At 42.6% G+C, this 72089-nt stretch overlaps 5 non-coding genes across 5 annotated transcripts; 1 reads left to right on the forward strand and 4 right to left on the reverse strand.

The window, feature by feature from the left end:
- Positions 1 to 28533: 28533 nt before the first annotated feature.
- Positions 28534 to 28608, reverse strand: Trnat-ugu (transfer RNA threonine (anticodon UGU)). The gene has a single exon. It is a non-coding gene; the product is annotated as a tRNA-Thr (tRNA).
- A 331-nt stretch (positions 28609 to 28939) lies between these two features.
- Trnat-ugu (transfer RNA threonine (anticodon UGU)) lies at positions 28940 to 29014 on the reverse strand. Its single transcript has one exon. It is a non-coding gene; the product is annotated as a tRNA-Thr (tRNA).
- Positions 29015 to 29345: 331 nt separating this feature from the next.
- Trnat-ugu (transfer RNA threonine (anticodon UGU)) lies at positions 29346 to 29420 on the reverse strand. Its single transcript has one exon. It is a non-coding gene; the product is annotated as a tRNA-Thr (tRNA).
- A 331-nt stretch (positions 29421 to 29751) lies between these two features.
- Trnat-ugu (transfer RNA threonine (anticodon UGU)) lies at positions 29752 to 29826 on the reverse strand. The gene has a single exon. It is a non-coding gene; the product is annotated as a tRNA-Thr (tRNA).
- A 458-nt stretch (positions 29827 to 30284) lies between these two features.
- Trnat-ugu (transfer RNA threonine (anticodon UGU)) lies at positions 30285 to 30359 on the forward strand. The gene has a single exon. It is a non-coding gene; the product is annotated as a tRNA-Thr (tRNA).
- The last annotated feature ends 41730 nt before the right edge of the window (positions 30360 to 72089 follow it).

The following is a 72089-nucleotide window of genomic DNA, read 5'->3' on the forward strand; positions in this document are numbered from 1 at the left end:
TTTATTCAGATGCATTTGTCATTTGTAACTAATATGAAACTGAAAATATATATCGTGAAAGTAATCGTTTTCAAGTTTTCGAACGAAATCGTCTTAAAACATATGGTAGTTTAATGAACAGTTATTTGCCGTTAGTTCCTTATATTTTGTCATTCTTTCATTCTATAAACTTATTCAGGTTCTTTTGTCATTTTACTGCACAACCTATATACATAACATAGATGTCGTCAGTTAGATTGTATTTTACACAAAATATTCACAAAGGTACTCTTACGTTAAGTTGTTCAAAGACTGCATCTATGTCTCGTCGCTATATCCTGGCTATCATATCATGAACAAGTATGTATTTCGCAAAAGATTTTATAGTTGGTTCTACACTCCTGGAAATGGAAAAGAGAACACATTGACACCGGTGTGTCAGACCCACCATACTTGCTCCGGACACTGCGAGAGGGCTGGACAAGCAATGATCACACGCACGGCACAGCGGACAACCCAGGAACCGCGGTGTTGGCCGTCGAATGGCGCTAGCTGCGCAGCATTTGTGCACCGCCGCCGTCAGTGTCAGCCAGTTTGCCGTGGCATACGGAGCTCCATCGCAGTCTGTAACACTGGTAGCATGCCGCGACAGCGTGGACGTGAACCGTATGTGCAGTTGACGGACTTTGAGCGAGGGCGTATAGTGGGCATGCGGGAGGCCGGGTGGACGTACCGCCGAATTGCTCAACACGTGGGGCGTGAGGTCTCCACAGTACATCGATGTTGTCGCCAGTGGTCGGCGGAAGGTGCACGTGCCCGTCGACCTGGGACCGGACCGCAGCGACGCACGGATGCACGCCAAGACCGTAGGATCCTACACAGTGCCGTAGGGGACCGCACCGCCACTTCCCAGCAAATTAGGGACACTGTTGCTCCTGGGGTATCGGCGAGGACCATTCGCAACCGTCTCCATGAACCTGGGCTACGGTCCCGCACACCGTTAGGCCGTCCTCCGCTCACGCCCCAACATCGTGCAGCCCGCCTCCAGTGGTGTCGCGACAGGCGTGAATGGAGGGACGAATGGAGACGTGTCGTCTTCAGCGATGAGAGTCGCTTCTGCCTTGGTGCCAATGATGGTCGTATGCGTGTTTGGCGCCGTGCAGGTGAGCGCCACAATCAGGACTGCATACGACCGAGGCACACAGGGCCAACACCCGGCATCATGGTGTGGGGAGCGATCTCCTACACTGGCCGTACACCACTGGTGATCGTCGAGGGGACACTGAATAGTGCACGGTACATCCAAACCGTCATCGAACCCATCGTTCTACCATTCCTAGACCGGCAAGGGAACTTGCCGTTCCAACAGGACAATGCACGTCCGCATGTATCCCGTGCCACCCAACGTGCTCTAGAAGGTGTAAGTCAACTACCCTGGCCAGCAAGATCTCCGGATCTGTCCCCCATTGAGCGTGTTTGGGACTGGATGAAGCGTCGTCTCACGCGGTCTGCACGTCCAGCACGAACGCTGGTCCAACTGAGGCGCCAGGTGGAAATGGCATGGCGAGCCGTTCCACAGGACTACATCCAGCACCTCTACGATCGTCTCCATGGGGGAATAGCAGCCTGCATTGCTGCGAAAGGTGGATATACACTGTACTAGGGCCGACATTGTGCATGCTCTGTCGCCTGTGTCTATGTGCCTGTGGTTCTGTCAGTGTGATCATGTGATGTATCTGACCCCAGGAATGTGTCAATAACGTTTCCCCTTCCTGGGACAATGAATTCACGGTGTTCTTATTTCAATTTCCAGGAGTGTATGTTGACAGATAATTCACGTGATCCTGGTTTACTTGCTTTAAGTCGTTATAATGTATTTAAAAACTGGATTTGTATATAGTCGAAATTTTTTTACTCTCTTCTTTTGTGAATAACTACGTTTTTTTCATAAGATTTGATAGCTTTATAACTTAATCCAGAGGTGCTGTATGGTTACATTTGTTTATCTACATCGTGAATATTGTGATTTTAGTTGTTGTTTGTGCAGTCTTTGGTGTACGCTGTAATTTGGTTTATCGATTCAAGAGTTTCCTAAAAGTGTTATGTTCCATGTCTGTTTATCCGTTTGGAGTATCTTGTGGAACTTTTTTATGTGTAGATAAATTTAAATTTCTTCTAGAATAATCATGCTGATGCCTTTTGCAATCTTGCCATATCATGAACAAGTATGTATTCTTATATCTTTTAGAAAACTTGATTGGTATTTTTATATGCTAACCCAAATTATAGTTCTCACAAAAGATTGCACAAACAAGTCTAATCGTAGTATCTGTCATACAGATAAATAAATGTAAACATACACCATCTCTGTATCAAGCTATAAAACTGTCAAATCTTACGAAAAGTACGTAATTATTCATAATATAAAACAGTAAGAAAATTACGACCCTCGACAAATCGGGTATATAAATAAGTTATAAAAACGTAATGCAACTAAACCTCAAACAAATTTATAGTCTATCAGAAATCTTATGAAAAACACGTACTAGTTCATAATATGACAGCAAGAAAATAGTGAGCAGATACAGATGCAGTCTGTACATACGTTATGAACAACTTAACGTAAATAAGCCTTTTTACATACTCTGCGTGAAATAGCTTCTAACTGACGACATGTGTACTATGTATGATGATTGTATGTTGTACTAGAAAATGGCAATAACGCTGAGGTAAACTTATAGTACTAAAGAATAATAAATTTTAAGCAGCTAATGGGAAATGACTGTTTATCAAAACGGCATACTGGGGCTTATATTACACTTCAGGTCCTGCAATGAGAAAATTACATGTGCAGGCTGAAGACAAGGCTTAAATTTTAAACAGGTGTTTCATGTATGTTTACATACATTATATGCCTTGATTAAACTCCATTTACGTGAAATAACATTAGTTATTGAGTCAGTGTAAACGAAGGCATCGATAGGAACGATTTCGTTTCCAGGTTCTTGGCCACTCAAAATGTATATGTGGACCTAATTAAATTTTATTAACATCCATGTCACTGAAACAAGTGACGCATAAAGTATAAGCTTAGAAAACAGATACAGATATCAACAATCTCATGACAGCGAACTTAAACGTTTCAAGTGCCAATAGTAAATGAGGAATACCTCAATTAGCTGGCAGGTGAATAAAAAATAATTACTTGCATGAAAACATGTTGCAGAGGCCTAAGAATTTAATTATCTTCACTACAGATTCAAAACAATATTTCATTTTCTTTCTCACTGGGCGTAATACCAAATAGTAGTTATTTACATCACATTCTATAAATAACTATTTTACCTATGCAAATGATCTTGTAGATTTCACAGTAGATTGATTACAGCTAAAATTCGAGTGTCATTTCCGTTTATGACATTATTTTATTATATTCATCCGTCTCGGTTTAACGCGGGCTTAAGTTACAGTCAGGGTGTATCTGGGCATACATTTTTGAGGCAGCATTAGTTACATAAAGCAGAGATAACTTCACTTTGTATCAGAGTCTCACTCCGCTGCACGGAGTGCAAGCATTGTCTTTTGTTACTGAATTTATGACGCAGCAGGAAAGTAAAAGTGTAAATGTATCATACGCTCTTCTCCGGAACGTGTCCAGTTAAACTCACATATGCTATGGATGTTACTTAATTCGGAATTGTCCCTTGTGATGGCCATGAAAACTGCAACCTAAAATTAAATCTCAGAGAAAGTTAGCGATTTTGATGTTTCAGCGTGGTAAGTGCATGGTTTTTAAAATTATTGTTTTATTAATGGAGGTGGGAACAACTTCCACTCTTACCTTTTTCTAAGACCTGTCTATCAAACAGAGTTTTCAAGGCAGTCAATGCAGTTGACTGGGTATGAAAAACACATAATTCAATGTTAATAGTTCCGTCTACATATTTACAGATAAACCAAACTGCTAGAGACTCCATACGTGTTTGTTTGGATGCATCTCGTAATACAAATGTGAAGGTATTGTTACTATGTACTCTCTCTACACGCAGACATCAGACACGAATGATTAATTTTCAGTTGTTGTCAACAAAGATAAATGTGTTTTTCACGTGCAGCTAACTTCGACGCTTCAGTAAACAGACCGTTTTTGTGTTCCCAACCCACAATCCATTCATGTATTACGCAAATAACTTCAAACGTAAAACAGTTTTAAGGTGAACCAGTGTCAAGCCGTATACTCCGAAGAAGTCTAATCAAGACTGTAGCTGAAATAGTCCAAGAATTTAATGTTTTTCCTTATGAATGACGCATATCTCCTGTTGTAACACAGATCAGTCCTTCCTTCTACTATATGATCAATAACTATATAATAATAAATGCTATATAATAAATAACACTATTTTGCATTTTGAAACACTTTGTCAGATAACTTGTTGAAAGTAGGTGTCCTTGAATTAATTTTTATACTTATTCTACAAATAACTATCGTTTACTCAAAATAAGAAGTGATATTTTGACGATTTTTGATTATGAGCCCACAAATATAGTCTAACACCATTTTACACAGGGTGAGGTTTTATTCAAAACATACATAAAAATAAAATTTATTTACAAAATACTCCTCAGAAAATACACTAATTTGTTTATTGACTGCCTTGTATAGAAACAAGACGTCAACAGTGTTCCAAAAAATTTTAAACTTTCTCTTTTTGACTTCCTTGCAGATTCTTGTGTATGATGACATTTCCTCTTCAACATCCCACAACAGTCGCCAACATCTCTTAATATGTCGGTGAAAACGTTCACTCTGCTCTTCGATATAATCTCCCAAATTTCCGGAAAACAGTCGATACGTGAGTGAAGAAAGTGGAGTTTCACACTCATTTAACAACCGATCTTCTTGAAATTTTCTAACGTTTTTAACAACGGCACTGTAATTATGATCTTCGTTTTTCCATAGAAAGATCTCAGTAACTCATCGGAAGGCGGTCATGCACTTTTTCCTCTTTTTAATTGTTAAAAATAGAGGTGACTTGGCGCGGCAGATAGGGAACCAGCTACAACACTTTCGAGACGAGATTTTCGCCCATATGAACAATATTAATGAGCATTTAGCATCCCAGGGTGCCCCAGACAGCATCCCAGGGCGCCCCAGGGAGCTACAACACCAAGAAGAATCGGTTCTCAGCTTTTGGCAAGATCAGTGTGTCAGGACCAGGATTCATCGTAAAATAAATGAATCGGAATCTGTTTCATTGCGGGTGAAAGGTGTTGACAGCTGTAAAAAGATCGCACTTGTTGGTGATCTCACTCATTATTATAGAAATTAAGTAAAGTTCAAGAAGGCGGTCATGCAGCTTTTCCTCTTTTTTATTGTCTTCTCAGCATCTTCACACTTCGTTAGTTTCTTTATTTGAGGGCTAAAAAAAAACTTCCAGCTTTCAAGTTGTCTCGTGAGGTGAAGGGAAAATTCTTTGAAAGGTACTTGATGCAGGGTCCATCCTTTCTTTTGTCCACAGTCTTAACCTGTGCACACAACAGCGGCAAACTGCTCTGGCGTTCTTCGCTTGTGCTGGTCAGCAAGTTTCATTTTAAAATAAGCATGGTAAGCTTTTTATACAAAGCTGTATGGTTCCCAAAATGTAACAGAAAATATTTAGGTTCTTCACACACTTGCCTGTTGACATGTTAGTAACTATTAACAGTAGGTGAAATGTTTCGTTAATACTGTCTTAAATATACATAATGATCACAATGTAGCACTGGTAATATAAGTCAGTGAGACAACCAAACTTTCAGGGTCACACAACAACAACTAGCATCAACAGGTGCTACAGCCTGAAGTTATACAGGGCATAACTGATAAATTTCCCTCCAACAACACTCACAAACCACTGGCACAGTGATATACCCTTGAAGTCAAATTGCGCCGAAACTATGTGATAGGAAAAAACTGATGACGGATTTGTAATCAGCTTAAAAAATTGTGGAAGTGTCACTATTGGCTGCAGTCATCTGATACCATGTAGACTAGTGTAATAGAAAATCACCTCCAGGTTAGAAACCATATAGCATTTTACCAGTTGCAGATATTGGTAACATTTGTACAAAATCTATAATAACATTACGTTACAGTACCTATAAAAACCAAAGTAGGCAATGAACCAGTACATGATACAGATGATTCTACGCTATGCTACAGGACGCACAGATCGTACTGTAAGGTAGAATATGACGTACTGATTTGAAAAAGGAGAAACAAAACAGTCTAGAAACAAAAGCTTCACGGGTGTCACAGGGCTTACTCATATGCCCGTTAATGATGTCAGTCATTAATTATCAATTGCATTGCTTCAACTCTGTCACTGTGTAGTTAACATTTCGACGGCAATAGTCATAAAACACATACATTCCAGAGTTGTTCGTTTTAAAATTAAAATTCACCGCTTTTGACAAGCTGCTGTCACCATCACTTGTATCGCTACGTTATTTAACTGTTTCTTTCACTTTTCTTCTGTCTTTCAACATGGCCATTGTTGTCACAGTCTCTCATAATAAAACTTTCATCCAATAACTAATATTCCTATTAACTTTTATGTAATTGTTAATAGTATTATCACTGGTATTACTGGCTATGTTGCCGCTGGTTTTTGTAGTAATAGCAGAATTACTGTTATTTTCTGTCTAAATATGTGTGTAACAGGTCACTACTTCAGCACAAAACACAGTTGCCATCAAAATAGTCTTTACTATCATAGGCGTTCGAATTTAATGGTTAATAGTAGTAGTTATGAGTGAATAGATAAATTTTTATACAATGAGGAAAAGAACAGCAGGCAGTCGCTAAATCCGCCATTGTGTTACAGCAGATTTGGATTTCAACTATTACTATGTCATCTTCAGAGCTGAAAATTACCAAACAAGATGATCGGCCACAAATGTAAAATAAATGGCAATGCCCCTTAAGTACAATCAGAAGAACCGCACAGTTACATACCGCATAACATTATTTGACATTAGGTCGAAATGTCCCTAATAAACAATATTGGTTAGTGTAGAGCGTACAAGGGTGAGGTGAAGCAATAGTTTACAATGTTGAACAAAAAGAAAATGTGAAGTCCAAGTAGTGTGGTGCCCTCTGTCGAGGTCAGGGTGAATGATTAAATAATAGCAAAGCTACTTCATTTTAAAACATTTTTAAAAATTACCTGAAGAATAACCCCATAAGTTATTGTTAAATCATGGAAAGTCGTATAGCCTATTCAGTGACAATAAAGGCAAGAGAATATGTCATGTATTTCTGCATTACAAACCAGTGGAAGAATATCCTAAAAAATTCATAACACTGTGCAGTACGTAATACTGTTATTTTATTTTACTACTGGTTTCGGTTCTGAACCATTATCAACAGCAGGAAAATTATCATAGACGTATCACATGTCATACATGCTGTGACACAAATTACCACAGAAAACGCTAATTGCGAAGAAAAATAAAAAACTGTGACAAAATGTGATGTCATGAACCGAAACCGGGAGCAAAGTAAAATCACAATAAATTAAAATTATGCAGATCGGAAAATATGCATCAGTGCTATCTCTAGATCTAGAGTATAGACATACAGCATTATGCTATCGAAAAGTAAGAAGCTAGCCCGTGGCACATGAAAATGAGCAAATAAGTGTAACAAAGGAATGGAAACAGAGCAACAAAAATATTGTGCCCTCTTTGGGCATAGACTAAAATCATACAGATGGTAAAAATACGTTAGGCCCCTCTCTGGGCTTACGTAGTAAAAATGTGGAATAAAACACAAATCATTGTCGAAAGGTATGAATCTAGACAGTGGCGCGTAAAAAATGAACAAATAAGTAAAGTAAAGGAATGTAACATAGTCTTGGGAAGTAAAATCTGCTAAAACAACTGGGATAGAGAGAGGATGTGGTTATTTTCAATCGTGCGCCCTCACCGGGCTAATATGTCACTAAACCAGTCAACGAACAAGAAAACAACACTTAGTGATACTTTTATTTCCCCAGAAGCAAATTAAAATATCATGTACCGACTTGAAAGTTCAAACAGCTCACGGACACAATATATGCCACCGATATGAGTCATATTGTGGCGATAACAGAAACGCTGACAATACATTAAACGATGGGACAGATATGTGCGACTTTTCAGTTTATGTTGAATGTATTACTTAGTGAGATACAGTAGTCAGTAAGTGAGCGAAAACAGTAACAAAGTAAATAGGAAATCCGTATTCTAGTGTTGACCTGTTAATCGGCCAAATACGTGAGTAACATGGGTACAGACATATTGAATTGGGTCTACTTATCTCTTCACTTTATAAGATGTTCCTCAAAAAGATCTCAGAAGAGCTGACAGCTCCATCCCCACAGGATGCAGAGGACGCAAGGGAAGAGGACCATATGCGGCAGCGAATCGACGACTTCGGCTAATCCCTAAACAACAGAGGCCTGTAATTAGTGTTCCCGCTGATGTTAGAAAACTCATCAGGAAGACGAACAACTCGGCACCTGGCAAGGACTCTGTGACCAACGCCGATCTTAAGCATCTTCCGAGAATGGCCATCGTTCTCCTAACTCGACTTATGAACAGATGCTTACTTAACGGCTTCATCCCTGTAGACTGGACGGTCCCCATTCCCAAAAGAGGAATAAATCCAACGTTGCCAGACAGTTACGTCCGATTGGTCTGTTGCTCACACTCGGCGAAATATTGGAGCGGGTGCTGCTACAGCGTCTCGAAGACTATCTGGAAGGAAATAACATCATCCGCCACGAACAGTAAACAAGTAAAGTACGTAACGATACAAGTGATAGGGACAGCAGCTTGTGAAAAGCGATGAATTTTAATTTTAAAACGAAAAACTCTGCAACGTATGTGTTTTGTGACTATTGCCGCCGAAATGTTAACAACATACTGACAGAGTGGAAGAAATGCAATTGATAATTAATGAATGACATCATTAACGGGTATATGAGTAAGGCCTGTGACACCCGTGAAGCTTTTGTTTCTAGACTGTTTTGTTTCTCCTTTTTCAAATCAGTACGTCATATTCTATCTGACAGTACCATATGCGCGTGCTGTAGCAAAGCGTAGAATCATCTGTGGATAGTATGCCATGACGAGTACCAATGCAAGAGGACGTGCTACCTGGTATTAGAGGTACCGGTGTTTATAGCAGTCTGGACCACCACCTCTGAAGGTCTCCCTGTTTGGTGGTACAACACGCAACGTGTGGTTTTCATGAGCAATAAAAAAGGCAGTAATGACGTTTATGTTGATCTCTATTCCAATTGTCTGTACAGGTTCCGGAGATCTCGGAACCGAGTTGATGTAAACTTTTTTTTGTGTGTTAATTTAGAATATGGAAGTTGAACTGAGTTCAGATAGACTAAAATTAACGCTAGCAACAGCAACGCGTTTTCCATAACACGCATTACCAAAGTGAAGGGGGGGAGGGAGCTACTTTATGAGCACCCCATTTTCTTTTTTTCAAATTTTTTACTTGTTGGGCGAGCGGTTCTAGGCGCTTCAGTCTGGAACCGCGCGACCGTTACGGTCGCAGGTTCGAATCCTACCTCGGGCATGGATGTGTGTGATGTCCTTAGGTTAGTTAGGTTTAATTAGTTCTAAGTTCTAGGGGACTGATGACCTCAGATGTTAAGTCCCATAGTGCTCAGAGCCATTTGAACCATTTGGTTACTTGTTGTTTACTTACATTACCAACATATGTACTTTTTAAAGAGGTACTGATGTGTACGTAGGGTCCAGCATCTGAAAATATCTCTTAGCGCACTCTTAGAAAATTAGTGCACTTTCAGTAACGTATATTACCGCGGGAGAAGAATGTTTTTTATGGCTACCCTAAGAAGTTAATTATGAAATGCTAATTTCATTAAATGTTCTTGACTTGCATTCTAACCTGAACATACTGAATGTCACTACTAAAACTTAAATTCTAGCGCTACTTTTAAATGAAAAATTTAAACGTTTATGCTATCTTGTAGAGGAACTCATTAAAAGTAATAAATATATTTTTTTTTCAAAGTCTTAAAATATAAAGTAAGTGACTTGATTAAAATATTTTCAAAAGGAGGGCGTAAACTATCTCTTCCCCCTTGGTACTGCGAAGGTTAATATATTCACAGTCCTCTTCACGAGTGGAGAGAAATAATAAGCAGTAATACAAAAATTATTTCTCTCAGTTCCACGGCCGCGCCAAGATTCCCACATTGTCTGAAATTGAGTACGTCATATTCTACAATGCCGGAAAAAAACTCACAACACCAAGAAGAAGTTGCGTAGTATAAAATAAAGTTGGTAGGCGTGTTTCTACATCTGAAAGGTAAATACTCAGATTTCGTACCATTCGCGTAAGAGTGGCCCTACTAGATCCACTACAAGGACGCAAGTTAGGTTTGCTCCAGGTGCATGCTGTAAGGGTCGCGAGCGTTGCTTATCTCTGAGACTGGAGTTAGTTAGTCAAGAATGCTTTTAAGGCGACAAAGACGCTGTTGTCAACATCTGACTCAGTTTGAACGGGGTCGCGCAATAGGGATACAAGAAGCTGTGAGTTACTTCTGTGATGCTGCAGAAAGACTTGCAGTAATGTACCTACTGTACATGATTCCTGGTAGTGGTGGTTATAAGAATGTATGGTCGCAAGAAGACCGGGCTTCGGACGGCCACGTGGTACTACCGAGAGGGAAGACGATCTTATTCGGCATATGGCTCTGGCGCATCGTAATGCATCTGCAGCAGTAAACAGTGACACAACTAACTGTTACAAATCGGTTACTTCAAGAATTCTGCTGACTGCAAACCACCGTCATGTGTTACTTCAGTGCTGTCAAGCGAGAGCTCATTGGAGAGCGGATTGGTGGTCTTCTGTGCTTTCAGATAACAGCTGCTCCTGCCTCGAGGCCGCTGATGGATGTCTGCTGATGAGAAGGAGGCCAGTTGTTAACCTTCACTCAATCTATCTGCGTGTTAGACACATTGGATCTACACCTGGAGTTATGGTCAGCGTGCGATTTCGAATGACAGCAGGAACTCTTTCGTGGTTATCCCACGCACCCAGACTGCAGATTTGTACGTCAATCTCGTGATTCTATCTGTTGTGTTTCCATTTATGAACAGCACTCCAAGGGGAGTTTTCCAACAGGATAAAGCTCACCCACATACAGCTCTTGTAACCCAACATGTTCTGCAGAGTGTCGACACATCGCCTTGGTCTGATCCATCACCAGATCTATCTCCAGTCGAGCAAATACAGGACAACATCGCACGTCAACTCCAGCGTCATCCATAAACAGCCTTAACGGTCCGTGTATTGACCGACCAAGTGCAACGGGTATGAAACTACATCCCACAAATTGCAATCCGGCACTTGTGCAACACAATGCATGCACGTTTTCATGCTAGCATTCAATATTCTGGTGGCTACACCGGTTCTTAACGTAATAGCATTTTACATTTGCAATGACTTATTTCGTGCTTACAATATCTTGTGACCTTACAGTGTTAGTCACATAAATATGTTACCCAGACAAATGTATTCCAGAAATTTCACTACTCTACATTACTTTTTGGTGCTGCGATTTTTTTCACTCAGTGTATTTGTTGCATCTTGATACGTTCCGCCGCGGTTAAAATGTAGGTTGTAATTAAATCACCTTAGGAACATTGCTTCGAATGAACAGCTCTCAAGAGAAGTGTTTTATTTTTCTGATCTCGGGATGTTCCGATACCCACTTGTAAGGGGACATCTATCAGAACGCATCAGTTACGAAAGCTCAACAAGATAAAATCATAACCGCTGTTAAAATGTAAAGAGCTGTTATGTCATATCATTATCATCTTATTAAAGATTTACAACATAATCCTGCTATAAATTAAGGTTTCCGGCCGGTGTGGCCGAGCGGTTCTAGGCGGTACAGTCTGGAACCACGCGACCGCTATGGTCACAGGTTCGAATCCTGCCTCGGGCACGGATGTGTCTGATGTCCTTAGGTTGGTTAGGTTTAAGTAGTTCTACGTTGTAGGGGGCTGATGACCTCAGATGTTAAGTCCCATAGTGCTCAGAGCCATTTGATACATTTTTTTTTTAAAATTAAGTTTCTTCTTTTCGAAGGCACATTAAACAATTCACATGAACATCACAGTCGGCAAAAAGATACAGATCCTACCATGTCACATGAGAAGCAGTTTCGTCTGCCATGTGACAGTGCTCTGCCTGCTCTGTCCGTTGAATGAGGTGCTTCGTTGCTCACGCTCTTGCTCTCGTCCTGCCTGTCGCTCGGTATCCTTCGGACGGCTGCGCGCTCCCGACTGGCCTCCCTGAACGGTCTTGTTTATGCGTTGGTTATTATCCGAGTTCGTTTTCTGACTGCTATTGAACATTTTTTTCTCATCTCTCTACATTGTTACTTTCACAATTAGAAGTTGTTGGCAGTTCTCACATGATACACTTAAAAACCTGAAACTCACGAATAATTTTTTTTTAAGTCTTGCTTTTGATGTCGTTCCCTTACTGAGTCTTGTAAATAAAATTGCAGTGCCTGGTTTCTGAATCGACTTTCTGCTGTTCTCAAGAGCTCTCCCTAATCGCACCGTACGTTTCTAACCCACCAATCTTTCTCAGTATCTCGTCTCTATTTTCAAATGCTTCCTTCTCACAGCAGATCCGTTTCATATAGCACCAGAAGTCACCTTCATTTTTGTTCAAAAATTCCTATCGCTGTCAGATTCGGCATCTTCTTAACGATAAATGAGTGAAAAAAGGAGCAACTCTTATTGTTGGTGATATGCCCCGTGCTCTAAGCGCAGTGCGCTATGCTCACACCATTGATATTATTATCCCATGCAAAACGAGAAAAAAATTCCTGAAGACCTGTTAAGCTCTGTCAGAGCTAAACATTACAAACTCCTCATACAGGTAGATAGGTGTGGAAATTATTACACTTGCTCCAAATTTTCTTAAAAAATGAGGCTTTTATGTTACTTGATCATTTGTTTAACAAGTAAATGCTACATGAATATTTTGAACGTGCGGCTTTCATCTATGGTAACAGTTCCATTCCCGTCTGCATACTTTTTATTATAAATTGTCAAAGATTTTCTATTTCTCGTATGTCTGTAAGCTTTTGGTTGAGTTGCACCCTTATTGTAATAATGGTTCTCTTCAGTCTTCTCTCAAAAAATGTCAGCGGAATGTCTACTGAGTTTATGCCTGTCTGTTGACTACGACAAGGCTTTACAACACTTTCAGCAGAGAACTATGTGAGTGACATGCCTTCATGACATGCTGCTCTGTCTTGAATGAAAAATCCACCATTAGGGATCGACATACAACTGAAGCAATGTATTTTTTAACTTTTTTATGTTGCTACTGATTCGTAGAATCTTTAACTATACGGAGGTTTCCTATACCGAGTACAGAAAAGTTGGCCTACACTGCAACAGAAGTTCAGCGCTTCATAGTTTCAGTCACATATACAGAGAACTCTGTAGCTCTACCGAGATACTGGTTTCTTTCTTCACCTACTAGCATCTAAATGGATGCTCTACCAATTCACACTTTATTGATGACAGACGGTTCGTACAACCACCTTCACAATAACTCTGTTATTCCACTATCCAAAAATGCAAGGAAATAACGAACAAGTATATCTTTCTGTATGAGCTCTAATTTCCCTTATCTTATTACACTGATCGTTTCTCCCTATGTAGGTCGAGTTCAACAAAATATTTTCGCATTCGGAGGAGAAAATTGGTGATTGAAATTTCGTAAGAAGATTCCGCCGTAACGAGAAACGCCTTTGTTTTAATGATGTCCATTGTAAATCCTGTATCATGTCCGTGACACTCTCTACACTATTTTCCGATAATGCGAAACGTGCTGCCCTTCTTGGAATTCTCTAGTTGTACTCCGTTAGTCCTATCTCGAAAGGATCCCAAACCGCGCACCAGAACTCCAGAAAAGGACGGACAAGCGTAGTATAGGCAGTTTCTTTACTAAATCTGCTGCATCTTCCAAGTGTTTTGCCAATAAAACACAGTCTGCGGTTCGCCTTCCCCACAACATTTTCTATGCGTTCTTTCCAGTTTTAATTGTTCGTAATTGTAATTCCTAGGCATTTAGCTAAATTTACGGCCTTTAGATTAGACTGATTTATCGGTAACCGAAGTTTAACGTATTTTTTTAGCACTCATGTGGATGACGTCACACTTTTCAAAATCTAAATTGCCAATTTTCGCACCATATAGACATCTTATCTAAATTGTTTTGCAGTTGGTTTTGATCTTGTGATGACTTTACGAGGCAATAAACGACACCACTATCTGCAAAGAGCGTAAGACGGCTGCTTGGATTTTCTCCTAAATCGTTTATACAGAGAAAAAAATGGTTCAAATGGCTCTGAGCACTATGCGACTTAACTTCTGAGGTCGTCGCCTAGAACTTTGAACTAATTAAACCTAACTAACCTAAGGACATCACAAACATCCATGCCTTAGGCAGGATTCGAACCTGCGATGGTAGCGGTCGCTCGGCTCCAGACTGTAGCGCCTAGAACCGCACGGTCACTCCGGCCGGCTATACAGAGAAGAAGCAACAGTCGAACTTATCTGAAAAGTAAAACAGAGACAATAAATTATTAGTCTGGTAAAGAGTTCATGTCTTAGGTGGCTGTCTGAATTTTTTAGTGGCGTGTCCTGAGGAAAAAGTGTACGGTACCACACAAAAACGCGGTGAAGAAAAGCAGTAATTCTCAAAATTTTCGCTTTGAATCTAACAATTTTCGCTTTTCTGTAAATCTGAATGATAATTTCGTTCCAATGCCACTGCTCCACAAACAAGAAAATGTACATCTACATACATACTCCGCAATCCACCATACCGTGCGTGGCGGAGGGTACCTCGTACCACAACTAGCATCTTCTCTCTCTGTTCCACTCCCAAACAGAACGGGGGAAAAATGACTGCCTATATGCCTCTGTACGAGCCCTAATCTCTATTATCTTATCTTTGTGGTCTTTCCGCGAAATATAAGTTGGCGGCAGTAAAATTGTACTGCAGTCAGCCTCAAATGCTGGTTCTCTAAATTTACTCAGTATCGATTCACGAAAAGAACTCCTCCTTCCCCTCAGAGAGTCCCACCCTAGTTCCTGAAGCATTTCCGTAACACCCGCGTGATGATCAAACCTACCAGAAACAAATCTAGCAGCCCGCCTCTGAATTGCTTCTATGTCCCCCTTCAATCCGACCTGATAGGGATCCCAAACGCTCGAGCAGTACTCAAGAATAGGTCGTATTAGTGTTTTATAAGCGGTCTCCTTTACAGGTGAACGACTATCCGCCTTCCCCACAACTGCCATTACATGCTTGTCCCACTTCATATCGCTCTGCAATGTTACGCCCAAATATTTAATCGACGTGACTGTGTCAAGCGCTACTCTACTAATGGAGTATTCAAACATTACGGGATTATTTTTCCAATTCATCTACATTAATTTACAATTATCTATATTTAGAGTTACCTTCCATTCTTTACACCAATCACAAATCCTGTCCAAGTCATCTTGTATCCTCCTACAGTCACTCAACGACGAAACCTTCCCGTACACCACATCATCATCAGCCAACCGCCGCACATTGCTATCCATCTACCACCCTTCCCTGGGGCCTTCCAGATGATACCCTCACCTCCGATGAACACTCACCATTGAGGACAACGTACTGGGTTCTATTACTTAAGAAGTCTTCGAGCCACTCACATATTTGGGAACCAATCCCATATGCTCGTACCTTAGTTAGGAGTCTGCAGTGGGGCACCGAGTCAAACGCTTTCCGGAAGTAAAGGAGTATGGCACCCGTCTGATACCCATCATCCATGGTTCGCAAGATATCATGTGAAAAAAGGGCGAGTTGCGTTTCGCAGGAGCTATGCTTTCTAAAGCCATGCTGATGCACGGACAACAAATTGTCTGTCTCAAGGAAATTCATTACATTCGAAATCTGACATTTCTGTGTGATGTTATTCGCATTACACAGGTTGCAGAAGTTGGACGCTGCGGGAGGAGTCGGAATATGGAGGAGAAAGAGGAGCTGTCTCGTTCATTTGCTGGTCTCGCTCTAAGCAGTGAACTCCCGGGATCTGTATGATCTACATTAAAGAGATGAAAGGAGGTCCCGGTCAGTGCAGCCGGTCTGCTGGCAGGTGGAGGTGGGCCGAGGCTGCCCCGTTCACCAGCACCACTGCGGAGCGTTAAGGTCGTTTGCGGAGCTAGGAGCAGATGGATGGGGAGCGGGGCGGACGCGGGAGGTCGCCTAGTGGCCGAGCGAAAGCAAAGCGCCGTGAAGATAAACACATTACTTCGCAAATTGAATTCTGTTATGTCCACTGTTCGCCGGGCGGCCCTTTCAGTAGAACCGTAATGGACCAGCTGAAGCGAGCGTGCTTAATTCAATGAAAGCTACTTCCGCGGAGCCGTCGCCGCTGCCGCAGCCGCCGCTGCCACCGCTGCCGCCGCCCTCCGCTAAGCCAGGAGCCAGCCGTCGGTCGCGGCACGGATTGAAATTCAGATTAGGCGAGGCTAGCGATTTGTCAGTTCCGCCCTTGGGGGTTACTCTTCGGCTTTCGGAATTACGGGATTTGGGGCTCACGGGACCTTCCAACCCTTTTTGTGTCGATTTAGGTCATCCTTCACAGGGGCGCACAATTAATTAGTAACCTCGACCTCAGAAGAAACTGTGCAGGCTTCACACAAAGATATAGTAATAGGTTAGACTAATACAGTCTGTAATTTACCTTCAGTTTTCTATATTTACCACTGACACATGAATCTAACTGCGATTTATCTGTACCATTGTGTTTTGGGCATCGCATCTGTCGTTAACTGTTCAAGCATTTCGTAAATGTTAGTGACAAATCTAGGCGGACACTTGTCAAGGATACTGACAGAGGTCATTTTCTTATGTTTTGCTGTCGATTATTTGAAATAAACACTTCATTTCAATTTATTGGTAACTAGCAAATTACATCTCCTTGGCAATTATCAAGTGACATGCCGCACGTGGTGTGTTACGCAGACAGAATTTCAGAAACCACATAAAGCGTGGAAAGAACATCACTTAATAATAATAATTATTATTAGCATTATTAATGGTTACTACTTATAAGGAGCAGTTAAATCAGAACGAGACAGATCGTGAAAAACTAAGTTAACTAAACATTATTTCGAAAGTTATTGGCATAACTTGAGCGTCTTGTGTCTCAGAGCGAATTATGTACACTGTCAAGCGACATTATTGTGACCACTTCCCATGCTCGAGGTCAAAGTATGATAACCACTCAAAGGCAGCATTAGCAGCCTTCTACCAACTACCTCACAGGTTCAGTGCTACCACCTTCTGTCGCGTTGGAGAAGATGCACGCTGTATACACCGAGGTGATAATAATAATAATAATGGCGTGTGGCGAGGGCATCCCGTCGGGTAGAACGCTCGCCTGGTGCAAGTCTTTCGATTTGACGCCACTTCGGCGACTTGCGCGTCGATGGGGATGAAATGATGATGATTAGGACAACACAACACCCAGTCCCTGAGCGGAGAAAATATTCGACCCAGCCGGGAATCTAACCCGGGCCCTTAGGATTGACAGTCTGTCGCGCTGACCACTCAGCTACCGGGAGCGGACACCGAGGTGATAAAAGGCATGAGATAGTGATATGCGCTATTACAGATGGCGGTGGTATCTCGTACACAATATATAATAGAGCAGTGCATTTGCGGAACTGTCAAGTGTACTCAGGTGGTTCATGTGAAAAGGTTTCCGACGCACGACGTGAAGCATCAGAATTTGAGCACGGAATGGTAGTTAGAGCTAGCTGCATGGGTCATTCCATTTCGGAAATCGTTAGGTAAGTCAATATTCTCAGATCAACATTATCAAGAATGTCCTGAGAATTTCAGATTTCAGGCGTTACCTCTAACCATGGGCAGCGCAGTGGCCTAAGGTCTTAATTTACGATCCAGAGTGCTGCGCAGATTTGCCAATGTTAACAGCCAACCAACACAGCGTGAAATAACCGCAGAAATCAATGTGGGACGTGCGACGAACGAAACGTTAGGACAGTGCGACTGAATTTCGCTATAATGGGCTATGGTAGCAGATGACCTTTGCTAACAGCCGGACATCGCCTGCAGCGCTTCTCGTGAGTTGGACGTCTGGACTGGTGAGATGAGCCCCGATTTCAGTTGCAAGGAGGTGATGGTAGGGTTCGAGTGAGGTGTAGACCCCTCCACGCCATGGACCCAAGTTGTCAACAAGTCCCTGTGCAAACTGATGGAGGGTCCACAGTGGCTAAGTTTATGTGGAATGGACTGGGCCTTCTGGTCCAACTGATTGGAAATAGTTATGTTCTGCTTGCTGGAGACCATTTGCAACCATTCGTGGACATAATGTTCCCAAAAGACGGTGGAATTTTTATGAACGACAAACCTGCATGTTACTTGGCCACCATTGTTCACGAGTGCTTTGAAGAACATTCTGGAAAACTCGAGTGAATGATTTGGTCACCCAAATCGCCTGACATGAATCCCATTGAACATTTATGGGACACAATCGAGAGGTTAGTTCGTGCACAAAATCTTGCACCGGCAACACATTCGCAATTATGGTCAATATTTCTACAATGGGCTTGCAGCGACTTTTGCACAGTGCCGGGCAAGAGGTGGTCTACCACGATATTATGAGATATCTCACGACTTCTGCCGCTTCAGCGTACTACATCTGAAGGTCCTCGGCTTGAACTAGCTACAGTCTGAAGGGTTGGTTATGGCAGGCCATTGACAGCTGTACGTAAGAAGCTAGCAGTTGTTGATTTCATTCACTGCATTGCGACCCGTTGAGAAACATTTTAAAGCAAAACGTTTTCATCTCTCCTGTCCACCACAGATGAGTGACTTGTGTGTTTCCGTGGATGGACGCTGCTACGTTGACCTTAGCCAACATTTCCTATTTCAGAGTGGTTGCAATGTTTTCCATCATAATGGTTATAGCTCGCCTACCAGAATGTAAAAGGATTTTGTATAATAATTTATGACCGGTTTTGCGGGGATTAGTGGCACGAAATTGGTAACCCACGCTTGTGTCATTGTTTACTGTCACTGGATTTAAAAAGTGTTTTTATATATTTGAATGTGTACCCATACAATGTGTTCAGAAGTTCCCGTTACAAACATCAAGGAATTGTAGATGAATAGGTACATAATCATGGATTTAATGCTCCCAAAAGACATGGAATTTATATGGATGACAATGCTGCATGTCATTGGCCCACAATTGTTCACGAGTGCTTTGAAGAACATTCTGGACAACCCATGTCTGGAAAAGTAACGTTTCCTGGCTACAGCCGTTTGAAAACATGTTTGGTGGGTAGATACGCAACATGGCCGTCATGGTAGGGAGTGGTTACGTCGGATCAGCTGATGTGATTTGACGTCTATCCTGCCTCTTTGACCTGTTTTTAGCCTCATTCATCTGTCTGTGACTGTTAGAACAGTGTGGCTGAGTACACGTTTGCAGAATGCATCGACATGATATTTCTGAATGGCAAAGCTCACGGTAATGGAAGAGCCACTCGTCGCCTTTATCAAGATGTTTCTTCACAACGTAAGACCCCATCACAAACACTTTTCGCAGTAATTACGCAACAGCTTCAAGAAAGAGTACCTTCACCGTCTTCAGACGTCACTGTGTTGCTACGAAGATACGCCGCAAACCCAAATTGGAAGAGGCCATGTGGTGGTTCTTTATGTATTGGTTTTTATATACGAGAGTTGCCCAGAAAGTAAGTTCCAATCAGTCGTGAAATGGAAACCACTGGGAAAACCCGGTAAAGCTTTCCACAGCTGTGTTGGGCAGTGTCTCTAGTATGCCCGTCGATCGTGTTGCGTCGCTGTTTCCAGGAAATAGCGTCACTCGCCAAGTATGAGGACCAGAGGACCAGGTTAGAGATTTTTCCTGTGACATGCAGCGCACATGACACAACTGTCGAGCAGTTCCTCGGCCGCACACTGCAGGGGCAATGGAGACGCTCCTGCAGCGTTTCCGATGAGGAGCATTTCATCACCCACAATACCGTCTGTAATTGGCTCCCCCTGAGTCTCATCTCTGCTCACAAGAACCGCTGGCTATGACGACAAAACTTTCCACAGACAACGAACAGCAGACCAGAGCAGGTAGCTGGCCGAAAGCACAGGTGGCTGCTTTCCATGACCAGGATATTGGAAAGTTGATACAACACTACAAGAACACTATAAGTTGTAGCGGCGACTATGTAGAGAAGTAGGTGGAAGGTGCAACTTGACATGGGTTCCAGTTCAAGATCTTATTTACTCACTCTTTTCCACAGTTCCTACAAATTTACGGCTTTGAACATGACTATCTTTCAGCAGCCGTATGTAAGTTTCAATGGACAAAACAACACAGCCAGACGGTTGCAAATAATTGTTTAGTACATTGTCCTAGGTTTCGACAACTCTAAGGATGTCTTCATCAAAACGAAATTTTAAAAGTTGTAAAATTACATTACGCGAAGGCAATAGTCAAATTTTAGGGCAGACATGATCAAGTCAAAAATTAAAAATTGAAAGCATTACATTACAATTAACAACATCACACTTCTCAGTTCTACTTTCTGAGTTTGTTAAGTGCGGTGCCTACACCTGAGTTCATGTCATAGGTGCCTTTGTTACCAACAATAGAGCAAAGAGGCGTACTGAGGGTGTCGTGTCTCAAACGAGAACAAATCCGAAGTGAGTTGATCCGTAGTCAACCGGCGGACAGTAGTGGAGCTGTGCGCGCTGCCCGCTACGGCGAGCGTTCGCGAAATACTGTAGATAGCCCGTTTACGTTTGTTACACCCTACTCGTCGGTGGCCAAATAAACACTGTTAGAATCCAGTAGCGTTACCGACTTCAAATATACCGGACTCAAACTCGGAGTAACCATTTGTGTTACTGACTCCAAAACTTAAACACAGGAAACAGAGATCTGAATCAAATTTGTGTAATTGATGAATAACAAAATACGTTTATGCAGGTTCAGGACAAAAATAACATATTAGAATGCCACGGTACATCGTTTAATGGTAAGAGTGAAGCTTTCCCGATGGGGATCGTAGTTCAAGTTTCGGCTGGTGGATTGTTTAATGGTATAGAGATGTCTGAACAGTTTAATAAAACATATAAATCTATTTCTCCGACGACTGAGAGCACTGATCGTTTATCTGTTGAGATGGGTAAAGAAATTGTTAACACTTGTGGTTCCTGAACACCAAGGCAGTTTTCTTCAGATTTCTTATTCAGTTATTCTTTAGTTCAACTCAAGGCAATTTGAGTGAAGTTGTTTCCGAGGTTTAGGGTATTGGTGATACACTGAAAGAATTACGAGAAAGGTTGTTTAAGAGTATTTATCCATCTTGTCCAAAACATCGAACAAATTAGAACCGCCATCTCTGCATTGTGATTAAACGTCACCGAAGCAGAAGGTGTCAGTAATGCTTTGGAGAAGATGAGACCTGAAGGTCGTTCACGTACATTGTTTACAAATAAACCCAGTACCTCCGCTGAGATCGATAGCGTTGTCGCAAGTATAGAGACTGTTCGCTTCATTTATGAAACACGTTCATGTCTGCCTTGAAAACTCATTTCGTATACAAACAAGAGGGAAGTGCGACTCGACAGAATAGCAGTTCTTCACACAATTTCTTCGCTATCGTCCAATCCTTCGCTAACCCTTTCCCTTCCCCAACGCCAGACAGCGTTCCTGTGGCGTCAGCTGGTCTGTAATCTCTTACGTCAGATTAGGCGTCATAACAATACGCAGGTACTAAAACTATACTTTAGTTACTATTATGATACGCCACAAGAGTTGGGAAAATTTTAAGGAAGAAGACATGGAAGAGGATTCACATATTTCATCATTTGTCATTTCATGGAATACACTTTATTGCTTATCAAAAATTATTAAGATTGCAAATTAAAACCTAGTCAAAAAACGAATAACACCTCTCATATTAATTTAAAGAACTTTAACAGGATCAACTCATTAGCAAGAACCTTAACAATTTATACCATTAAAAACAGGGCTTAAAACTTGATATATATGAGCAGGCAAATGCAAGTAAGAATTCACACCAAATAGACACGACTGCAAGAATATTCAAACAAACTGAATTTACCACTACATTAAATTAGAAGTGAGTGCCACGAAAGGCACTAACAATTCCCAAGCTTGGGTAAAAATATTAAACAATAGGAACGCCCACCCAAGGCTAACAAATAACCCAACTGACTGTGGCTGCTGGAAAGCCCTTAACAATTTATAACCTGAATAAAATCCCTTAAATAATAAAATACAGAATCCTCCAAAATACAAGAAAATCTGGGAAGACATACAGATTATATGTCACTACCAGCTGGTACACACCAGCGGAAAAATTGACAATGACCCTTAAATAAATACAGAATCCCCCAAAATACAAGATAAGCTGGGAAAACATACAATTTAAGTGTTACTCCCAAGTATCACACACCAGCAGAAGCGTTAACAATGACCCTTAAATAAATTTACAGCCCCCTAAAATTCGCGAAAAGGTGGCAAGTTACAGCAGACAGTTATCACAGCCAACAGGCAACTAGCAGGCAAATTTCACGCTGACTGTAGTTAGCTAAGACTGAATAAAAAGGAAAAATTCAATAGTTCATACTTTACGGCTAAAGGGCTTTAAAATTTAACACGCTCCGGAACTAGCGATAAGGGTGCAAGGCTTAATCGAGTAGATAAAGAGCAGGTTTAGTGACAAGGAACTTCGGGCTTGCAGAGAACGCTTCAAAGCTTATGTGCTTGTTGAATTCACAATACTGAGTAGATCAAGATTTGCGACACTTCGCCGTGGCACGTATGAAACAGTCAAATTTGCTTAACTGGTGCCAACACGTGGCGGCTAGTAGAAGCGCCATATGTGCTGCTGGTCACGGCGGAGTTTCGAGTCCTTCCTCGAGCATGGGTGGGTGTCTAGAATGAAATTTTCACCCTACAGTGGAGTGTGCGCTGATATGAAACTTCCTGGCAAATTAAAACTGTGTGCCGTACCGAGACTCAAACTCGGGACCTTTGCCTTTCGCGGGCAAGTTCTCTACCGAAAGAGCTACCCAAGCACGACTCATGGCCCGTCCTCACAGCTTTAATTCCGCCAGTAACTCGTCTCCTACCTTCCAAACTTCACAGAAGCTCTCCTGCGAAGTCAATCGCACTGTTACACTACTCGACATCTAGCTACAGCCACATCTTCTGTGAATGGTTTTTAATAACTATGAACATAATTTCAGGAAATAAGACTGACACTGTTGTATTATGTGCTGTGCCACTTGACGACACCTACTAGTTGTCGTGAGATATTCGACTCGGAGCGGTGGCGTCACCAGTATAAGCGTATGCTGTACAGAGAGTCCGGAGAGGCCGAGGCGGGCAATCTGTTGTGAGCCTACCACTACGAAGATACCAACTGCCGGCTGCAGTCAGCCGCTGCAGCAGCTGCAAGTCTGCCATGGAACTAATCTGACGTTTGACTACATTGTAAGCTGCACATTACTGGGTGACATTTCTATTGGAATTCGAATTAGCACCCAAAACTGTATGAATCGTAATTATCTACGATGGTGTTATTGTGGTCTTCAGTCCTGAGACTGGTTTGATGCAGCCCTCCATGCTACCCTATCCTGTGCAAGCTTCTTCATGTCCCAGTACTTACTGCAACCTACATCCTTCTGAATCTGCTGAGTGTATTCATCTCTTGGTCTCCCTCTACGATTTTAACCCTCCACGCTGCCCTCCAATGCTATATGTGTGATCCCTTGATGCCTCAGAACGTGTCCTACTAACCGGTCCCTCCTTTTTGTCAAGTTGTGCAACATACTCCTCTTCTCCCCAATTCTATTCAATAATTCATCATTAGTTATGTGATCTACCCATCTATCTTCAGCATCATTCTGTAGCACGACATTTCGAAAGCTTCTATTCTCTTCTTGTCCAAACTATTTATCGTTTCACTTCCATACAAGGCTACAATCCATACAAATACTTTCAGAAACGACTTCCTGACACTTAAATCTATACTCGATGTTAACAAATTTCTCTTCTTCAGAAACGCTTTCCTTGCCATTGCCAGTCTACATTTTATATCCTCTCTACTTCGACCATCATCAATTATTTTGCTCCCCAAATAGCAAAACTCCTTTACTACTTTAAGTGTCTCATTTCCTAATCTAATTCCCTCAGCATCACCCGACTTAATTCGACCACATTCCATTATCCTTGTTTTGCTTTTATTGATGTTCGTCTTATGTCCTCCTTTCAAGACACTGTCCATTCCATTCAACTGCTCTTCCAAGTCCATTGCTGTCTCTGATAGAATTACAATGTCATCGGCGAACCTCAAAGTTTTTATTTCTTCTCCATGGACTTTAATACCTACTCCGAACTTTTCTTTTGTTTCCTTTACTGCTTGCTCAATATACAGATTGAATAGCATCGGGGAGAGGCTACAACCCTGTTTCACTTCCTTCCCAATCACTGCTTCCCTTTCATGTCCCTCGACTCTTATAACTGGTTTCTGTAAAAAATTGTAAATAGCCTTCCGCTCCTTGTATTTTAGCCCTGCCACCTTCAGAATTTGAAAGAGAGTATTCCAATCAACATTGTCAAAAGCTTTCTCTAAGTCTACAAATGCTAGATACGTAGGTTTGCCTTTCCTTAATCTTTCTTCTAAGATAAGTCGTAAGGTCAGTATTGCCTCACGTGTTCCAATATTTCTTTTTTTTTTTTTTTTTTGGTCATCAGTCTACTGACTGGTTTGATGCGGCCCGCCACGAATTCCTTTCCTGTGCTAACCTCTTCATCTCAGAGTAGCACTTGCAACCTACGTCCTCAATTATTTGCTTGACGTATTCCAATCTCTGTCTTCCTCTACAGTTTTTGCCCTCTACAGCTCCCTCTAGTACCATGGAAGTCATTCCCTCATGTCTTAGCAGATGTCCTATCATCCTGTCCCTTCTCCTTATCAGTGTTTTCCACATATTCCTTTCCTCTCCGATTCTGCGTAGAAACCTCCTCATTCGTTACCTTATCCGTCCACCTAATTTTCAACACTTGTCTGTAGCACCACATCTCAAATGCTTCGATTCTCTGCTGTTCCGGGTTTCCTACAGTCCATGTTCCACTACCATACAATGCTGTACTCCGGACGTACATCCTCAGAAATTTCTTCCTCAAATTAAAGGCCGGTATTTGATATTAGTAGACTTCTCTCGGCCAGAAATGCCTTTTTTGCCATAGCGAGTCTGCTTTTGATGTCCTCCTTGCTCCGTCCGTCATTGGTTATTTTACTGCCTAGGTAGCAGAATTCCTTAAATTCATTGACTTCGTGACCATCAATCCTGATGTTAAGTTTCTCGCTGTTCTCATTTCTACTACTTCTCATTACCTTCGTCTTTCTCCGATTTACACTCAAACCATACTGTGTACTCATTAGACTGTTCATTCCGTTCAGCAGATCATTTAATTCTTCTTCACTTTCACTCAGGATAGCAATGTCATCAGCGAATCGTATCATTGATATCCTTTCACCTTGTATTTTAATTCCACTCCTGAACCTTTCTTTTATTTCCATCATTGCTTCCTCGATGTACAGACTGAAGAGTAGGGGCGAAAGGCTACAGCCTTGTCTTACACCCTTCTTAATACGAGCACTTCGTTCTTGATCGTCCACTCTTATTATTCCCTCTTGGTTGTTGTACATATTGTATATGACCCGTCTCTCCCTATAGCTTACCCCTACTTTTTTCAGAATCTCGAACAGCTTGCACCATTTTATATTGTCGAACGCTTTTTGCATGTCGACAAATCCTATGAAAGTGTCTTGATTTTTCTTTAGCCTTGCTTCCATTATTAGCCGTAACGTCAGAATTGCCTCTCTCGTCCCTTTACTTTTCCTAAAGCCAAACTGATCGTCACCTAGCGCATTCTCAATTTTCTTTTCCATTCTTATGTATATTATTCTTGTAAGCAGCTTCGATGCATGAGCTGTTAAGCTGATTGTGCGCGATAATTATCGCACTTGTCAGCTCTTGACGTCTTCGGAATTGTGTGGATGATGCATTTTCGAAAGTCAGATGGTATATCGCCAGACTCATATATTCTATACACCAACGTGAATAGTCGTTTTGTTGCCACTTCCCCCAATGATTTTAGAAATTCTGATGGAATGTTATCTATCCATTCTGTCTTATTTGACCGTAAGTCCTCCAAAGCTCTTTTAAATTCCGATTCTAATACTGGATCCCCTATCTCTTCTAAATCGACTCCTGTTTCTTCTTCTATCACATCAGACAAATCTTCACCCAATATTTCTACGGAATACAAACTGATCTTCCCCGAGGTCCGCTTCTACCAGTTCTTCCATTCGTCTGTAAAGAATTCGCGTTAGTATTTTGCAGGCGTGACTTATTAAACTGATAGTTCGGTAATTTTCACATCTATCAACACCTGCTTTCTTTGGGATTGGAATTATTATATTCTTCTTGAAGTCTGAGGGTATTTCGCCCCTCTCATACATCTTGCTCACCAGATGGTAAAGTTTTGTCACGACTGGCTCTCCCAGGGCCATCAGTAGTTCTAATGGAATGTTGTCTACTCCCAGGCCTTGTTTTGACTCAGGTCTTTCAGTGCTCTGTTAAACTCTTCACGCAGTATCGTTTCCCCCATTTTATCTGCATCTACATCCTCTTCCATTTCCATAATATTGTCCTCAAGTACATCGCCCTTGTATAGACCCTCTATATACTCCTTCCACCTCTGCTTTCCCTTCTTTGCTTAGAACTGGGTTTCCACGTGAGCTCTTGATATTCATACAAGTGGCTCTCTTTTCTCCAAAGGTCTCTTTAATTTTCCTGTAGGCAGTATCTATCTTACCCCTAGTGAGATAAGCCTCTACATCCTTACATTTGTCCTCTAGCCATCCCTGCTTAGCCATTTTGCACTTCCTGTCGATCTCATTTTTGAGACGTCTGTACTCCTTTTTGCCTGCTTCATTTACTGCATTTTTATATTTTCTCCTTTCATCAATTAAATTCAATATTTCTTCTGTTACCCAAGGATTTCTATTAGCCCTCGTCTTTTTACCTACTTGATCGTCTGCTGCCTTCACCACTTCATCCCTCAGAGCTAACCATTCTTCTTCACTGTACTTCTTTCCCCCATTCCTGTCAATTGTTCCCTTATGCCCTCCCAGAAACTCTGTGCAACCTCTGGTTCTTTCAGTTTATCCAGGTCCCATCTCCTTAAATTTCCACCTTTTTGCTGTTTCTTCAGTTTTAATCTACAGTTCATAACCAATAGATTGTGGTCAGAGTCCACATCTGCCGATGGAAATGTCTTACAATTTAAAAACTGGTTAATAAATCTCTGTCTTACCATTATGTAATCTATCTGATACCTTCTAGTATCTCCAGGATTCTTCGATGTATACAACTTTCTTTCATGATTCTTGAACCAAGTGTTAGCTATGATTAAGTTATGCTCTGTGCAAAATTCTACCAGGCGGCTTCCTCTTTCATTTCTTTGCCCCAATCCATATTCACCTACTATGTTTCCTTCTCTCCCTTTTCCTACTCTCGAATTCCAGTCACCCATGACTATTAAATTTTCGTCTCCCTTCACAACCTGAATAATTTCTTTTATCTCATCATACATTTCTTCAATTTCTTCATCATCTGCAGAGCTAGTTGATATATAAACTTGTACTACTGTAGTAGGCGTGGAGATAAGAGAACCACTTGTATGAACATCAAGAGCTCAGATGGAAACCCAGTTCTAAGCAAAGAAGGGAAAGCAGAAAGGTAGAAGGAGTATATAGAGGGTCTATACAAGGTCGATGTACTTGAGGACAATATTACGGAAATGGAAGAGGATGTAGATGAAGATGAAATGGGGGATACGATACTGCGTGAAGAGTTTGACAGAGCACTGAAAGACCTGAGTCGAAACAAGGGCCCCGGAGTAGCAACATTCCATCGGAACTACTGACGGCCTTGGGAGAGCCAGTCCTGACAAAACTCTGCCATCTGGTGAGCAAGATGTATGAAACAGGCAAAATACCCTCAGACTTCAAGAAGAATATAATAATTCCAATCCCAAAGAAAGCAGGTGTTGACAGATGTGAGAATTATCGAACAATCAGTTTAATAAGCCACAGCTACAAAATACTAACACGAATTCTGTACAGACGAATGGAAAACTAGTAGAAACCGACATCGGGGAAGATCAGTTTGGATTCCATAGAAATTTTAACTATATATGACCATGCAGCTTTGCTAGAATTGAAATGATAATTAAATGAACACCCTAGCTGCAAGCAGGCGTTGATACACTTCATTGGGGACATGTTGAAAATGTGTGCCCCGACCGGGACTCGAACCCGGGATCTCCTGCTTACATGGCAGACGCTCTATCCATCTGAGCCACCGCGGGCACAGAGGATAGTGTGTCTGCAGGGACTTATCCCTTGCACGCTCCCCGTGAGATCCACATTCCCAACATGTCCACAACACTACATTCGTAGTGCGCCTATTAGATGTTTGCCCATCATACTCATTACTCGTGGCAGATTAATCTACCAAGTCCCGTACGAGTTCGGGCATAGCGTGTGCGTTCGCACACAAGAAGGTCAAAGGCCGGGAACCCATATTTATTTTAAATATATATGACCATGCAGCTTTGCTAGAATTGAAATGATAATTAAATGAACACCCTAGCTGCAAGCAGGCGTTGATACACTTCATTGGGGACATGTTGAAAATGTGTGCCCCGACCGGGACTCGAACCCGGGATCTCCTGCTTACATGGCAGACGCTCTATCCATCTGAGCCACCGCGGGCACAGAGGATAGTGTGTCTGCAGGGACTTATCCCTTGCACGCTCCCCGTGAGATCCACATTCCCAACATGTCCACAACACTACATTCGTAGTGCGCCTATTAGATGTTTGCCCATCATACTCATTACTCGTGGCAGATTAATCTACCAAGTCCCGTACGAGTTCGGGCATAGCGTGTGCGTTCGCACACAAGAAGGTCAAAGGCCGGGAACCCATATTTATTTTAACTATATATGACCATACAGCTTTGTTAGAATTGAAATGATAATTAAATGAACACCCTAGCTGCAAGCAGGCGTTGATACGCTTCATTGGGGACATGTTGAAAATGTGTGCCCCGACCGGGACTCGAACCCGGGATCTCCTGCTTACATGGCAGACGCTCTATCCATCTGAGCCACCGCGGGCACAGAGGATAGTGTGTCTGCAGGGACTTATCCCTTGCACGCTCCCCGTGAGATCCACATTCCCAACATGTCCACAACACTACATTCGTAGTGCGCCTATTAGATGTTTGCCCATCATACTCATTACTCGTGGCAGATTAATCTACCAAGTCCCGTACGAGTTCGGGCATAGCGTGTGCGTTCGCACACAAGAAGGTGAAAGGCCGGGAACCCATATTTATTTTAACTATATATGACCATGCAGCTTTGCTAGAATTGAAATGATAATTAAATGAACACCCTAGCTGCAAGCAGGCGTTGATACAATTCATTGGGGACATGTTGAAAATGTGTGCCCCGACCGGGACTCGAACCCGGGATCTCCTGCTTACATGGCAGACGCTCTATCCATCTGAGCCACCGCGGGCACAGAGGATAGTGTGTCTGCAGGGACTTATCCCTTGCACGCTCCCCGTGAGATCCACATTCCCAACATGTCCACAACACTACATTCGTAGTGCGCCTATTAGATGTTTGCCCATCATTGTCGGGGCACACATTTTCAACATGTCCCCAATGAAGTGTATCAACGCCTGCTTGCAGCTAGGGTGTTCATTTAATTATCATTTCAATTCTAGCAAAGCTGCATGGTCATATATAGTTAAAATAAATATGGGTTCCCGGCCTTTGACCTTCTTGTGTGCGAACGCACACGCTATGCCCGAACTCGTACGGGACTTGGTAGATTAATCTGCCACGAGTAATGAGTATGATGGGCAAACATCTAATAGGCGCACTACGAATGTAGTGTTGTGGACATGTTGGGAATGTGGATCTCACGGGGAGCGTGCAAGGGATAAGTCCCTGCAGACACACTATCCTCTGTGCCCGCGGTGGCTCAGATGGATAGAGCGTCTGCCATGTAAGCAGGAGATCCCGGGTTCGAGTCCCGGTCGGGGCACACATTTTCAACATGTCCCCAATGAAGTGTATCAACGCCTGCTTGCAGCTAGGGTGTTCATTTAATTATCATTTCCATAGAAATACTGGAACACGTGAGGCAATACTGACCTTACGACTCATCTTAGAAGAAGGATTAAGGAAAGGCAAACCTACGTTTCTAGCATTTGTAGACTTAGAGAAAGCTTTTGACAATGTTGACTGGAATACTCTCTTTCAATTCTGAAGGTGGCAGGGCTAAAATACAAGGAGCGGAAGGCTATTTACAATTTTTTACAGAAACCAGTTATAAGAGTCGAGGGACATGAAAGGGAAGCAGTGATTGGGAAGGAAGTGAAACAGGGTTGTAGCCTCTCCCCGATGCTATTCAATCTGTATATTGAGCAAGTAGTAAAGGAAACAAAAGAAAAATTCGGAGTAGGTTTTAAAATCCATGGAGAAGAAATAAAAACTTTGAGGTTCGCCGATGACATTGTAATTCTCTCAGAGACAGCAAAGGACTTGGAAGAGCAGTTGAACGGAATGGATGGTGACTTGAAGGGAGGATATAAGATGAACATCAACAAAAGCAAAACGAGGATAATGGAATGTAGTCGAATTAAGTCAGGTGATGTTGAGGGTATTAGATTAGGAAATGAGACACTTAAAGTAGTAAAGGAGTTTTGCTATTTGGGGAGCAAAATTACTGATGATGGTCGAAGTAGAGAGGATATTAAATGTAGACTGGCAATGGCAAGGAAAGTGTTTCTGAAGAAGAGAAATTTGTTAACATCGAGTGTAGATTTAAGTGTCAGGAAGTCATTTCTGAAAGTATTTGTGTGGAGTGTAGCCATGTATGGAAGTGAAACATGGACGGTAAATATTTTGGACAAGAAGAGAATAGAAGCTTTCGAAATGTGGTGCTACAGAAGAACGCTGAAGATTAGATGGGTAGATCACATAACTAATGAGGAGGTACTGAATAGGATTGGGGAGAAGAGGAGTTTGTGGCACAACTTGACCAGAAGAAGGGATCGGTTGGTAGGACATATTCTGAGGCATCAAGGGATCACCAATTTAGTATTGGAGGGCAGCGTGGAGGGTAAAAATCGCAGGGGCAGACCAAGAGATTAATACACTAAGCAGATTCAGAAGGATGTAGGCTGCAGTAGGTACTGGGAGATGAAGAAGCTTGCACAGGATAGAGTAGCATGGAGAGCTGCATCAAACCAGTCTCAGGACTGAAGACCACAACAACAACAACATGCTGTTTGTAGTAGGTTACCCGCACTCCTATTTTTTTATTCATTATTAAACCTACTCCTGCATTACCCCTATTTGATTTTGTGTTTGTAACCCTGTATTCACCTGACCAAAAGTCTTGTTCCTCATGCCACCTAACTTCACTAATTCCCACTATATCTAACTTTAACCTATCCATTTCCCTTTTCAAATTTTCTAATCTACCTGGCCGGTTAAGGGATCTGACATTCCATCCTCCAATCCGTAGAACGCCAGTTTCCTTTTTCCTGATAACAACGTCCTCTTGAGTAGTCCCCGCCCGGAGATCCGAATGGGGGACTATTTTACCTCCGGAATATTTTACCCAAGAGGATGCCATCATCATTGATCCATACAGTAAAGCTGCATGCCCTCGGGAAAAATTACGGCCGTAGTTTCCCCTTGCTTTCAGCCGTTCGCAGTACCAGCACAGCAAGGCCGTTTTGGTTAATGTTGCAAGGCCAGATCAGTCAATCATCCAGACTGTTGCCCCTGCAACTACTGAAAGGCTGCTGCCCCTCTTCAGGAACCACACGTTTGTCTGGCCTCTCAACAGATACCCCTCCGTTGTGGTTGCACCTACGGTACGGCATCTGTATCGCTGAGGCACGCAAGCCTCCCGACCAACGGCAAGGTCCGTGGTTCATGGGGAGAATTTCATCTACCATACATTGAAGTATTATGCTAGTACATGTAAAATTCCAGGAGTAAGAAATCTTTTGTGAATAATTACACGACATTCCAAGCAATATTACACTGAAGAGCCAAAGAAACTGGTACACCTGCCTAATATCGTGAACTTAGAAGTGCCGCAGCACGACGCGGCATGGACTCGACTAATGTCTGAAGTAGTGATGGAGGGAACTGACACCATGAATCCTGCAGGACTGTCCATAAATCCGTAAGAGTACGAGGGGGTGGAGATCTCTTCTGACAACAAGTTGCAAAGCATCAGCTATGCCCATTAATGTTCATGTCTGGGGAGTTTAGTGGCCAGCGGAAGTGTTTAAACTCAGAGAGTCTTCTTGGACCAACTCTGTAGATATTCTGGGCGTGTGGGATGTCGTAATGTCCTGCAGGAATTGCCCAAGTCCGTCGGAATGCAGGTGATCATACAGGATGCTTACGTTCGTGTCACCTGTCAGAGTCACATCTAGATGTGTCAGGGGTCCCATATCACTCCAACTGCACACGCCCCACATCATTACAGAGCCTCCACCAGCTTGAAAAGTCCCCTGCTGACATGCAGGGCATATGGATTCGTGAGGTTGTCTCCATACCCGTACTCCTCCATCAATTTGAAAAGACCCGGTAACATGATTACAGTCATCAACAGTGGAATGTCGTTGTCGACAGGCCCAGGTGAGGCGTAAATATTTGTGTCGTGCAGTCATCAAGAGTACACGAGTGGTCCTTCGACTCCGAAATCCCAAATCGATGTTGTTTCGTTGAATGGTTCGCACATTGACACTTTTTGATGGCCCAGAACTGAAATCTGCAGCAATTTGTGGAGGGATTGCACTTCTATCACATTGAACGATTCTCTTCAATCGTCGTTGGTCCCGTTCTTGCTGGATGTTTTTCCGTCCGCAGTGATGTTGGACATTTGATGTTTTACCGAATTCCTGATATTCACAATAAGTTCGTGTAATGTTCGCACAAGAAAATCTCCACTTCATCGCTACGTCGGAGATGCGTCCAAAGTCACTTAAATCTTAACAGCCTGCCAACGTAGCGGCAGTAACCGATCTAACAACTGCGCCTGACACTTGTTGCCGACAGCAGCGCCGTATTCTACCTGTTTACATATCTCTGTATTTGAATACGCATGCCTATACCAGTTTCTTTGACACTTCAGTGTAGATTCAAATGGTACGTTTGGCCCGTTACTTGAAGTCCTTTATTTAATTTTGAGTGTCTGGATGTATTCACTCTCCAAAATTGTGAATTTCACACTGGCTGTTTGAGGCTTCGATTCCAAACTCGTGTCTCTTGGTTTAAATAAGGAAACCAAATTCCGTAGGCGGCTCCTCCGATGTGGGACTGGCTGTTACTGACATATCTAGCTAGACACTCGTGCTTACGTTTATGGACTTTTTATCGCCAATGGTGTTGGCGTTAATGTTGCCCAGACCAGTTTCAAGAACTAACTTCTCATAAGTATTACCCTGTGCTTGCTGTAATTAACTGATTGTATATTCTGGACTACAATGGCGACCACGCTATGTGATGTAAAAATTTTATGTTTTTTTGTCTTAAGAAAAGTCTTGTTGAGTATAGTAGTTCGATCTTATAAACTATTTTGTATGTACTGTGTTGCCTTTGGTGTTTTAGAATATAAGTGGGCTGTAATTTTATTTTATTATATATTTGTTAAACATTGAGTCTTGGTCTGAGTGAGTTTTGTTTTTAGGAATATAATTCTACATATAATAATTATTTTATGGAGTATGGTTTTTGTCAATGTGAAGAGTGAACTTCGAGTTGGGACTAATTTATAGTATCTATATTTGGGGTGGGGTTGGGAGGAAGTTAATAGACAAAGGTGCCAGTTATTTTGATAAGATTCGTAATCCTCTCTTGGCCAATGCTCATATGTTGTTTTTTCAAATGACCAGAGTCACTGATTCTGTAAATTGAGACTGAGTGGTTAGTGCTGAATTTTAGTGTTGACGTCTTGTATCCACTGGATGTACTTTCCTTGTATGTTTCCAGCTGTCAGTGCTGCTCACTCTCACATTGTATTTATGTAAATTGTTTTGCCTTATTCCACTAGTATAGGCTTATTTTCATAAACACTTTTACTAATAAATTACACAAGTTTAATTTAAAATGTTTTGAGTTGTCATTCTGCCCTTTCCACTCTGGACACCGCTGTAAAATTTGTACATAAATGTAGTCGGCAACACGTTGGGGAAATTGCTGGATCCGGCCGAATTTAGGTGAAAATTGACGAAATAATCTACTTTATGCTTTTCCCATATTTCCACTTTTTTCTACAGTGGCAGCTGTTGGTGGTAACCAAGGATTTTTCTTTATAGAACTGTTTTTTAAGTCTTTATCGTATGTGTTAAACAGGCAGCAGTATTTTTAAATTTTCTGAATGTTAAATTCATTGTCTACATGCTCCAGTTCAGACACTGAAAGGCAAAACAATGATCATGTTTCACGTGTGGCTGGATGGCGGCCGAAAGGCAGCGCGAAAAAGCGGCGATCAAATGTATCAGGGCGCATTCCCTGTGTGCGTGCATCACTCTACCGTCCCGCCATGAGCGAAAACGCTACGTGAGCGGAGATCCATTCAGCGAAACGCAGAGTATGTCGTCAGCGCAAATTTCAGCACAAACGCGCGAGGAATAGCAAAAACAAAATGTGAACGTTTCTGTGGCCCTTTGCTGGAGCACCTAGTAAACTGAAAAATTCAACAGTAAGTCTTTTCCGTAATCATTACAGATTCGTTACGGTCAAGCGTACTAAACCAGGAAATTAATATATAGTGATTTAAGATAGAGGGAAACTGCTGCCAAAGTAAACAGGGTTGAGCAGTAATACTGCGCTTCAGAAAATCATCTATTTTTTGTTGCGAAAGAAATTCCACTGAAATTTCTTTTTAATGATGAATATGAAAACTTTCTGTTGTTACAGGAGCTGGACATGCATAAATTGCATACTTTCCTTCTGCCATCATCTTCTGCTCCCCAGATAGCAAGACCTAAACCACTACGTTTATTGTTTCATTTCCTAATCTTGAACCTACTAGATTCTGCCACCTTGTCTTAATTTTGGTGATTTTGACATTACAAGCTCATTTCAAAATATGCCATTCAGTTGTTTCTAAAGAAGCACTTCGAATCTATACTTTGTTCTACGGGATGGCTATGGCGATACTTGAATGGCGTTTCCAGGTACTCTTTGCACTTCTGTGTGTGGACAGAGCCGTGATCAATTTAAACAGAAGTGATATTAAAGTGTGTCTTCTCTCCATCACCTATTTCCAAAGCTCCATGTTTCGATGCTGAATTAGTTCCTGCCTCTTCGAACGACTCAAATCCTAGCATCTGGCTTAATAAAACTAGTCTGATGCGGTCGTTTCAGCATAAATTGCTTCCCACGTACACCTCTAGCTATTCAACGATTTCCATCGTTTCCATAGTCAATCGAGTAATCAAACAATACCACTGCGGGGTGGCGGGTTTGAGGTTCGTTATGTCGTCTCTGTTTTTTACCCAGCGTTTCAAGAGCTTATAGATTACTACGATGAATATCCAGAAAGTAACCTGAATCAGATTCTTGTAGCCTACATTACACATATCCACATTTCAGCTGGTCTGGACTGAAAAGGAGTGTCACACTCGGGATGCTGCTAGGAGCAAGGAAAGATTCGGGGATACATTACAATGTTCACTGTTTTAAATAACACGTGTATTCAGAAAATTTATTATTTCACACACACAGTTTTATTTTTTCGAAAATCACATCAGTTTGTAATACGTTACCCAATACGAGACACACTTCTGAGCCTAAATCTCCTCATCTTCCAGTATTCGTAAATTACTATTCCGAAAATAATTCTTTAAGGTACTGATGCTCGCTTGATACTCAACTCGTCAAGCGGATTTATAACATGACGGCAGAGCACAAATTATACTATGCAGAAATGAAACATACCTTTGAAGTGTTACAGTTCTCCGGAAATTTCACTTTTACCAGCTGTAGAATCGCGTGACCTTAAAGCTTTTGTCTCACCATGTCCGTACACAATCATTCGACGGCTCGCGTTCCCAGTTTGCAACTTACACTACATCGCATTTCGCCGTGGGGCTCGACGGTGACAGCAACACATTTTGAGCGAAAGAAGCATGAGGCTGCTTCGGCATTCCGTGTATGCCTTCGGTACCACTCAAACTGCACCGCTGTAAGCAACACCCGCCTCTAAGACGCTAGTACACCTGACTCTGCGCTCCAAAAGCACCATATCTGGAAATTACATTATTAATGACTTCTTATGTTACGTCGTATCGCCTCCGTAATTCTTCCTATTATAAAATCTATACTTGAAGAACACTTCATCTTAATTTTACTTATCTACCCTATTACTTATTTTCCACGCGATCCTAAGTGGTTTGAACTGTTTCTTGTATTATTTCTGGATCTTTGGAAAGCCCATTAACAGCATTGTAATTTGCTACATCGTCATCAAGTACCATATTCAATATTTCCACCTTTCCTGCTTCTGTCTAACTATACAATACTCTACTACATTTTACTCCGTTATTTTTCCTGTTCTGAATTATATCAGAAGAACACCTCATCTTAATTTTACTTTTGTATCTTATTAACTATAACAATTACGATTTTTTCCATAGAATCGTGAGTGGTTTGAACTGTTTTTTGTATTGCTGCTGGATCTCTGAAAAGTCAGCTCTGTATTTTCGTATGTCTTCATTAATTGTAATACTGAACGCAATTATGTATTTTCTCTATTCTGGCCTTTACCTAAGAAAGCAATAATGTACTACGTCTTACTGGTTTTAGATCAAAATTTAAATTTATTAGAAAATCTTGAAGAGTATTACAGAAAATTTCACCAATTTTTCTACATCATATTAGATATGTTCTCTAACTTCCTGTTTTTATATCTTTTTCCCAGTCGTCTGTCAAAATTAAAACAAACATTGGTTCCTCTGGAAATTGCTTATTCAGTTTTTATGATACTTAGTATTTCTTGAGTTATTTTACACTATTCTGTGAACAGATTATTAAATTATAACAATATTTAATTTCTATAAACACAGGGTGAATAATAACAAACTGCAAGAACGAACTCCCGACTGTAAATGGAGGAAAAAAGGTCTTATACTTATGTGTACGGAAATTCGTCGTTGCCACAGTACCTCTCGACGACGAATTAAAGTTCCTCTGACCACGTGTCATGTGTTCCTTATGTGCTGCAAGTTATGTGATTGACGTAGCATACTGTAAGCAGCAGAATGGTCCGGCAATAATGTCGGGAAGAAGCCGAGATGGTATCTGTGTACGTCCAAGAGGATAGAAACGGTCGAGAGGCAGCACGGCTATACCAAAACAAGTATTCTCACAGATACCGATCGCATCACACAACATTTCAAGCCTTTTTTGGGCTTTTGCGTGATCATGGGCCCATCCAGATGGACGAACGTGCAGAGAGGCTGTGGAATGTGCATACACCTGATTTGTTGGGCCAGGTTCTACAGGATATTGAAACGAAACCTAGTACAAGCCCAAGGCAAGTGTCTCGCCAACATGGTGTAAGCCTAAGTGCGTTTGTGTGTATCCTGCATGGCAACCGTCACTATCCCTATCACCTGTAAAGAGTGCAAGGATTATCAGCAGCGGATTTCCCTCTACGGGAAGGATTTTATCCATGGTTTTTGCACCATATCATCACAATTATATGGTTTCTGTCATCAGCCTTCTTTAGCGACGAAGCAGCCTTTACCAGAAGTGGCATCATAAATCTGCATAATTGTTATCTGTGGGGTACAGACAACTATAGGGATATGGTTGAAGTGTCTCTTCAGCATCGCTTCACCATCAGTGTGTGGGCAGGGGTTCTAGGTCACCACGTACTGCGTCCGGTTATTATTCCACAAAGCCTCGACGAAGGAACGTACCTCGACTTCCTGTATTTGGGGTGCTTGAGAATGCGCCTTCAGCAATAATACAGGTTTTGTGGCTTCTGAATGATGGAACTCCACCCCACTTCAGCATTACAGTTCGCTGAAACCCCAACAACATTTCCCCCGTACTTTGGATAGGACTCGGAGGCCCTGTAGCATGGCCTGCTAGATCACCTGAATTAAATACCCTGAATTTTTACCTCTGAGTGCATCTGAAAAGCGATGTGTAAGCTGAATCAGTTCCTGATGTGCAGACTCTTCAACAGCCTGATCACGACGCCAGTGACGTTACCCGGAGAGAGGCCGTAACGTGCGAAGAATGCGACAGTCCACGATGCGACGTATGAACGCGTGCATTGCATCCCATGGAGGCGACCTTCAACATCTGTTGTGAGGTGGATGCGGTGTAGCTATGTGCCGCGTTGCAGGAAGATTTGTTCTTGTTTGACGCACACCGTCCATTTACGGACACATGTTCATAGGACCTTTTTTCCTCCGTTTCCAGTCAGCAATCCGTCCCTGCAGTTTGTCGGTTTTATTAACGTCCACCCTGTGTGGTTGCGTAATGCTCTGTTTGCCGCGAGTCCACGCAGATGACATGCTTGGCCTGTCCTTGAGATTGGGTAAGCAAAGCAGGGGAACTCCTCATCCACCCTCTCTCCCTCCCCCCCCCCCCCGCCCTCTCTGTCTCGCTGTCCATCTCATCAGTGTTACTATATGGCCAAAAGCGCTTGCACCCCCACATTGTATCTTGCTGCAAATCTAAGTACAGTACTTTTCTTTGTTTATGACGAAGATAAATTTCTTGTCCCTACCTAAAGCTTCGATACTCTCCTTATCCTCTTTGTTTTAGCTGCATTTGTCGCTCGGGATTAGCCGAGCGGTCTAAGGCGCTGCAGTCATGGACTGTGCGCCGGGTCCCGGCGGAGGTTCGAGTCCTCCCTCGGGCATGGGTGTGTGTGTTCGTGCTTAGGATAATTTAGGTTAAGTAGTGTGTAAGCCTAGGGACTGATGACCTTAGCATCCCATAAGATTTCACACACATTTGAACATTTTTAGCTGCATTTTCTGTGATTACGACTTTCCTACACAAACCAACGTTATTTGAGAGCAGCCTCACTGAGTTTGAGCCACTACTCACTAGGTTAGTCAAGCATGTGGATACATAAGTTCCCGATGACATGCAGATCCATTTCATTTACTTTCTCCAAGCAGGGTTACACTGTCTGCATATCGTTATGAGAAGTGAACATTTATCACTTAAGACTGGAACGTAAGAAAGAGGTACTGGCGAAAGTGAAGCTGTGAAGGCTGCTCATAAGTCGTGATTCGCTAGCTCAGGCTGTAGAGTGCCTGGGTGCGCAAGGAATAAGTCCCATCCTCGTGACCTCATCCTGCATCATTTTAATTTCCAGCTGACGTAGCTTGCCAGACTTGGTTGCAGGCCTGGATCAGTCGACGTATGTTGTAGAGGAGAGCTGGACACACGCACAGCGTCAGGGATATTACTGAGGTGGTATCTTACTACTGCGTGGTATATAGACTGCCATCAAATGTAACAGTTTAAAACTTCCACAAAATTTAATCTGAGTGTGTACTTCCCTGATAATTCGAATTATTTGGGTAGCGCCAGTGGTTTCTTGGTATGTTTCTTCCACTTCCGTTATTGTTTTCCTCTTTCCTTATGGCTACCATGCTGAAGAACAATAATGAAAGGTGTTACAGCCTTCTTAGTAAATGCATATTTGTATACCGTTTTCATTTCCTTAGTGTTTTTGCAAAAAATCCCTTGAATTCTCATCTTTTTTCTTGTGAGTCATTCTCGTGGATAACTCATTTCTGTCATGTTGAATTATTAAACCCAGACATTGCTTTGCGTTAACTTTTACCTGATAGTGAAATACATACTTTGGCTATACAAGCGCCCAAAGCTCTCAAGTTCGATTTTCCAGAAGGAGTTCTTTCCCAGATGGATATCTACTAGGTACTACAGTCTTCATTATTAACGGAAAGCGCAAGAAGCTATATGTTTTAATTAGTCATGTAAACGAGCTCCTTGCCAATTTTTGGTTCGACACACAACGTAACAATACATAGCGACCTTAATATATTACGTGATTTAAGACATCCACGGTTTCCAACACAAACGAAATTACCTAACTAAGCAGGGTGATAATTTACAACATACCCTAAGAGGGTCACTTGGCGAAAGGCACTTTTTTGGATATATGTCTGGCATAAAGTTTTACTCGTTGCGTACAGCAAACATTTCTGTTAAAGTTTACGAACAGATCAGGTGTTATTGACTTTCGTGATAGGATGTGATAGACGAAAACTTAGATGGTAATAATATACACCGAAAATTTTCACACATATTAAGAGTTACTCAGACTCAAAATTTTTACTCAGAAAAAAAAGAGGATAGCGAGAGACATTAGCTAGTAGTTACGAGACTCTATTGTTACATGTCTATTTTGACTACAGTGTTTCCCTTACTGTATGTTGTCGACCCTCGTGATGAACGTAATAGAGGCATTAATATAGATATGAGTACACTGAACATTGGTACACCGCTAAAACAGTTCATCAAATAATTATCACAAATTGTAATAACCACCGCATCTCTAACACCAATATACCATAGTTTGCAGCTTAATGTAGCGCATTGGCCTAACTGGTCAGAAATGTGCGAAGTGGGAAGTGCATTACAGCCGAACCAGCTGCAGGCTAAAGCCGATGTTATGTGTTACAAAACAGAACACAGCTGTTGAGCATTACGAGGCCAGCCAGCCAAGTGAGGTGAGAAAGTAATTGGCTCAGCAGCACCTAAACAGAATAACGCAAAAGCCTTTCCGGACTAATACCGACAGAAGTGTTTAGTATATGTGCCACAAGGCGATGTAAAGTCCAACCAAGCGCAGCCCTTGAGCATATAAATAGCTAGCCACTTTTTTACTGAAATGTTTTTGTGTTAGTATTACAGCACTACCACCATGCGGTTGTGACGCTTGGGGTGGCGTCCAGAATGCTGTAAGGGGTGTGTAGGTTGACCGCAGGTCATGGCAGCCTGCAGTGAGAGAGGCTGTGTGTTGGACAGTCATCAGTCCTGAGTGGTTTGAGGCGCCCCCACGAGTTCCTCCGTTGTGCCACCTTCTTCAGCTCAATGTAGCAGTCGTGTCATACGTCTTCAACTGTCTCCTGGATCTTTGACTTCCTCTGCAGTTTTTACACTCTACAGCTCCCTCTAGTACCTCATGTCTTAAAAAAATCCTACAATCCTGTCCCTACTACTTGTCACTGTTTTTCTTACTTTCCTTTTCTCGCCTTTCTGCGGAGGACCTCCTCATTGCATACCTTACCAGTCCACCTAATTTTCGATATTCTTCTGAAGCACCACATCTCAAACTCTTTGATTCTTTTCTGTTATGGTTTTCCCATAGCGTATGTTTCACTACCATACGATGCTGTGCTCCAAGCATACAATCTCAGAATTCTCTTCCTCAAATTGAGGCCTGTGTTTGATACTAACAGACTTCTCTATTGCCTCTGTCACTTATCTTTCTATACTCTTCTTGCTTTGTCCATCATGGGTTATATTTGTGCTTTCTTTTGGGGTCATCAGTCTTCTGATTGACTTGTTGCAGCCCACGACAAGTTCCTCTCCTGTGCCAACCTTATCATCTCTGAGTAGCACTTGCAAGCTATATCCTCAATTATTTGCTGGATGTATTCCAACCTCTGTCTTCCATACAATTTTTGCCCCCTGCAGCTCCCTTTAGTACAATGGAAGTCATTCTCTCATGTCTTAACAGATGTCATATCATCCTGTTCCTTCTCCTTATCAGCGTTTTCCACATATTCCTTTTCTCTCCGGTTCGGCGCAGAATCTCATTCCCTACTTTATCAGTTCACCAAATTTTCAACATTTGTCTGTAGCACCATATCTCATAGCTCGATTCTCTTCTGTTCCGGTTTTCCCACAGTCAAGTTTTCACTACCATACAATACTGTATTCCACACGTACATTCTCAGAAATTTCTTCCTCAAATTAAGGCCTATATATGATACTAGTACACTTCTCTTAGCCAGAAATACCCTTTTTCCAATTGCTAGTCAGTTTTTTATATCCTCCTTGCTCCGGCCGTCATTGGTTATTTTACTGCCTAATTGCAGAATTCCTTCAATTCATCTACCTAAGTTTCTCGCTGTTCTCATTACTACCACTTCTCATTACTTTTGTCTTCCTTCGATCCACTCTCAGTCCATATTCTGTACTTATTAGATTGTTTATTCCATTCACACGATCATATCATTTTTATTCACTTTCACTCTTGATCTGCGGATCGTACGATCGAATTCTTTTCACCTTGAATTTTAATATCACTTCCATCAATGCTTCTTCGATGTACAGACTGAACAGTAAAGGTGAAAGACTATATCCCTGTCTTACGCTCTTTTTGAACTGAGCACTTCGTTCTTGGTCGTCCACTCTTATTATGCCCTCTTGGCTCTCGTACACATTGTATATTGCCCGTCTCTCCATACACCTTACCCCTATTTTTCTCTGAATTTCGAACACCTTGCACCATTTTACATTGTCGAACGCTTTTTCTACGTCGACAAATCCTATGAAAGTGTCTTGATTTTTGTACGAGCTGTTAAGCTGGTTGTGCGATAATTTTTGCACTTGTCAGCTCTTGCAGTCTTCGGAATTGCGAGGATGATATTTTCCCGAAGGTCAGATGGTATATCGCCACACCAGCATGAATAGTTGTTTTGTTGTCAATTCCCCCAATGATTTTAGAAACTCTGATGGAATGTTATCTATCCCTTCTGCCTTATTTCATCTTAATTTCCCAAAAGCTCTCTTAAATTTGTTAACAACCTGTTGAAATATATCAATGAAATGTATGATGACACACAGATAGTTCTGCTCCTCGGTGTCGCTTTTGTACTGCACTTTAAAAATATCTGGTGAAATTAGACTGACAGACAACATTATAAATCTAAATGAGGCCTATTATTTAAATAAAATACGAAACCCTGGTATTGAAAAACAAAGGTCTATAACTCGGCCAGCGATTCATTGCTTGTACCAACTTTCACTATGCGGGCGTTGTACCTTAGCTTTACGTCAGTGGGCAGCAATGACACTTTCGATGGTAACTACCTTAAGGTGCCAGTAAAAATTAAAGAGTTTCTGTCGAAAGTGTTTTCTTCATATGTTCGTAGTCACGTAGCGTATTGTGAAACCATATATATGAGCAATCTTGTGTATAAGGGATGATTACGCGAATAAAATTTAGCTTTTCACTGAAGGCGATCCTGACAGCACAGTCATACGAGGTTCCCAAACTGATGGACTCGCGCCTACTTGCTATAACGTCTCGCCTGAAGCTTCTAAGAATGTCTCCCTAAATAATGCAATAGTATATGGGTTTAAATTATTTTTTTTCCAGCTCAGGAAGTGTTAATCCTTTACAACATACCTCAGGAAACGTGGACTCACAGAAAAATGAAGGCAGCGGCATAGCTGTAGTTGAATTCCACCTGCAGTTTTAAATAATTCGTGCTAATTAAAAATATACGGCAGTCTCTGAAACTTTAAAATCTTTTTGTATCAAAAATACATTCATTTTTCGATGCGTGGGTCTACTACAACTTTCTGCAAGATTTATGGCGACTCTCATTGAATATTTATTTCCACATCTGGCCAGTATATCATACAGCATAACGTTATGGTATGGTGGGAATGTAAAGATTAACATTTGGCGCTTCCGTAACAGCACCTTCCTGATATCGTCTTTCACCGCCCACAAGGACAGCACACCGTAACACTGCTGTGGATATCAGCTTAAAGTATTGTATGTTTTCATGCTAAGCTGTGGCTGGTACGAAGAAATAAGGTAAGCCAGTTCGTCGTTTTTAGTTAACTGTTTAAATTTCTAATTCTAAGCAGAAAGCTGCCTTCGTCAGATTTATGTGTATTTGAATTTTCTGATCGTGTCAGTTATTGTTTATAGCTCCCACACCATTCGCCTTAACATTTCCTACACTGCTGGCCCCTCGAAATGTAACACTCTGAAGGAAGCATGGATGCTTCACGCTTTTTCGGTGACGGGAGATGCACGTGTTTAGCATTTCAGTCGCAGGCGCATATCAAGGGCGCTAGTAGTACAACCTGCAAGGTCTATGTAAAGGGGGAGCTAACGGCCGTGCGCACATACTGGAATTGTTTCAGCATAAGCAGCTTCAGTATGCCTCGTAAAAGACAGCGAACGTCTTCCGACCATGTTTCGGAGATCGAGCGAGGGAGAATAGTTCCCTTTAGGATTTGCGGATTATCCTTTAGAGAAGTCGGTGATCGTGTCGGACGGAACGAAGCAACTGTAATACGGATTTGAAATCGGTGGGTGCAGGAAGCAACGACGGATCGACGGGACCGATTACACGCGTCTCGTTGCTCCACTATACTGATGGTGGTGATGGAGCGCTCTGCCACATCGCGAACAACATTACAACAAATTCGGTATTTTGCGCAACAAGCAGAGTCTGCGTGTACCATTCGACGTAGTTGGCAGTACAATGGACTGTCCGCAAGGTGTCCATTGCTGTGTTTTTCCACTGAGTCAACGCCACAGGCATTTGCGCCGACGATGGTGCGATAAACGAACATGGACTACCGAATGGAATGACGTTGTTTTTACCGACGAATCCCGATGATGGATAAGAGTCTCGGGACATCGTGCTTTGAACTGGTCCTGCATCCGGTAAAATGGTTTGGGTATTGTATTTCACTTCTGCACTACCTGCCCCCCCATACACTAGGATGCATTTCCGGTACAACTAACCGTCTAGCGTTTTATATCTGAAGAGATGGTGCCTGTTGTCTTCCCATGCATTGGGAGCTTGACGGCGGCTACATTGCAACAGAGTAGTGCGCGATCACACGTGTCACTAGTGTTCAAGACTTCCTCGTGGTCCATTGGATTGCTTTGGTGCCTTGGTCGCCTTGTTCTCTCGATCTCTCCCATACCGAGATCATCTGATTGTTGCTTCCGGAACTACTGTCCCAGGATACACCACTCGCTGGTACATCGGATCAACTTTGGGAATATGAGGAAGCAGCATGGACTATTATATACCAACAATTGAATTTACTGCCTTTAGATTTGACTGATTTATAGTGCAAGCAAAGTTTAACGGATTCCTATTAGCACACACGTGGATGACCTCATACTTTCGATTATTTAAGATCAATTGCCGATTTTCGCACCGTACAGATATGTTTTTCGAAATCGTTTTGCAATTTGTTTTGACCTTCTGATGATTTTACTAGATGATAAACGACAGCATCATCTGCAAACAACCTAAGACGGCTGCTCAGATTGTCTCCTAATCGTTTATATATTACGAAAGAGCAGAAAGGCTATAACACTGCCTTGGGGAACGCCAGAAATCACTTCTGTTTGAGGTATATCTATACGTGGAGGGTCAGGTTGGAGATCGGTACTCGTGATGAAGGTCTCCTTAAATATGAGGTACCTATTAACTTGGAAGGTGGGAAGTCGGTATCTGGATATACATGAAAGGATAACTTTCGATTTTTAAATGAACTGAGCTGCCAGACCTGCACATTTATGTTAGTTGAATAAATGTTAAATGAATAACTTGGCTATATTTTTCTGTTGCACAACGAAAAGCAGTAGGACGCAAAAATGGAAGTTTGCGAGGAGCACATGCTCTGCTAAAAGTATCATGTTTACTGAAGACGGAACTGAACAAACTAATAAACTAAACAACTAATAAATTGATTATGGTTGCTGTTGTTCATAACGCTGTCGGCTGAGAAACAAAATTACATTTACAACTGCGTCTTGGAGTCCCCAAAAGATTTATCATTAATTATTAATTATGGACAGGTGAGAGGAATTTTCCTGGCGACGCTCATGCACATTTACCCATATAATAGAGATTGAGGACAGATATAAAAATACAGAAAAACTTCACCAGTATGCACGTGGTTGTCAAACGGTCGTTCCCTTGGCTTAAGTGTACGATAAAAGTGAACAAGAATTCATCGATAAGAATAAACTGTTATAGTTGCACCATAGAAGAAGTTCTGAAACTAATTTGGAAGTTTTACCCGCAGAATCAATAACTGTGACATGTATCGATTGTCACAATTCGCGAATACATGGTCTTCTCACAAAATGCATGATAAATTTCAGATTAACTAAGCAAATTGGACAGGATATATCACTTTGACACACAATATGCGACCTTGCGGCTCTCAAATCCATACTTAACACTTGCTGAGACAACAAAGACTCTTGAAATTAGATTAAAAACTGAAGTCGAAATTAGCGAGGTTTTAGAAATCTGTACAGTTACACTGTACTCGTTAGATCAACAACGAACTAAATCAGACTGAACTGAGAAGATACATGACGCGTCCACATGTTTGAACAAGGGTGAGGCAGAACAATAGCTTGCATGCCTGGCTAAGTTTCGAAATTAGCAAGAAAAATTCCGTATACCGCTCAAGGAGCAATGAGGGATGAGAGCGTGACGTCAATTTTGACTGGGGCTAAATCTGCAAAAATAAGATAATCAGTTAATTATCAGTAGGTACACTCACACTTAGTCGATGTCTCCCGTCTCGCGTTTCCGGGAACACTGCCGAGCTAACCCTTTTGGAACCCACGCGTCCCGTTCCTCTGGAAGTGACCAGAGAGCATCCTACTGTGTGGTGCCAACCTGTACAAGAGCTTCTTCCAAGGCTAACAGAAACCTGTTTACTACCTGGTATGTGCTTTATAGGGTTGGCTATTCTGCCACAGTAGGCTTGTAATTTTGTGCGGTACTCCTAATACCTTTCTCCACGTCTATATTAATGAAGAATATGCAGAATGGCGGATGTTTACGGCTGCTGCCGAAGAATATCGTCCTGCCTTTCCGACACGTCGAATTCCGTATTGTCGAATTCCTGATCATAGAATATTTGCTAGAGTTATCAGCACATTGCTTGAAAGGGATTTTCTTCTCAAGTTCCCATTTTTTATGAACATGTAGCCCGTTGGTTGAAGGGGATTTTCTTCTCAAGTTCCCATTTTCCTGGACATTTAGTTCAACAACCTGTGCAGGAGCAGCAACACCATGTTGAAAAGGATCAAGAAAGCGAGTTTCTGCACATATCAGAGTCTCACGAACACGTGTATGGTGAACATTACGTGCGAAAAACTTGTACTCATTTTATATACAGTGTATCCACAACCTTTTCATTGGCGAAAATTCCAGAAGAGTTGAATTCCGTTACAGGTTAAATGAAAATTATTATTTATTTCTGCTATTACTCTTCACTGATGACATCATGTTTGCACGGAATGGAATTAAAAACCCCTGAAATAATAATCGATTACAGATCAAGAAATAAATTAATGTAACTAATAATAACTCTTAGCGGTTAAATAAACAGCTTAAGCCACAGTGAAAAACCTCTATTCATGATAAAACGAGGAAAAAAATATAGCAGGAACTCTGATATAATTTTTAATTATATTAAATTATGTACAGGATAACTGAATTAACGACCGGCGGCCATGAAACAAGCTTTATACTTGGTGAGGGTGCTTCAGGATTTCCCTAAAATTTGGCTAAAACACAATAAGTCAATAAATAACTGCACAATGAGCTTTACTGCACAAAGGCCAAAGGTCAAGCAAGCCCGATGGCTGAACTTATACTAAAGGTCGCATCTAGCAGTGTTGCTTAGTTATGCTTAATGGGGGCGTAGGGAGCGGGGCGGGAGGAGGGTGGTGAATTAAACAAAAAGAGCGTTTATATCAAACCACATACAATTTAAATAATTGAATAAAAGATGTGACAAACGCTCTGCCGATAAAATGCAGATAGAATGCAACGCCCAGCGGACAGCAAAATAAACAAATAACAAAATAATTATCCTACAGGCTGTTAGTTCGAAAAGAGCGAATGACAAGTAACACTGATTTGATGTAATCAACTGGCCAGCTGCCTTACCAAAATAAATACCAGTCCTATGGATGTATAACAAAATGTGTTGAAAGTGAATGGATAGACTAAATCGTAACATGACGTCCCTGATAAATAATGCATTAAATAATGGTTAATCTGTCCTGTAACGCACATATATAGGCAGAAGTAAACACTATTCTCATTAAACCTAAAATCAATGCAAAAAAAAAAGATCTGACCAACACTGAACATATTAAGCAGTATACTAACAAATTTAAGCAAGCACTAAGCGCCAAACAGTATTCTAATGAAATTCCAGCACCATCAAAAGGCTGATGAACACTGAACGAACACTATTTTCATAAGACGCAGATCACTAGACAATATGTAGCTGAGTAGCTCATATGTTAGAGCATGTGCCCGCGAAAGGCAAAGGTTGTGAGTTCGAGTCTGGGTCCGGCACACAGTTTTAATCTGCCAGGAAGTTTAATATGTAGCTATGTTAGATTTTAGTTAATTTTAACAAGTGCCTTGCATACTACTTTAACAAATTAGAAAACGTCTTAAATACAACTGGCAAACATGAAAAAATGAACAGGGCAGGAACGCTACAAAATTATGCTGCAGAAGGGCACCTATAGTGCGCCATGCAAGAAAGCTACACTGCTGAGTAGCGTGGCGGTAGACTGCAAAATTTGAAATTTAATCCACGTTTACCACAAATCGCGAATATGTGCCTAGAATCAAAACACAAACATGCACATTTAGATCACAACACCGGACCGGAGTAAAGACACACATATCATGTAGGTGCGAAAGGAATCAGGAGGCTCTTTTTCACAAAATAAAAGCCTGTTAACAAAACGCGTCACCTTAGTCAACAATATGAGCAGGCAATGGTTCCTCGAGATGGTTCGCTTCCTTCAAAAGTCGAATAGCTTCCAGTTAATCTCTCCAACTGCGTGTTGGCGCCAATGAACACTCCACAGCTCAGGCAGCCGTCTTCTAGCTATCTCCGGCCCCACAAAGCGCTCACGCGTTCTCGTCGATGCGGACCTCCAACCGTCCAATGCTGCCAGCAGTTCACTTCCCCGTAGCTCCCCTAGCACAGCCCTTCATCCGTTTCTGCCGCCACCAAGCGTCCTCTGGTCTCCCAGCAAAGGGCCAGATACCAACAGTGGTCACACTCAATCGATCCTAGAGCACCAAAGAAGTCACGCGAGCATGTCACAATAATTGCCATTGATCCATGAAACCTTATAAATATCAAGAACAAGTATACGTTAGCAAACTAGGAATGTACTAGAGGCAACTGCATATCAGGGTCATAGGAACGTCGCAGACAAGATTGGTCTAATTGCAAGTCTTACAGAGGCGTTTCAGCGGTCAAACAAAATGGTGTAATGGATAGTTCTCCTGCTGGTATTCTCTAGATGTAGATATTTGGCAAACACAAGGTGGCCGTGGCATTAAAACAGTGATCAAGTTGCAATGATTTTGAGTACCTTACAATCGGAGAAACAGAAAAAGAAGAGAATCGAAGATGCTGAGTTCTAATATTATATGAGGACTCCGAAAACTGAGAGGACTGACAAAGTGAGAAGTAAGGTTTTTCACGTAATCTACCTAGGAATGAATATATGAAAACATAAACTGGGTCGGGATGACTAGACATCAGAGTACAACTGCCATAGTGGTAGTGGGAACCATAGCATCATAATATTGTTAGTGCTACTGTAGATGAAGAGGTTGTCACAGGTAAGGCACCCAATGTTGGGCGCATCAGACTGTTCAGAAAACTCATAACACGAAAAAATATGACTTTTATAATGACATGCGCTTGCCAACGAAATACAGTCGTAGGCAGCAAAAGAGTCATTTGCTGAGAAATCCAACAGAATGTTTTATGTGCAAAAATCTGTAGGTGAATAGAAGGTAGGCTTGTGGGAGGCGATGCAAAGCAGCCAAAGGAAGAGCTGATGCCGCCTCGCCATCATAGCGGTTACTCGGCGACAAAAAACAATACAGTACGAGACAAAGGAAATTATTACAAGTTCTAAGGGTTCGTATTGTTTAAAAGGCAAAGGAGAAGTTACTTTATGCACTATAGACGAGTAGTTATTTCTTATGTCATTGATCTTGTGACTTATTTATGCAGCTCGTCACCAATTTCTCTCCCTCAATATTATCAACTCCGCATAACCATTAATTTTTATTGTAAACGTCTAAATCTATACCTTTCTTTAAAATGCTTCTTATACAGCTCTATCATACGAGCTATTCCCTGATGTGTTAGCGTGTTCCATAAGTTTATTATTTCTTCCAACTAGAGTTTCCACATACTTTTCCCTTGTCGATGCTACGGATTCCCACTAATTTTCTAAATTCTCTGTCTCTCATTCTCGCACGGTCTGTGATATACTTCCATACAATGCTGTTTCTGTTGAATATGGACGACGCTGAAAACTTTTGCGATGCTCTACCACAGGCAACAGAGATACACGCTGACCCTTTAAAATGCAACTGTAAGTCTTGCAGTTTCTTACGCCACTGTTGTAAACTGCTGAAGTGCTTACGTGTTGGTATTATCCTATGAAACCCCCACAAATCTGTTAGAGATGGTGGGCTCTGTCATATACTAAGTAAGAATAGTGGAGGAGTAATACCGCCTTAAAATACTGGAAAGAAATTGCAGAACAAATTGCGATTTTATTCCACATCACCACCAGATTGAGCACCGACGTAATTTTCAAATGGATATCTGAATAAAGATAGACAACAACTTTAAAAAAACTAGTTAGAAATAGAATAAGTTAAACAAAAAGGTTAAACATCATCAAAACACGGCATCATATGAATTACATAATGAAAAATAAATAAAGTTGTATGACCAATCGTCCAGTTTTTAAGAAACTAATGTAAATTCTGTATGAGCCTACGGGCTTAAAGTCATCGAGGTACACAGACGCTAAATGGTAACACATGTGAAGAGGTGGTGCTTTAGTAGGTGAGGAGTGAGTTAAGAGAGGGCCTTTACAGGACATGTAGGATATCAATAAGGTCAGAAGAACAATACTATGGAAGGAAAACAAACCACAGAAATACAAAAACTTTAAAAGATTTACTGATTTTTTAAAATATTCTAAAAAAGGGTAATGCGGAAAATGTTAAGAAAGCACACGACGCTTAGAAAACTTTGTCGGAAAGACACCGAGTCCCAAACAAGAGGTGTCGCGGAATGGCTGCATCCGCCAAATGAAACGTGAACTATTGAGCGTGGCCTGTTGTATGGTATAAGTGAGGACACAGACTGTGTAATGATTGATATTAACGCTCGATTCATTTACACTGCAGCACAATGAACACTTTCTGATGATCAACAAGAAAAACAGTGCTTTTTAAATTTGTCTACTCATTAATATTTTTGTTGTTTTGGTGCACATAAGTACTGTATTGATGATGTTTCCTCTCCTTTATTACACTTTTAATTTATTTTAAACAATGCTATATATCTTTATTATTATCTCTTGGCAATCTGCTTTCATGGCCGAGGTTACAAAAAAGAAAAGGTCGCTAACGCACATATGAGCGGTATCGCCTGGCGCGGAGTAAGCCGGTTCGAGTACTGTTGCTGGAAAAAAAATTCGCTCTCAGTATTTGACCGCCGAAGGGAGGATGGGTGTGCCGTAAGTTTCCTGATCACCAACCCTCTCCGCAGTATCTCACGAAGCGATGCCCTGCGACACTGTCGATGGTGGTCCGTCGGATGGGGACGTTAAGCTTGGTGGTAGGCACCGGATTTCGCCCTCTCCCTTCTCTCACCATCATACAATACGAGTACACTCACACTCAAAACACACTTAGCATTACAAGTAGTGTGTAATGAAGCATGTTGTAAATAAACAAACAGCTGCAAATACTATAGATCCGACATGGGACCGGGAGCCCACCACTACGGCTAGCAGAGGGCAAACAGTTACTCCTCTCTTGGGGTTGAAGTGTTTCCGTAAGAGCGTGCAAAAATGTAACACGACGTAGAGAATGCTCCACTGAAAGATATGAGGTAGTGAACCTGGAGTCGGAGAAGCTAAGTAAACTTGTCTACCGCTTTGTCTACTTGTTTCCAGCTTATTTACAACTAACATGCATAAAATTTTAACACGTACTGGGCTGTTTATTTACATGTACATTCTTTATTTCCTGCAAGGAAACAAGGAGGACGAGCCTGATTACCAGGAAGTAATGATGCAGATTTGTTTACTTTACTTCTCCATAAGGTGGCTCCATCATATCATTGTTACACTGTTCCACGGAAATACGTCAAATGAATCAACAACAGAGCCACTTATTACTCAGTGCTATCCAGAGACGTACGGTACTGTAAGATGGAGCGGCACCGGTACAGTATTTCCCGGTTGCTGGATTGGAAAGGGAAGTCCTGCTCCATGGCCTGCGAGGTCACCTGACCTGAATCCTCTTGATTATTTCCTATGGAGATATATAAAGCCACCTGTGTATGAAACCCCAGTGGATATGGGATGAGACGCCCGGATTGTAGCTGCCTGTGATGTGATTCGAAACACACCAGGGATATTTTTCAGGGTCCGTGAGAATCTCAGGGTCCGGCTGGGAGTAAATGTGCTGAAATCCTGATGCCTACGTAAGTCGTATTCGAATGGCTGCTCGTTGTCATGAACACACGTAAGTAGGAACATTAAACTGTCTTCTTTTTTCATTTGCTAGTGTATATATGATAATTATTTTCCCTCTCTCAAGGAATGTTAGGTTTCCAAAATCTAATCAGTAATGATATTATTTTGGCGTACATACTTTAATACCAATTGAGGAGCCTTTTGTCAACAGTGACTTGTCAGTTTTCTAGTGTAGTTTACGTAATGCGGCTTCATTCAGTTTTTCTCCTACGCAACCAGCCTGCCCATAGGTAAACGTTAGATACCTATGTAACAGTATGCGTGACGGTTAGTCGAATATTGATGATGTCAGTGCAGAATGTTTTCTTATATCTATTGTATTTAGTCGCTTGCTTTAACCCTTCTATTGTGGTTATTTCTTCATTATTCGTCCATATGGATACAAAATGATTTAGACATTGGGACCTGATATCGCATTCAGTACTATATTTTGCTCCTGTTCGCTCAAATGTAGGTCATAGTTGACACCCGGTTCTGGCTCCTTGATCAACGTTTCCCGAGGTTGATTTTCTTATCAGAGGGTGAATGCTTTACTTCAGTATCCATGTCACTGGTAGACTGTATCGATAAATTATCAGCCCAAAATCTGCTACTCAGTTTTTGGCACTTTAGGACATGTTTTCGTTTTGTAAGTTGTATGATTCAGTGATGAGAACATCTAGTAACATGCTTTATTTTCATCAGAATATTAATTTTATCGATCCAGAGTCTCACTTCTGTTTTGTAATGTTTATTTGTCCTGTTTTCTAGTACTTCTGAAACATTATGCTTCATTATTTCTTTATTGAAACCCATTCTTCGTTAGTTCCTTTGCTTACGTAAGTGATTTCAAGCTTCTCGTTAAGTCTGTTCTCAAATAAACGTTTATTACCGGATCTCTGAAGCAGCTGCATTTTTATGGGTTCTGATTCCTATTGGGATTCCCCCCAAGGGCTCGCCACCATTTTGAGGCTTTGTGCTTGGCTACCACGGGGCCTCAGCCTTTGCAACGTTTTTTTTCCCCTTCCGTGCTGCATGTCTATCATATTGCTATTCTTTTTCCCCTACTTTGGGGAACATGTCTAGCATGTTATTGGGAATGTTCTGCATTGTCTGTTGCTGACGTAAGAACAGTCTCTCCTTTGTTTTTCGCTCCATTTTCCTTTCTTCGTTTCTCTTCTCCTCTCGTTCTTCCGCTACGGCGTTTGAGGTTTCTCTTTTTCTTCTTCCTCCGTATGCGCTCCTGAAGGCCGGCTCACGCATCTGACGTGTAACAGGTGACTGGGTAACGCGTAATTCCTATCTCCGGGTCGACAGGTAGAATTCACACGTACCCCTCTGGTACATAGCAGGCCCGGGGAGGGGTGATTTCTTGAGCTGCAACCTTCCCAGATAGCCAATTGGTACCTCTGTCAGACGTCTGGAAGGTGTGACCTGAGGTGTGAACAATCACCAAAGGCAGGTGCTCCCCCTTGTGAAGGGAGCCCCAGTTGGAAGGAGTGCGACATTGGAGAATCGTGGGGGATTTTCTCTCAATGAGTCAATCATCTTCCCAATCAACTTCCACGAAACGTAAACGTAATGAGGTTAATGATTCGAAAACCCTTCCCGCTACACCATGGTTCCTCATGGTCTCACGTACTGGAGACGGTCAATCCTGCGCCACGGTAAATCCATGTACACTCCTGGAAATGGAAAAAAGAACACATTGACACCGGTGTGTCAGACCCACCATACTTGCTCCGGACACTGCGAGAGGGCTGTACAAGCAATGATCACACGCACGGCACAGCGGACACACCAGGAACCGCGGTGTTGGCCGTCGAATGGCGCTAGCTGCGCAGCATTTGTGCACCGCCGCCGTCAGTGTCAGCCAGTTTGCCGTGGCATACGGAGCTCCATCGCAGTCTTTAACACTGGTAGCATGCCGCGACAGCGTGGACGTGAACCGTATGTGCAGTTGACGGACTTTGAGCGAGGGCGTATAGTGGGCATGCGGGAGGCCGGGTGGAATTGCTCAACACGTGGGGCGTGAGGTCTCCACAGTAAATCGATGTTGTCGCCAGTGGTCGGCGGAAGGTGCACGTGCCCGTCGACCTGGGACCGGACCGCAGCGACGTACGGATGCACGCCAAGACCGTAGGATCCTACGCAGTGCCGTAGGGGACCGCACCGCCACTTCCCAGCAAATTAGGGACACTGTTGCTCCTGGGGTATCGGCGAGGACCATTCGCAACCGTCTCCATGAAGCTGGGCTACGGTCCCGTACACCGTTAGGCCGTCTTCCGCTCACGCCCCAACATCGTGCAGCCCGCCTCCAGTGGTGTCGCGACAGGCGTGAATGGAGGGACGAATGGAGACGTGTCGTCTTCAGCGATGAGAGTCGCTTCTGCCTTGGTGCCAATGATGGTCGTATGCGTGTTTGGCGCCGTGCAGGTGAGCGCCACAATCAGGACTGCATATGACCGAGGCACACAGGGCCAACACCCGGCATCATGGTGTGGGGAGCGATCTCCTACACTGGCCGTACACCACTGGTGATCGTCGAGGGGACACTGAATAGTGCACGGTACATCCAAACCGTCATCGAACCCATCGTTCTACCATTCCTAGACCGGCAAGGGAACTTGCTGTTCCAACAGGACAATGCACGTCCACATGTATCCAGTGCCACCCAACGTGCTCTAGAAGGTGTAAGTCAACTACCCTGGCCAGCAAGATCTCCGGATCTGTCCCCCATTGAGCATGTTTGGGACTGGATGAAGCGTCGTCTCACGCGGTCTGCACGTCCAGCACGAACGCTGGTCCAACTGAGGCGCCAGGTGGAAATGGCATGGCAAGCCGTTCCACAGGACTACATCCAGTATCTCTACGATCGTCTCCATGGGAGAATAGCAGCCTGCATTGCTGCGAAAGGTGGATATACACTGTACTAGTGCCGACATTGTGCATGCTCTGTTGCCTGTGTCTATGTGCCTGTGGTTCTGTCAGTGTGATCATGTGATGTATCTGACCCCAGGAATGTGTCAATAAAGTTTCCCCTTCCTGGGACAATGAATTCACGGTGTTCTTATTTCAATTTCCAGGAGTGTATTATTCAGTAAGGTGTTGACGCAATTGTTGGCCCTGTTCATTCTCGTTCACGGAATGACGCTTTGGTTTTGGAGACTGCTTATGACCCTCAAGCACAACAACTGCTTGCTGCATCGCTTCTCCATGGCTACCCCGTTCGTGTCGAGGCCCACAGAACTTTGAATTCCTCCCGTGGTGTAATTTACACCAGGCTGCTCGACGGTCCAACTGAGGCCGATATGCAATCTTACTTCTCTGATCAGGGTGTCATAACCGTCCATCGTGTAATGAAAAAGGTAGATTCCTCCAACTCGCATTCTTTTCCTCACCTTTGATAGAGTGGTGCTGCTGTCCGAGATCAAAGCAGACAATGACATTACCACAGTCCATCCGTACATTCCGAACCCGATGCGCTGCTATCAGTGTCATCGTTTCAACCTCACTAGAACGTCTTCTCGACTCCCAACCAAATGTGTAACCTGTGGTAGGCATGCACACGAGGGCGATTGTCCACCTCCTTCTCCCCGCCTCCTCTCGGGATTGTCCCGTTTATCTTGATGAGCGGGCTGTGTGCTAAGTAAAGGAAAAAGTGCCTTGCCCAGTAGCTCGCAAGTTACTGGCTAGTCGCAAACGCTGTGTTCTCCCAATTGGCACCTATAGTTCTGTTCTTGTTACCCCTTGTTCCATGAAGGACATGGCCACGCAGACATGCGACCTCAAATTCGGCTCTGAGATTGTGAAATCGCCCAGTGTCAAGGTAGCATCGCCATCCCCCAGTCCCTCTGTGCAAAAAACCGCCTCAAGGGGCGAAGTCACCAGCTACATAACCAGTAGGCAGGAAAGGACAGAAGGATTACTCGCATGAAGACTTCCTCTGTCCTCCAGCCAAACAACATCCGAGTCTTCCTCTAACTGGACTGGTTCTACGAAGTCTACCAAAGGCAAACGGTCTTCTCCTTCGCCAACTCGAAGATCCTGTTCGATTGTGTTGGCACATGGTGCCTTAGCCCAACCGGCCTCTGTCTCGCCGGGGCGCACCACCAAGCGTTCGGCTCAATGGACCAACCTCACAAGCAAGCCGACGCTTCTGTGTACCCCATGGTGCAGGGTCCTCCTGGGTCCTCCTGCTCCTGTGCCCTGCAGTAGCGCCTCTACACCGGCTATCACTCGGCGGCCTTCGAGTTGACACCCCTACATCTCTTCCTCCTCCTGACTGTCCTGCAATGGAACGTTCGCCGCCTACAGTTCCGCAAAAGTGGTTTATGGCTGCTTTTAGCATCGCAGCACCCCCTTGTAATCTGCTTTCAGGAAACGAAATTGCGCCCTCACGACCACTTTGAGCTTTCACATTACTTATCGATCTGTTCTGACCTTCCCCTTGAGGTCGGCATTCCATCTCATGGGGACGTCACGCTGTTCATAGAGGATGACATTCATAGTCAACCCTTCTCCCTGACTACCGGTCTTCAAGCTGTTGCAGTTCACATTTTCCTTCCCCACCTGACTTTTTCCCTCTGTACCATTTACGTACCTCTGTCATTCGATGCCAAGAGGGCAGACTTCCTTCAGATTATTGGGCAGCTACCTCCGTCATTTCTGCTACTCGGTGACTTTAATGCGCATCATCCTCTTTGAGGCTCCTCCAGGACCTGTCAGAAAGGTGCTCTCTTGGCAAACCTTCAACAACTTAACCTCTCCTGCCTTAACGCTGGAGCTGCCATTTTCCTTTCCGACTCCTCGCACACCTATTCCCATTTGGACCTATCCTTTTGTACTGCCCAGCTTGTCCATCGTCTTGAGTGGCCCGTTCTTTCTGACACCTACTCAAGCAACCATATCCCGTGTGCCCTCCGTTTGCTGACTCATACCCCATCCGTGTGCACGCCCAAATGGCAGCTTACGAAGTCTCACTGGCAGCTTTACTCCTCCCTGTCGACCTTAGAAGAACAAGATTTCTCCAGTTTCGATGACCAGGTGGACTCTCTCACCAATGTTATCTTTACAGCTGCAGAACGTTCCATTCCTCGCAGTTTCTCTTTACCATGTCGTATCCCAGTCCCTTCGTGGACCCAGGCACGCCGCGATGCAATTCGCGCATGGAGACGTCCTCTCCGCGTTTTTAACCGTCATCCTACAATGGCAAACTACATTCGTTAAAAATAGATGCGTGCAAAGTATCGTCGCGTTCTTTGGTATAGCAAACGAGCTAGCTTGACTTCATTCACTAGTTATTTTAACAATTCCTCCCCTTCCTCTGTCGTGTGGACCAATCTCCGGGATCAAGATCCATTCCCCCATTCCCACCCTCACAGTAGCAGACGATGTTATCGTGGACCCTATTGCTATCTCGAATAGCAGGGGCCACCATTTTGTGGAAGTTTCGAGCTCTTCCCACTATCATCCTGCCTTTTCCATCGGAAACGATCAGAGGAGGCTCGGGCGATACCCTTCTCTTCTCCAAATCGTGAGTGCTACAATGCCCACTTTGTTATGAGGGAGCTCGATCATGCTCTCAGCTCATCCCGTTCCTCCGCCCCAGGTCCGGACTCTGTCCACATTCAGATGATGCAGCACCTTTCTCTTGCACTTTCTGCTTAAGACGTAGAACCGCATCAGGGCAGAGGGCTCACTTCGCGGACGCTGGCGTGAAGCCACCGTCATACCCATACCTAAAACCTTCCTCATCTCTCTTACCAACTGTGTTTGCAAGGTGATGGAATGTATGATTCATGCCCGACTGGTATGGTGCCTCGAGTCTCGCAGTTTACTGATGAATGCACAGTATGGATTTCGAGCAGAGCGTTCTGCAGTTGACCATTTCGTTACTTTGCCCACATATGTCATAAATGGTTTTCTGCGGAAATCCCAGACTGTGGCCGTGTTTTCTGATTTGGAGAAGGCCAACGACACCTGCTGCAGAACTGGTATCCTCTGTACTCTTTACACGTGGGGCTTCCGTGGCCGCCTGCCCTGTTTCCTTCAGGTATTTTTATTGAATCGAGTTTTCAAGGTGCCTGTGTGTTCTGCCTTGTCGGACACCTTTATTCAGGAAAACGGTGTGCCTCAGGGTTCGGTCCTGAATGTCGTCCTCTTTTCTATTACCATTAACCCTGTCATGGCCTATCTCTCTCCGGGCACTCTCCGGCTCCCTTTTTGTTGACAATTTTGCCATCTAGTGCAGTTCTCCACGGTCCTGCCTCACTGTGCGGCGTCTTCAGCGGTGTCTTGATCGTCTTTACTCCTGGAGCATCGACAATGGCTTTCGCTTTTCCACTGACAAAACCGTCTGTAACAATTTCTGGCGACGCAAGTGGTTTCTCCCATCATCTCTACATCTTGAGCTGTTGCCCTACCGTTCGTTGAAACTACGAAATTCCTGGGGCTCATACTCAATAGGAAACTCTCTTGATGCTCCCATGTATCTTACCTGGCAGACCACTTTTCGCTTCGTAAACTCTTTTCTGTTTATTTTGTTTTATTATTATTATTATTTGCGTAACAACGCATATACGAAAAGAGCCGCGAAATACCTTTTAGTAATGCTGTGCCATGAAGTTCTGTATGATCATTAATTCTCAACAAAACAGAATATATTATATTCTTATTGTTCTGTATCTGGCTTTCTATTAAAGGAATATTTTTCGTTACTGTAACTCACTATTAAACTCAACATATCTTCCCTACTTTATAGTTATTGAAAATGTTAATGAAAATTACTTTGTTATGAATAGTGATGTTACAGTTCGCAATGATTGTTCAACAACAAAATTTTGCAGTGGATTTTTGTTATCAGTAAAACACCAATAAGTACCACGACTAGCATAAGAACATGAGACTATTATCGGAGAAAAATACGTTTTTTTTTACTATAAGGTTAGCCAGACCAGAACTAAGCACAGCAAGATTCCTATTATATTACGAAGGTAAATTATCTTTTTTGTACTGTTAGTAATATATTATCAGCAGCCCGCGTCAACCTGCAAAACACATCATAAAATCTGCTGCTCTGCTCTGCAAGTCCGGAAGCTGAAAGAAATAATTTTATTTCACTATTACCTTCTCGCTTCTTTGCGGTATGATAGATTTCATTTAATGCAGTTTGAATACGCCGCGGCAGCGGCTCGTTCGTTCGTAGCGCAACTCTGCACCACGGATAATATTTAAATAACTGAAAATGTCTTAAAGGGATGGACAATATGCCAAGCAAGCTACTACAAATAATAATGCAAGGTTTCATTAAATAACTCTATTCAAAACATTTAAATATATTAATTATTACACACCTTTAAAATGAGTACGTAATGGCGTACATCTCTCAGTCTCGACAAAAGAATGCGACGTTAGCATACAATACAACGTCACAGGCTATCCTACTCACGTAACTCCAAGAAGAAGACAGAGAAATTAATGTTCGTTCTGTATTATTTATACTAGTTGCATATTCTCATCTTTGTTTGATATTTATCGTCTGTGGCGGTTTCAGTACTCGCCGACACAGATATTATCTAAAATAAATAATAAAAAAAAGTACATAATTCCATACAATAACAAAACATGATACACAATGTTTTCTCTTTATCACATAATATGTCTTTTACTAAGAGACGTTACAACGCCCCCTGGCAGCAATTGACTAACGTTAAGAATGTTCGGCAATATGCTGCCACTAACGTCCGTTTTGTCATTGTCTGTCACCTTATTTGGAATATTCACTGTTCACGTCTTTGCTCTTTTGCACTATAGTTTTCATTAAACTCTTTATAGTTTTCTCATACTTTGCGAGGTGACCGTAAACCCAGTCCCAGGGTCATTACAGTTTTCTGGCTCCCCCATTCGGGCTACGTGCGGTCAGAAAACCTGGGAAAACTGCGCCGGGTCCATGGTCATCTCGCCTGGTTTGACTTAACACACAGTTTGATTGTTCATCAAAAAAGGTTGGACTTTATCCAATGTTCACAGATAACAAAGGTTATTTATGACAAAATGTTAAACCTTTAGTCTCCTTGTTAAAAATGTACCTTCTACACTCTTTCACATTTGGGTTCTGTGTCACACTGAAAGTCAATCATTAAACAGTTTTACAGTAATGTAATGGATTGTCTCTACACTTACTCACGACAAATGTTCTACCATGGTATGGCATTCGTGTCAGTTTGCTTCACTAATGTGACGAAAACATATAACATATATCACTGAACCAATGAATATTTTGAGTCTATACACAGTAACTCCCTGCCAACATATATCTCTTCATGCATACCCTGTCCTAACACCATGAGCCGGCCGAAGTGGCCGTGCGGTTAAAGGTGCTGCAGCCTGGAACCGCAAGACCGCTACGGTCGCAGGTTCGAATCCTGTCTCGGGCATGGATGTTTGTGATGTCCTTAGGCTAGTTAGGTTTAACTAGTTCTAAGTTCTAGGGGACTAATGACATCAGCAGTTGAGTCCCATAGTGCTCAGAGCCATTTGAACCCATTTGAACCAAACACCATGTCGACTCTTTCATCCTTAATGAAACCTTCCTACAACCTCACCATGTTGTCTGCACCTCTCCCTACCTCCTTGTAATGTCAACTAAATAGTTTGCATCACTAGTGTGTATATTAAGTGATGAACATTTTTCCAGAAATGACTTTGAAGCTTATATGTGAAAACTAAGAAAAGACTTATCATTATATTGTTACTTATTATTATATTATGAAACATAAATAATTTCCAACAACAATATGTTTTATTATTTTTATATCCAGTTTTCTACAAAGAATAATCATATACCAAAATACAATACCACTAAAAGAATGTATTGGCATTGTATTGTCTGTGAAACTTTCTTTCATCAATTGTTCTCTGTGATGTATGAAACGGCTGAGATCTAAGTTAAGCTGATGTCTGTTATTTTAAATAGTGTAAAAGGTAGCCATAAGTGATCAGAAGAACAATGTAATGTACAACTTAATAAATCGATGAGCAACTTTGAATGTTTTAATTTTTGTGCCCGCAGCAGTCCAGACTTTGCTTTGACTGCCGCCATTATGTGAGAGTATGGAGCGGCAATGTCTAACTGCAGAAATAATTGGAAATTAATTCCTTTTTCGGTGTTACAATATTTGAACTCTGAGGACAAGAATCCACAGGAATTTATTATTTTTCTATTGTAACAGTGAAAATAACATTCAGTAGAATTATCTTTGACTTTATGTAAATGAAATAATTTTTGTGGCTGGTGCGTAAGATTAATTTTTCTCAGAGTAATTTATCAGTAATTTTAAATAAAAATATTTACGACACCACTGTTGTTATGTGAAGACGTTGTGGTGTGATATATTAATTATTTAGTGCATACATTTTAATGTCATTTACTGAAGTAGTGAAATAGTATTTCAGTATTTACTTGTAGTGATAAGGTATGGCAAAATAATTCATTATGGTCATGCTCAGCAGCACATAAATAAGAATTATCTGAGATTATTTATTTCTTTGAAATAATGCTGTTATTCTTGCTGCTACATTTTCTCACGTTTAACGATAGCACGTACACACCACCACAACAACTTTAGAAAGAGCAAAACCCATTACATCCCTTCACTGTAAATCCCCTTCCCCTAGTACGAGGTGGAGTCGCTATTGACCATCTAAAGCATATTCCTGCCAGCCACAACCCATGCACAATGACCCGATTAGACACCTCCTCCTCAACGTCTTTCTTTCCCTCCCTCACTGTTACCTGTACCACAATCTACGTCTGCCAACTGATAGTCTCCCTTACGACTTCATCTCCCATGTTAACAGCAGATTCCCCACCTATGTGATTGCCACAGACCTCAACATCCACAGCGCAATCCTGCCACCCTTAGGTGGTGGAATCAGTTTCTTGCTGCCCTCCAAAATGACCTTGTTCCCCTCCCACAGCATACCCATCCCAAAAGTGACTCCATCCTCAATGTCATCCTCACCAACCTCATTGTTCATATTGCTATGAAAGTTCTACAACCTATTGGTAGTGACCACCTTCCAGTCCTTCTCACCATCTCCTCAGCCCATCGCCCACATCTTGCCCCCACCTTGCTACCCCTCTGAAGAGGGGGGAGAGGGGACAGAGGGGGAAGGGGGGATAGGTGAGAGTGGTGGAGAGGGAGAGGGGGACAGGGGGCAGGGAGAGGGGGGCAGGGGAGAGCAGGGAGATGGAGAGGGGGGCAGGGGAGAGGGGGGCCAGTGGACAGGGGGGACAGGGAACAGGGGACAGGGGGGACAGGGGGACAAGGGGGGCAAGGGACAGGGGGACAGGGGCAGGGGGGACAGGGGAGAGGGAGAGGGGAGAATGAGAGGGGAGAGGGTTGAGGGGAGATGTGAGAGGGGAGAGGGGAGATGTGAAAGGGGAGAGGGATGAGGGGAGAGGGAGAGGGGGAGGGGGAGGGAGAGGGGGAGGGGAGGGGGAGGGGGAGCGGGAGGGGGACAGGAAGGGGGAGGGGTCAGGAAGGGGGAGGGGGAGGGGGAGGGGGAGAGAGAAAAAGCGGATAAAGTGTCACTAGAAGCCTTCCTTAGAGACAATCTCCATTCCTTCCGAACTGACTATGCAAATGTAGACAAGATGCGGCTCAAATTCAAAGATACAGTAGCAACAGAAATTGAGAGATTCATACCTCATTAATTGGTAAGAGTAGAACTGATCCCCCGTGGTACACAAAACAGGTCCGAACGCTGTTGCAGAGGCAACGGAAAAAGCATCCGAAGTTCAGAAGAACGCGAAATCCCGAAGATTGGCTAAAATTTACAGACGCGCGAAATTTGGCACGGACTTCAATGCGAGATGCCTTTAATAGGTTCCACAACGAAACATTGTCTCGAAATTTGGTAGAAAATCCGAAGAAATTCTGGTCGTATGCAAAGTACACAAGCGGCAAGACGTAGTCAATACCTTCGCTGCGCAGTGCCGATGGTACTGTTACCGATAGCTGTGCCGCTAAAGCGGAGTAATTGAACGCAGTTTTCCGAAATTCCTTCACCAGGGAAGACGAATGGAATATTCCAGAATTTGAAACACGAACAGCTGCTAGCATGAGTTTCTTAGAAGTAGATACGTTAGGGGTTGCGAAGCAACTCAAATCGCTTGATACGGGCAAGTCTTCAGGTCCAGATTGTATACCGATTAGATACCTTTCAGATTACGCTGATACAATAGCTCCCTACTTAGCAATCATATACAACCGCTCGCTCACCGATAGATCTGTACCTAAAGATTGGAAAATTGCGGAGGTCGCACCAGTGTTTAAGGAGGGTAGTAGGAGTAATCCATCGAACTACAGACCTATATCATTGACGTCGGTTTGCAGTAGGGTTTTGGAGCATATACTGTATTCAAACATTATTAATCACTTCGAAGGGCTCGATCTATTGATACGTAATCAGCATGGTTTCAGAAAACATCATTCTTGTGCAACGCAGCTAGCTCTTTATTCGCACGAAGTAATGGCCCCTATCGACAGGGGATCTCAAGTTGATTCCGTATTTCTAGATTTCCGGAAAGCTTTTGACACCGTTCCTCACAAGCGACTCCTAATCAAGCTGCGGGCCTATGGGGTATCGTCTCAGTTGTGCGACTGGATTCGTGATTTCCTGTCAGGAAGGTCGCATCGCAGTTCGTAGTAATAGACGGCAAATCATCGAGTAAAACTGAAGTGATATCAGGTGTTCCCCAGGGAAGCGTCCTGGGACCACTGCTGTTCCTCATCTATATAAATGACCTGGGTGACAGTCTGAGCAGTTCTCTTAGGTTGTTCGTAGGTGATGCTATAATTTACCGTCTAGTAAGGTCATCCGAACACCAGTATCAGTTGCAAAGCGATTTAGGAAAGATTGATGTATGGTGTGGCAGGTGGCAGTTGACGCTAAATAACGAAAAGTGTGAGGTGATCCACATGAGTTCCAAAAGAAATCCGTTGGAATTCGATTACTCGATAAATAGTACAATTCTCAAGGCTGTCAATTCAACTAAGTACTTGGATGTTAAAATTACGAACAACTTCAGTTGGAGAGACCACATAGATAATATTGTGGGGAAGGCGAGCCAAAGGTTGCGTTTCACTGGCAGGACACTTACAAGATGCAACAAGTCCACTAAAGAGACAGCTTACACTACACTCGTTTGTCCTCTGTTAGAATATTGCTGCGCGGTGTGGGATCCTTACCAGGTGGGATTGACGGAGGACATCGAGAGGGTGCAAAAAAGGGCAGCTCGTTTTGTATTATCACGTAATAGGGGAGAGAGTGTGGCAGATATGATACGCGAATTGGGATGGAAGTCATTACAGCAAAGACGTTTCTCGTCGCGGCGAGATCTATTTACGAAATTTCAGTCACCAACTTTCTCTTCCAAATGGGAAAATATTTTGTTGAGCCCAACCTACATAGGTAGGAATGACCATCAGAATAAAATAAGAGAAATCAGAGCTCGAACAGAAAGGTTTAGGTGTTCGTTTTTCCCGCGCGCAGTTCGGGAGTGGAATGGTAGAGAGATAGTATGATTGTGGTTCTATGATCCCTCTGCCAAGCACTTAAATGTGAATTGCAGTGTAGTCATGTAGATGTAGATGTAGAGAGGGGAGAGGGGTGGGCAGAGTGGAGATGGGAGAGGGGAGGGTAGAGGGGAGTGAGGAGAGGGGAGGGGAGAGGGGATAGGGGAGAGGGGTGAGGGGAGAGGGAGGGGTAAGGGAGAGGGATAGGGAGAGGGATAGGGAGAGGGGTAGGGGAGAGAGATAGGGACAGGGATAGGGGAGAGGGAATAGGGAGAGGGGAGAGGGAGAGAGAGAGGCAGAGGGAGAGGGAGAGGGAGAGGGAGAGGGAGAGGGAGAGGGAGAGGGACAGGGAGAGGGACAGGGAGAGGGACAGGGAGAGGGAGAGGGAGAGGGAGAGGGAGAGGGAGAGGGAGAGGGAGAGGGAGAGGGAGAGGGAGAGGGAGAGGGAGAGGGAGAGGGAGAGGGAGAGGGAGAGGGAGATGGGAGAGGTGGGAGGAGAGGGGGGAGTGGAGAGGGAGAGGGTTGAGGGAGAGGGGATAGGGGAGAGGTGAGGGGAGAGGTGGAGGGGAGGGAGAAGGGAGAGGGGTGAGGGAGAGGGGAGAGGGGAGAGGGAGAGGGGGTAGGGGAGGTCAGGGCCGTGCATGACAGGGCAGGTAAGGGAAGCGCAGGGCCGGGTAGAGCAGTCTATAGGAGGGGAACAGTGGATGGGCAATTTCCCAGAGAGTAGTTAATTAATTGATCAATTTAATTAATTACTCAATTGTGTATCAAGTGTGTGCATTTTTGGTTAGGGGATTTACTAGAGGGGTGAGGGAGGTGGAGGGGGAGGGATGGGAATAGGGGTTTCTCAGTGGGACCGATATGCACAGTAGGATCATAAGTCAACCCTTAGGTGGACATAAACCACATAGCAGAACAATAGGTTAATTTGCATGTCAGTTTGATATGAAATGTGTCCTCACATTGCCAATTCCCTACTATTAGCGTGTCACACCTGAAGACAGAGAGAAAGTTTGGGATGGAGGAAGATAAGATAGCCAGTGACTGAAAAAGGTATGTAGATGTAAGATGGGAGCTGTGAGACAGCTCATTAGATCTGTGTTATTCTTCAATCGAAAAAATATACATCAAAAAGTCATGTCCAGCGCATTGCTTCAATGAGTACAGGATATTCGGGTCAATCATTTATTTTGTATAAATAGAGTATTCCATAGAATTTAATACACTTTCTTAAATTTTGATAACTCGAAATGAAAGATGTACACCACACGCTGGTACCAGAGATATAAACAGTTCTGCAACGGCAGACAGTACCAAATTTCTCTGGAAGTGCGAGTTGTATTGACTCACTAGTGCTATAGAATATATGTAGTCTCATCGAATGCAGAACAGTCAGTAATGCTTATAGATAAAGTGTGTCACTTATATGACTGTCGTCACAGGCAGTTCATAAGCGCAGGGTGAACATAGATCGGGGATTAAATTAACTACATAGTGGCTACATGAAAAAAACCATTGTGTAGCGAAGACGTGGAATGGATCTTGCCAGTTTCAAATCTTTGTCAACGTTCTTTCGTCATGATAAATCGTTATTTTAAACAATAAGAAATTATCTTATTTCTTATGCAGCAACTACTCATATGAGAAACATGTTTCCCTTCAGAGTTCACTATTTAATAATCTGTAGGCTATAACGTATTTAATTTCGAGATGTTCTTCGTATTACTCGCGTTTCGTAAGCAAAAGAATGTTGTGGTCGATGTTATTGGACTATGTTGCTGCGGAGCACCGCAGGAACGAAGCACTCCTAACCTCAGCGCTGCGCACAAGTTGCGCACTTCGTAGCGCGCCAACAATGCGCACTTACTTATTTGTTCCGCCTTTGTATTTCAGACACACTATCTACAGCGCATCAGCGTTTTACTTTCATATCGTTTCCGTGATGCTGTCATGTAGTAGGAGGAGGGGATGGAAAGTTGCATTTACGATCACTGTTACTTCAACTATTACGACTAACATGTAACAAGTAAATCTGGTTCTGACTTGTTTAACTACACATACACGCTTCGGAGAAGATTCTCTATCTGCAGTCGGTTTTATTTAGTACCTTATTATTACATGGTGTTCACAAGCCAGTTTGGTAATTGCAGCACAGCTTCAGTTATTGCTTTGAGGTATGTCATTTTTTGTACATATCACATTGTCGTGCTTCTACTGGATGTCGGAGTGGAGCTTCCTAACAAACACTGTTCCACTGTTCGTGTGATGACCATTTGTAAATTGTGCTTGCTCAAGCAGAACGACGTTTCCTTATTACAAAAATGGCTCTGAGCACTATGGGACTTAACATCTGAGGTCATCAGTCCCCTAGAACCTAGAACTACTTAAACCTAACTAAGGACATCACACACATCCATGCCCGAGGCAGGATTCGAACCTGCGACCGTAGCACTCGCGCGGTTCCCGACTGAAACGCCTAGAACCGCTTGGCCACCGCAGCCGGCTCCTTATTAGACAGCAAACTCCAGTAAGGAAAGATCTTCAACCACAAAATGATTATCATGGCTAATTACTGAAGGAAATAAATATGGCAAAAGATGCATTTGAAGACAGAGAAAATCGTGGCAGAAAGACATTCGAAGGTGTCACAGTTGTACATCAAAAGGATTTTGTACTGTCAATATCTGCCTCGTCTGAAGACGAAGCTTGGGAAACACTATTTCCCTGTTTTGATGTCGGTCAAATTCTGAGCCCGTGAAGTTCAAGTAAGAAAGTGACGCAATGCGTCTTAGTTATCTTAATTCGCCTAAAATGCGATCTAGAAGAACCCCTCACCTTACCTGTACTGCGTTTGTAACGTCTGAGTTTGTGAAACGATTCTCAAAAACTGTCCGTATCATCAAGCAATTGTAGATGAAAGCAGCTGTGAGGCAGAGAGAGGCGCCTATGAAACTGGAAGCAGCCTCTTGCCAGAGGTAAGCACAGCTCTGGCCGCTCTGTCACAATTGTGAGGCGCACACCGTATTACGGAGGATATCCCTTTTTCTCGGAGCAGAACATATGTGCCTCGATCTACAGATTTATTGGAAGTAGTTCGCGTTTACTGCTAAAATGTATCTTTCAGCTGTGTAGCAGATCGTGTTTACAACCACTTACTTGCTGCTTCCGTCATTGCGTGAATATTTATTGACGAGACTGCGTACCGGTAGTGATGTACCTAGGCTGTTTACCTATTCCTTTAGAAACTACGAATACTCCATTGCTGGCAACTCGATGGCCTCGACTACTCTTTGTATCTAGTTAGTGCTTCACTGTTGATTTCAGTAAATCGTGATACAGAACACATACAACGTACTCGGTATAAAACCATAACGAAGCAACATCAGATAAGTAATCGACCTGTACAAAATGTCTCAATTAGTCGTCCCTGTTGGCTTCATATCGTAGGACGTTTTCTAGTACCAAAGGATTTCTGTCACCAGAGCACGAGAGTATTTTGAAATTCTTGACATGTCCGAAAGAGCAGACACCGCATGCATATAACTAGGGTGAGAAGGCCCAATGATCCTTTCTGTGCAGATGCACAACACGCTTTAACTCTTATGAAAATCAGCGAATCGCTGCCCGCAATAAGAATAATGACCAGGGGAACTGCGTCAGATGTGTGTGGATGAGTTGGAAATTTGAGTCAATCAAGAACAGGGCGTAAGGCGGCCAAGGAGACCGTTCGTGAGAAACGAAAAATCTGGTTTCGAGTCCCGGTCTGGCACAAATTTTCAACTTTCTCAATGTATTTCAACGCCCACTGGCAGCTAGTATCTTTCTTTCCTTCGCATTAATTTTGTTTCTGTCGGCGATCGCGACAGCTCGCTCAGTGTAATAGAAATTGGCGTAGACACAGTATACCTTTTACGAGATATGCTGTAGCTTAAAACAAATATGTAAATTTCCATACACGACCGATAGCGATCACTGTAACGAAAATTTTATTTCCTTACATGCACATGAGAAACGAAATGAAATATTTCCGTGAGAATCATCAATGATCATAGTAACTGGGTCCGTACGTCTAATATATCCCTATAAAACTTTTCCCTAGTTAGATAACTCATCCTTGGACCTTCGAGTCCGTACCTCTTCGGTTGTGCACTCCGTCATTGCTGAACGTCAAACTATAAAGCTTATATGTGGGAGGGAAAGTCCATTGATAATTTGTGCTGGGGCTGAAAGCGCACTTCATAGTGTAATTGCAAGCGGAATACACAAAACCTAAGTTGGATCCTGATCAGGCCACATATTTTCACGTTGACGTTTTTATCTTTCCATCTCCGACGAACACTTTTTTTAGCTATGTTATTAGTCATCAAACATCAGCATCAGACACACTTGTAATGTTGCTGTAAGTTTCTACATAAAATGTGAAATCTTTCGGGCACATCGAAAACCGTCTCAGTTATACAGGGTGGTCAGAAGGACTCAGAATCTTGTAAGGGTGTTGCAGGATAGGTTCTCCTAAGAAATCAATGTTAACAAAACAATTCAATACGTTGCGCTGTTTCCGGGATAAGTAGCGCCGAACTTAGCCAATCAGGCCGTTGTTTATTCTTAGCAATGATTTGTCAGCATAACCTATCTTGCAACGCCCTTGTAGGATTTTCATAGTGTTTCTGTCCGTCTTGTCTATGAACTTTCAAATATTAGCGGTTCTACACCACTGAAAAGCAGTCTATAGACAGTAAAATCTATCCTTCCTTGAAAGAAAGTAACTTTGTTTTGGCCCTTCCTTTGTGTTCCACTTAATCTTGAGTATATAACTCTAAAGACAGCATAAGATAGCAGTGTAGTACTTCTCACTTCAGAACACAGATACTAAGCATTTGATGCAGCCACGTACAGATAGCTTGACATTTATGATCAAGACTAGAACGGATGTTTTGCGAAACTGTGTTCTGTTGACGTGGTGCTGATCTTCACGTGACTCGTAATGCACTCGATCGCATACATCTAACACACTGAATGTAAACACTTATTTTCAGTAGCCAATATTAAGTTGAACCTTAACTTTTTTCAAGTATTGAGGTTTATTTACATGAGGTCAGAGACAAGTGACGGAGTTTTTCCAAATGCGAATGGATGTGAGAAGTCGATAAGAAGCCGATCCTTTGCATAACCTACTAGCAACGAATATATTAATAAGGTCAGTACTATAGTTGACGAGAGACAACAATGGACTCGTTTGGCTACACGTAAACGATGAGCGTAGCCTTCCCTAATTTATAAAGAGGTCTTCATCACAAGAACGCCATAGAGGCTTATAAATGTTACAGTAGATGCACAGATTCAGTATAAAACACGACTAGTTCAAAATATAAGCGAGCCATTTTTTGCACTAAGTGCTTCGATTAATATTTTCATTATCAAAATCTGCAGTAAGTAAAACTGTATTGAATCTACGATAATAATGGTTGCACCATCGGAAAGAACTTTACCTGAGTATCATATGTCACTGATGTTGTCAATTATTAATTTTAGACACCGTTAATTATTTAATAAAGATATGCGACCATATAGGTTTCTGTTTTTCAATTATGGGCGAACTATTTATTGTACAGACTCCTGCAATAGCTCGTTTTCAGCAACTCAAAAGCGTGAATCTGCATATGTAATTTGTTTTATTCCAGCTATAAGAGTTCAGACTTCGTAAAATTGTACTGGATAGTTTGAACCTAATGGCAAATCACTGGAGAAAGTCCAACTCACAGCTACGCAAGGCCTGCCAGAAACTAGAATGGGAGCAGAGAGTTGGGAACCACATACGGGGGCGGGGTATCCGTATCAGTTTTGGCGGTTATTTGACCGCCGGTTTCGGAGTACAGGTTTTTGTGTGTGTGTTCTCAGCACTCGTAAATTTTCTGGATTTGAGTAGCAGTTCACACTCTGAAAATACTGTGCGAGTTTTCGAACTGAATCAAATTCTCGAATTCAGTAGCAAATCCTGCACAGAACTTGAGCCATCTGCAGCCCGTGTTCGTGCCGTTAATTGCTTGACATCTTGTCTTTTCGGTACTGCCGTCTCGTTTCTTATTCGATTTACTGGCGTCACTAATTTGCTGGCTTGCCTGCCTGTGAGTGGCAGCAGCCGCGCTTATCGATAAGAGCACTGTTGTACTATCTTTGGAGCGACTGCTAGTATTTCCGGGTCTTCGTGTGTCAGGAGTTCATTCGGGATGGAGCAACAGCGAGGTCCAGACAGCCATGACTCGCCCGACCATTGCCGACACACATGAGTTGAGTGGGGACGACCTTGCTTGGTCATTCGGTCGGTCGTCTCATCGGACGAAGTGTATTTGCTCACCGACCGCTTCCAAGTTCTCCGAGTGTGTCGACTACTGATTAGTCCAAGTTGTTCCACAGTGACTAGTTTTAGTATTGTTCGAGTTGTTTGTGGGGAAGTGTTTCACGGAACTGTCTGTAGCTTGTGTGATTTTGACTGAGCAGCAATTTTAATGCTGTCTGCATGCTACAGAGTTGGTCGGTTGGG

This window comes from Schistocerca nitens, chromosome 1 (genome assembly GCF_023898315.1).
Source record: "Schistocerca nitens isolate TAMUIC-IGC-003100 chromosome 1, iqSchNite1.1, whole genome shotgun sequence".
In the NCBI taxonomy this organism is placed as follows: domain Eukaryota; kingdom Metazoa; phylum Arthropoda; class Insecta; order Orthoptera; family Acrididae; genus Schistocerca; species Schistocerca nitens.